The sequence below is a fragment of the Lissotriton helveticus genome, chromosome 9 (assembly GCF_964261635.1).
Source record: "Lissotriton helveticus chromosome 9, aLisHel1.1, whole genome shotgun sequence".
NCBI lineage: Eukaryota > Metazoa > Chordata > Amphibia > Caudata > Salamandridae > Lissotriton > Lissotriton helveticus.
Window position 1 is genome coordinate 1199988964 of NC_136070.1, and position 72089 is coordinate 1200061052.

The window sequence follows — 72089 nt, forward strand, 5'->3', positions numbered from 1 at the left end:
AGTAGGAGGGGGGCAAATGCCTCTCTCTGGTTGGCTGGATCCCTCCATCTGCAAGATGGCCGGGACTGAGAGATATGGGTTGGCAAAGTTGGGCACACCTACCTTCCTTACTTGTGTTTTCTGCTGATTCTCCCGCCCAAACTGGGGGCCAGTTGCTGGAAGCAGCAAATGGCAGGGGTAGCTCATAAAGGCGGCAAGCCTTTGAAGCTTCCCCTTTCTGGACCCGGCTCATCCTGGGGGAGGAAGCATGGCATCTCGTCCCAGGATGTGCATTGTTTCAGACACCCGAGAGCAGGAGGCAGGCGGCAGGTCCAGAAACATGTCTGGTGGTGGCAGCTGGTGAGAATCCACTCAGCTATGACAGTAGTGTTGGGTTATTTTTCAGGGGGCATCCCTAAGATGCCCTCTGAGTGCATTTTTCATTAAATCCCACAATAGCAAGAGTGTGGGTTTAAGGTGCTGAGAGGTTTGGTACCAAACTTCCCAGTTTTCAGTAAAGCCATTATGGTGCTGTGAAGTTCGTAATGATAAACTCCCAGCACCTAATCCTCTTAATGGCATTACTGAACTTACAATTTCTAAGAATTGGCGTAGACACATTAGGGGTACAGGGCTCATGCCCCTTTACCCTCATCACTGGTATAGTATACCCAGATAGAGGGGTGGCTGACCTATCCCAGGCCAGTGGGTTGTCGGCATGGCACACAGGGATGTGTGCCATGTCGACTCTTCACTTTGTTCTGCACCAAAACAACCAGCCCGAAAGGGCAGTGTGTGTTTATGGGTACAGGGCGGCACAATAAGTGCTGCAACCCTTGGAGGTCTTCCCTGGCCACAATGCCCTTGTTACCTATGGTATCTTTTAAAAGGGACTGACCTATGTCAAAAGAGTGCCAACTGGGTTTTGTCTTAATGCAGTTTTAGGGAAAGAACATTGGCCCTGGGTGCCTGTTTGGCAGGATCCCAGGGCACACTCAGTCAAAGTACATCATCAGTTTGGCAAAAAGTGGGGATAACCATGCAAAAAGAGGCCATTTTCTTACAAATGTACATTCAACTTATGCATTTAAGTGGATGTTTACAATTGAGAAATTATCTCACTTGTGGATGGATGGGTAGCCCCTGGGATATTTTATTTATGTATTTTATTTTAGTAGTTGTATTTAGCACTAGCCTGACCCGAGGGTATCGGAGTACTTTACAGAGCAAACATTGCAAAGATAACAAAATAGACAAGAGAAATAGATAAAAATAATGCATGGCAATGTTGAGGGGTCAGCTTCATAGTCGAGGGAACATCTGTTTCGTAGTCTCGCTGACATGATGATGGAGCGGTATTTAAGAGTCTGTTACCCCACTCTGAGTGCTCCTATCGACTCCCTGGGGCACGATTGAGGAACAGGATATTGAGTTGGCTTTTGAATTTTACAAAGGAGGGAATGGTTCTGATGTGGGGGGAATGGAGTTCCAGATTTTGGGCGCGCTTCCGGCAAAGGAACGAGTGGCAGTTTTTATTTTTCAAGTTTTTGGAGGGATGAGAAGGAGGGAGTTTGAGCTTCTGAGGTTCCTGGCTTGACCGGCTTTTTTGAGTTTGACCGCCAGGTATACGCCCCTTTGGAGTGCAGAGTTAGTTCTTGCACCTTTGTCACTCCATCCATCCCCAGGGATGTTACTCATCACAAGTTGAGAGGTCACTGAGCAAAGTAGCCTTGAATTCTTCTGCGACTGTGTTTTGAGTTCCACTGTCCGGGAGCTCAAAGCACCATGTCACCTTCCTGCTGACACTAGAACACAAACATTTTTTTTACTAATTTGGGAGAAATATACAAAACTCAGTGTCTGCCTAAATCTTGTTCAAGAGCTGGACCTGTAGTGTCTGTGTGCAACCTTGGTATAAGTATCAGTCAAAGACCGTTAGTGCCAGGATTTCTCAGTGCCAGGAAATCCACACCAATGGAGACCAAAAAAGACATCTGTGCTACACGGTTGTGGTCCCTAACAGCCATCTTTCCTTTTCCAAGCTTGGAAATAAGAACCTGGAAGTTTTGATCCATACCAAGAAAAACTGACAGGAGCTACCCTGAAGAAAGAAGCCCACTTTTTGCAGGAAAAGGGTACAGCAGGTGTCTCTACACAAAGCAAAAGCAACCTTAAGGGAAGCATCTTGTGGGGCTATCTAGTGACACTGGCATGCTGCAGCGCATGTAATCTACACTGCCAGAATGTGTGGAGAGTCTGTGTGACCCTTCTTACCCAGAAATGTGCTGTGGAAGTAATCAACATAAACCTTGAATGATTCCCCATGAGCAGTCAGGAGTCCATGGAGATGTCAAGTGACTGTGAAGGCAAGACAAAATGCAACATTAGGGAACATAACATGAGAGAAGCTGCATATGGCTAATGAAATTACATTGTATTACGACGGTTGAAGGAACTACATCCAAAGTGACAGAAACTGGCTTAATCATAGCGGACACATCAATTCTAACTTGTATACATATCATTGTGTGCCCAGCAGAAGAAGATGGTACTCCAATAGTCCTGCGTGCAATTGATGGTGTTGGCTCCCCAAACAGGTTGTGTTAATTTAAGATCCAGGGTGCGAAATATCTTTCCATTAATACTGCCCCACTCCCAGGGGCATATTTATGTAAGTTTTGAGTCACCCTTGCACCTCACAAGGGTGCACAAGGGCAATGTAAAACCTAAGTCTGATTTATCAAGCCACACAAGGCTACCTTGAGTGGCCCTGCATGGCTTGATTAAATCCAGAGCAAAGCAATGCAGCTCAAATTGCTGCATTGCATTATTTTGCCCTGGGAAGGCATTCCATAAGCGTTGTGTGGGTGCTCCCACACATCCACCCATGGATTTTGGCACACACTCAGATTTTCCATCACTGGTAAACCTGTGAATTTGTCAAAATGCTATGCCTCCCCAGGTGAGGCGTAACAAGGAGAAATATCTTTATTTCGTCTTGTTACTTTCTCTTTCAATTTGTGCTGCAAAAAAGAGGAAAATGCCTTTTAGGATTGTTTTTGTGCCGAAAGTTATCTCTTCCTGCACAAAAACAATCCTGCTTACTGTGCAGGCACCCTGGCACCATGGTGTAAGGGAGCCTGCATTGGCGCTAGACAGAACATTGTGTGCCAGCGCTGAGAAATGACAGGAATGAGCAGTATATTGTTAAATACAGCGCTTTCATGCCCTCCCCTATCACGCAGTGCAGTGCAGCAAGGTGGCTTGACCTCTTACACATGCACTGCACGACAAGTTCATTGCCCCTTAGTGTATATTGAGCATACAAGATTTCGTAGTAAGCTTTATTTTGAATTTCTAAGTAACACCACCTCCTTTTATCCGCATTGTACTGCTCAACATCTTTACTCTGAGAGTTAACTGCTCGAGGTCAGTACTAGGTTCTCAGTTTTGGATTCATTAGAAAGGTACAGTCCCAGAATTTCAGTTGAAAAAGGCTCTTACAATTTTACAGTCTAAATCCAGTAAGCAATAATTGCCTTGCATTACTGAAAAAGTTTTGTGAATGGTTATACATTGCCGTTCAATCGAGCACTTATGAACATTTATTAGATATTCGAATTCAGAATTTCATACGCATCAATGTCCTGGATGAAAATGCTCAATGCGCAGTTCCTCTTCTCCCACCACGGAACCATAAACTCTTTTTTAAATGATGAAGAATGGAATCGCAAATGCATCATCTTGAATAGATTCGCTGTAAGTGTTCTTACATTCGGTGCTTGCTTCTAACGTGCTTACAAAATCAAGCATAGATACAATAAGAAAACGATTTGGCTAGAAGACATGGGGCCCGATGTAGGTATGCATTTACCGGTCGGTAACGGCCGAATTTGGCCGTTACCGACCGGTAAATGCAATTTGAGATGTAGGGCTCTGTATTTTACAGACTCGGTAAATTTACCGATAGGTAAATTTACCGAATATGTAAAATACCGAGTCGGTATTTTTACGGAATAGGGAAAATTGATATGTAGGTGGGACTCTTCTGAGTCCCACAAGCATTAAAAAATCGGTATTTTACCATCAAATACTATTTGATGGTAAAATACCGATTTGGGTGTGCTTGCACATGTGTGGTATGCCTGCCACATGGCACCCGAGCCTCTTTTGGGGGTGCCAGAGGGTGTCAAAGTGACACCCCCTGCACCCTTGTGTCAATCGGTATTTACCGATGCGGTAAATACCGACCGGTAAATGCCCAATCATTCATATGAGCTTCAAAGCCCATAGGAATGCATGGGCATTTACCGGTCGGTATTTACCGCATCGGTAAATACCGATTGTTTCCGAATCGGTAAATGCACATCTGTATTTACCTACATCTCGGTACTTTTATTTTACCACTTCTTAAATACCGAGTCGGTATGATGCGGTATTGAAGAGGTGGTAAAATAAAATTTACCTACATCTGGCCCATGGTCCTGCTCTTATCAAACTTTACTCTATGGGCATACAAAGTTCAATGTCTACTGAGCTACAAATGTAACAATAGCTGTTGCCCTTTAAATCTCCTGTACTTTACAAAACTTCTCTGGTGGCTGTTGTTTCCTGCCAGAAAGGTTTTTGCGGGTGAAATCTTCTGAAAATGTCTTTTTTGTTGGGGTTTTCTGCTGAAAAAATGCGTTGGATAAATATTTTTCCACTAGCTTCTTTTTTGTTTTTAGAAAAAAACTTTATGAAGCATATCAAGATTTGAAATTAGCCTGTCTCTTTCATACAATATGAATAATGGAAAAAAAGAGAACAACTGTTTCTTCAGTTATGCCCTTCTCTTGCTGACGTACGAGGGAAGATACTTTTACACAGCACGTACTTGAACCTGTGTGAAGGTGCATTCAAATTTCACCTGCCCAGAAGACGTTAATAAAATATATATTACCACTGCAAGAATGGAAAATTACACTGGCATGTTTCAAGAAAACCTCTTGAAGAGCTCAGTTGGTTTTTGAAAGTGAGCACTTTGCTCATAGTCCTGGCCCCTTGATATACCTCCGTAAACAAAATCGTTGTCCTGAGATTTCCATTCTTAATTGGTGCTTTTAGATTATTCAAGAAGTAATTTAGCTTGGGTAGACATTGCTTATCCGACCCGAACTTTCCTGGATGGCATATTTAAAAATGGCAGATGTTTTGCTGTGATTACGTAAGTCTGAACTCATTTTACACCCACGCACAAGGTATTTTTCTACATCTTTAAAGTCACATTATTTTCTATCTCAGCAAATCCTTTTAAAAACTTCACAGGTTCAGCAGCTAATGCTCTGAGCTTTGTTGCAATTTTGCTCATAATGTCATCACCCATAAAAATATGTGCCTTGATAAGAACACTGGGCATCTCTGGTTCAAGTTTCTTGTACAGAATATGAAGCGTGGTTACGTTTCTTATCTCGCCTGTATGATGTATCCATAACAATGACAATCCTTCATTAATGAAAATTACAACAAAACTAAGCAGTACAATGATAACATCTGTGTCATTTGACAGTACAATGAACCGTTTCGAACAGCTCATTCAACATGTGGCACAACAGGAAGGTCAGCTTCCTCCAATTTGCTGTTAAGTTCTTGACAAATATGGTCTATAACTTTTGAATAGATTTCTACAGGTACCTACTCCTCATTGACAATTATTTCACTGGCAATAATTGGAAATCCAGTTTAATATGATGATCTTTATTCAAAGATGGGCATTTTCCACATAACAAGTGTTGTCTTGTGGTTTGCAGGAAGTTATCCCAGTGGATATGGAATAAACAATGCACTTATTGAGTTATAATAGTGTGCAAATAGTTTTTACATGTTTTTGTACATGTGTTCACTTTACTAAGGCAAAGACAATTTCAATCCTTTTTTGTTTCTACAACCTGAGCAAGGTAGTGGGCAAAGAGCAGCATAACACTCGGTATTATGTACTGAAGAGTGCAGTATAGCATGGTCTGTAATCATATCCTCTTCTTCAGTGCAGTCACAGATAAGAGGTTCACCCTATTTTCATTTCTAAATAAGGAACACGTCTTACAGAGAGAGGAAGCTATTTGGTCAGGGTTACCAACCCAGTTCTGGCTACTTCACTTCAACTAGTTTGACTATTTTGTTATTTACCTGCCTTATTTATGTGATGGCCTCCCCTACCTTTTCAGGGCGAGGTGCCCTCCATATGACTGTCCATACCTACATAATAAGTCTTGGTTGTGATTCTTTGGCATGTCAAATAGTTGAACACTCTTTCCTTTGCAAAACAATGCATGACAAAGGTAGAAGTACTTCTTGCTCCTCTTGAAATGGTTATTAGCCCCTTAACTGCTGGAACTCCCCCTTCTGTTCCAAGCCCTTTTTGGCTATTTGAGGTAGTTCACACTTAGGGCTCATAACTGTTTCCCGCAAAAGGTATCAACGCCAAAGTTTCGTCTTTTCTTTCCAACATTCTGGGGGTTTTAAAGGTACCCAGGGTTTGGAGATTGTCCTGGAGGGGACCAAAAAAATAGGCAAAATGCAGCACAAGTCTCAGTTTTTTGGGAAAAATAGAAAAAAGTGCTCTGGATAAAACTGTCTGTTTTTTGCTGTGCTAAAGTCACCATCATCCCAACTTTCAGGAACATGCAGAACTGAATAAGAAACCATATCTTTTTCCGCAGTTTTGGTATTTTTCAGAGATGTAGTCCATTTTTCCTACTTTTGTGCTCTCAACCTGCTTCTAGGTTGTGGTGGAAACTAGTGCCAAGCTAGTGAGGGATCCTGGAAAGGTATAGATTTCCAAAAAGTAGACAACATTCTGAATTCAGCAAGTGGTATATATGTTATTCCCTCAAAGTTTTCCCAAAGAAACGAAGGGCATATTTATGAAAACTGATACAATGCTATGCTGTGACAGCGTTGCTTCAAAAACAATTGTGCTGTGTAGCGCCACTACTTTGAAATACAGAAGGACACCCTGCCTAAATAGATACTCAGTGGTCCTCTAGGTGATCCAGTTCAGTTCTCCGCCCCGGAGTATGTGGAACATTTGACTGTATGATGAATTTTTCCCTTTGACCGAGGATGAAATATGACATTGAGTGTATTTTATAAATCCTTGAATATCCAACCCCGTAATGTGTTTTTTTAATATGTGCAAAAAAATCAATAGAAATATATATTTTTCATACAAAGTTTAAGTTGAATCTCTGGCTCTGATGCATGGCAATATTGCTCCCTCCCTAACAGAACTGGATCCCCTAGAGGACCACTGAGTATCTATTTAAGCAGGGTGTCCTTCTGTATTTCTGTTTTGATCCCCCCCTTCCTGCCTATATCCTGTATCACATTGGGGAACCCCCTTCTATTCTATATTGTCTTCACAGCCCTGAGCTGTGGGGGTTGTTGGCGGTTGCACTTTAGGTGAAGACAACTACTATCCCTGAATGAATGTTTGAAAGACTGCATAATAGGTTCGATAGCCTTGTTGGACACCCTACATTTTATTTCTCAGACCACTGATTGTGATCTTCCTGTCTGATAAAACCCCTCCCCCAGTGGTTTCCCAGACTAAACCCCTGTTTTCTACCAACATGGACAGTATCAAAACCTTTGAGGAGTTTGCCAAGATGTTGGGTGTCCCTGTTGATGGAAATCCTTCCTCCTTACCCAAGAGCCTCAATGGGGATTGGACTAAATTACTTAACCTAAAGAAAAAAACCAAGAGGACCGAATTGCATGCCCAATTCATGCTGGACTACCTAAGAGCTGGCAGTTGGCACCATCCCGATTGGACTGAGAGTACGCAACATACCTGGCATGTTCGTTGAAATCAGACAGTTCCTGGAGCGATGGGCCCTCATCTCCAATCGATGCTCCAGGGACTGGATGATGCTCATTGTTGAAACCGCCCGAATAGTGATAGACCTCCTTAATAAGGAAATCCTAGAACTAGAGGACAAACTTAAGGATGGTGATGCGGTGGATATGGGAAAGAAAAAACTAGAGGAAATCCAACAAGACCTTGACTCCTTCCCAGACTATCTCCTGAAAAGGAAGACTGAGAAACTACGCAAAGACATCAGGTTTTACTCCCAAGAACGCACTTACCCATACTTGAGCGCGGGTTTCTATACTAATCAAAATGAGAACGGATCTCATGGACCAACCCCCAATTGGGGACAAAAAAGATTAACGACATTCTCAGATACCACAGACTCTGAGGGGGATACCCCTGATGAATATGACCCCAGCTATGATCAGGGACACGGCTCTGGTCGTCCTAATAGGAACGGAGGCCATGAACGAAACAACCCTCAGGATCATTTTTTAGGGAATCGCCGTGGCAACCCATCGGATGCGCCAAACGAGGAACTTCCATCAGGGTCAAGGCCAACCCCAAATATATGTCCAGACCCGCCAGCAACAATACTGGAGAACATAAGAGCCATCCCAGTCTTCAATTTAACTGGTGAAGAGATGGATCCATCTACCACTAAACTACTCACTCGGGGCCTATCCTTTGTCCCGTCGGCTAATTTCGATAAATTTGAATTTAATCGAGACTTACAAATTTTTTTTCGAAAAGTGCGCCTAAAGAAGTTTTTCTTAGACAGCCCCCCTAATATAACTGTGGAGAACAAATCTGGGTGCAAACCCCCCTCCTCATTCACCCCATCTCTGGAAATGGTTGGCCCTGAGGTCAACATCTTCGAGAAGGCAGTCATGCGGAAAATAGAAAAAATTACCCAATATGTACCGATACCCGTGGCGAATCTACCAGAAGCTGAAAATGCTGTCCTCAGGGATCTGAAGGACAATAAAAAAATTACCATCAAACCCTGTGATAAAGGGGGAGGGATTGTCATCTTTGAAACCACCCAATACATTGACAAAATGAACGAGCTTCTATCCTCCTCTGGACATTACACCGTCGCCATGCGTAACCCAGAGAACAGCTTAAAACAACGAATACTGACCATGGTTGAAAGAGCAGTGGAAACCAATGCTATCTGTGAAGCTGATTCAGAAAAGGGGGTGGTGATGAACAGAGTGTCTGAATTAAGCAGACCACTCTTACCCAGTCCAAAGATCAGGGCTTGATCCATCACCGTTATTTAGCTCACTGCCCCATCCCAGCTCAGAACCTGGCTATATGCAAATTAGTCTGTCCCTGGCCCAGTGCATCATGGGAACAGGGCAGACCAAACTACCAAGCCAATTCTTCACCAGAAAGGAGACAAGCTTCCGGGGACCGGTTTCTGCCATTTCAGGCGTCTTCGGCCCGGCTTGCTTGAATCCTGATGGAGCAGTGAGCAAGGGACACATGTCTGAGTATACCCTGCCACACCTATAGTGGCCAAAAACGATTCAGAAAAGGGGGTGGTGATGAACAGAGTGTCTGAATTAAGCAGACCACTCTTACCCAGTCCAAAGATCAGGGCTTGATCCATCACCGTTATTTAGCTCACTGCCCCATCCCAGCTCAGAACCTGGCTATATGCAAATTAGTCTGTCCCTGGCCCAGTGCATCATGGGAACAGGGCAGACCAAACTACCAAGCCAATTCTTCACCAGAAAGGAGACAAGCTTCCGGGGACCGGTTTCTGCCATTTCAGGCGTCTTCGGCCCGGCTTGCTTGAATCCTGATGGAGCAGTGAGCAAGGGACTCATGTCTGAGTATACCCTGCCACACCTATAGTGGCCAAAAACGATTCAGAAAAGGGGGTGGTGATGAACAGAGTGTCTGAATTAAGCAGACCACTCTTACCCAGTCCAAAGATCAGGGCTTGATCCATCACCGTTATTTAGCTCACTGCCCCATCCCAGCTCAGAACCTGGCTATATGCAAATTAGTCTGTCCCTGGCCCAGTGCATCATGGGAACAGGGCAGACCAAACTACCAAGCCAATTCTTCACCAGAAAGGAGACAAGCTTCCGGGGACCGGTTTCTGCCATTTCAGGCGTCTTCGGCCCGGCTTGCTTGAATCCTGATGGAGCAGTGAGCAAGGGACTCATGTCTGAGTATACCCTGCCACACCTATAGTGGCCAAAAACGATTCAGAAAAGGGGGTGGTGATGAACAGAGTGTCTGAATTAAGCAGACCACTCTTACCCAGTCCAAAGATCAGGGCTTGATCCATCACCGTTATTTAGCTCACTGCCCCATCCCAGCTCAGAACCTGGCTATATGCAAATTAGTCTGTCCCTGGCCCAGTGCATCATGGGAACAGGGCAGACCAAACTACCAAGCCAATTCTTCACCAGAAAGGAGACAAGCTTCCGGGGACCGGTTTCTGCCATTTCAGGCGTCTTCGGCCCGGCTTGCTTGAATCCTGATGGAGCAGTGAGCAAGGGACTCATGTCTGAGTATACCCTGCCACACCTATAGTGGCCAAAAACGATTCAGAAAAGGGGGTGGTGATGAACAGAGTGTCTGAATTAAGCAGACCACTCTTACCCAGTCCAAAGATCAGGGCTTGATCCATCACCGTTATTTAGCTCACTGCCCCATCCCAGTTCAGAACCTGGCTATATGCAAATTAGTCTGTCCCTGGCCCAGTGCATCATGGGAACAGGGCAGACCAAACTACCAAGCCAATTCTTCACCAGAAAGGAGACAAGCTTCCGGGGACTGGTTTCTGCCATTTCAGGCGTCTTCGGCCCGGCTTGCTTAAATCCTGATGGAGCAGTGAGCAAGGGACTCATGTCCGAGTATACCCTGCCACACCTATAGTGGCCAAAAACGATTCAGAAAAGGGGGTGGTGATGAACAGAGTGTCTGAATTAAGCAGACCACTCTTACCCAGTCCAAAGATCAGGGCTTGATCCATCACCGTTATTTAGCTCACTGCCCCATCCCAGCTCAGAACCTGGCTATATGCAAATTAGTCTGTCCCTGGCCCAGTGCATCATGGGAACAGGGCAGACCAAACTACCAAGCCAATTCTTCACCAGAAAGGAGACAAGCTTCCGGGGACCGGTTTCTGCCATTTCAGGCGTCTTCTGCCCGGCTTGCTTAAATCCTGATGGAGCAGTGAGCAAGGGACTCATGTCTGAGTATACCCTGCCACACCTATAGTGGCCAAAAACGATTCAGAAAAGGGGGTGGTGATGAACAGAGTGTCTGAATTAAGCAGACCACTCTTACCCAGTCCAAAGATCAGGGCTTGATCCATCACCGTTATTTAGCTCACTGCCCCATCCCAGCTCAGAACCTGGCTATATGCAAATTAGTCTGTCCCTGGCCCAGTGCATCATGGGAACAGGGCAGACCAAACTACCAAGCCAATTCTTCACCAGAAAGGAGACAAGCTTCCGGGGGCCGGTTTCTGCCATTTCAGGCGTCTTCGGCCCGGCTTGCTTGAATCCTGATGGAGCAGTGAGCAAGGGACTCATGTCTGAGTATACCCTGCCACACCTATAGTTGCCAAAAACGATTCAGAAAAGGGGGTGGTGATGAACAGAGTGTCTGAATTAAGCAGACCACTCTTACCCAGTCCAAAGATCAGGGCTTGATCCATCACCGTTATTTAGCTCACTGCCCCATCCCAGCTCAGAACCTGGCTATATGCAAATTAGTCTGTCCCTGGCCCAGTGCATCATGGGAACAGGGCAGACCAAACTACCAAGCCAATTCTTCACCAGAAAGGAGACAAGCTTCCGGGGACCGGTTTCTGCCATTTCAGGCGTCTTCGGCCCGGCTTGCTTGAATCCTGATGGAGCAGTGAGCAAGGGACTCATGTCTGAGTATACCCTGCCACACCTATAGTGGCCAAAAACGATTCAGAAAAGGGGGTGGTGATGAACAGAGTGTCTGAATTAAGCAGACCACTCTTACCCAGTCCAAAGATCAGGGCTTGATCCATCACCGTTATTTAGCTCACTGCCCCATCCCAGCTCAGAACCTGGCTATATGCAAATTAGTCTGTCCCTGGCCCAGTGCATCATGGGAACAGGGCAGACCAAACTACCAAGCCAATTCTTCACCAGAAAGGAGACAAGCTTCCGGGGACCGGTTTCTGCCATTTCAGGCGTCTTCGGCCCGGCTTGCTTGAATCCTGATGGAGCAGTGAGCAAGGGACTCATGTCTGAGTATACCCTGCCACACCTATAGTGGCCAAAAACGATTCAGAAAAGGGGGTGGTGATGAACAGAGTGTCTGAATTAAGCAGACCACTCTTACCCAGTCCAAAGATCAGGGCTTGATCCATCACCGTTATTTAGCTCACTGCCCCATCCCAGCTCAGAACCTGGCTATATGCAAATTAGTCTGTCCCTGGCCCAGTGCATCATGGGAACAGGGCAGACCAAACTACCAAGCCAATTCTTCACCAGAAAGGAGACAAGCTTCCGGGGACCGGTTTCTGCCATTTCAGGCGTCTTCGGCCCGGCTTGCTTGAATCCTGATGGAGCAGTGAGCAAGGGACTCATGTCTGAGTATACCCTGCCACACCTATAGTGGCCAAAAACGATTCAGAAAAGGGGGTGGTGATGAACAGAGTGTCTGAATTAAGCAGACCACTCTTACCCAGTCCAAAGATCAGGGCTTGATCCATCACCGTTATTTAGCTCACTGCCCCATCCCAGCTCAGAACCTGGCTATATGCAAATTAGTCTGTCCCTGGCCCAGTGCATCATGGGAACAGGGCAGACCAAACTACCAAGCCAATTCTTCACCAGAAAGGAGACAAGCTTCCGGGGACCGGTTTCTGCCATTTCAGGCGTCTTCGGCCCGGCTTGCTTGAATCCTGATGGAGCAGTGAGCAAGGGACTCATGTCTGAGTATACCCTGCCACACCTATAGTGGCCAAAAACGATTCAGAAAAGGGGGTGGTGATGAACAGAGTGTCTGAATTAAGCAGACCACTCTTACCCAGTCCAAAGATCAGGGCTTGATCCATCACCGTTATTTAGCTCACTGCCCCATCCCAGTTCAGAACCTGGCTATATGCAAATTAGTCTGTCCCTGGCCCAGTGCATCATGGGAACAGGGCAGACCAAACTACCAAGCCAATTCTTCACCAGAAAGGAGACAAGCTTCCGGGGACTGGTTTCTGCCATTTCAGGCGTCTTCGGCCCGGCTTGCTTGAATCCTGATGGAGCAGTGAGCAAGGGACTCATGTCTGAGTATACCCTGCCACACCTATAGTGGCCAAAAACGATTCAGAAAAGGGGGTGGTGATGAACAGAGTGTCTGAATTAAGCAGACCACTCTTACCCAGTCCAAAGATCAGGGCTTGATCCATCACCGTTATTTAGCTCACTGCCCCATCCCAGCTCAGAACCTGGCTATATGCAAATTAGTCTGTCCCTGGCCCAGTGCATCATGGGAACAGGGCAGACCAAACTACCAAGCCAATTCTTCACCAGAAAGGAGACAAGCTTCCGGGGACCGGTTTCTGCCATTTCAGGCGTCTTCTGCCCGGCTTGCTTAAATCCTGATGGAGCAGTGAGCAAGGGACTCATGTCTGAGTATACCCTGCCACACCTATAGTGGCCAAAAACGATTCAGAAAAGGGGGTGGTGATGAACAGAGTGTCTGAATTAAGCAGACCACTCTTACCCAGTCCAAAGATCAGGGCTTGATCCATCACCGTTATTTAGCTCACTGCCCCATCCCAGCTCAGAACCTGGCTATATGCAAATTAGTCTGTCCCTGGCCCAGTGCATCATGGGAACAGGGCAGACCAAACTACCAAGCCAATTCTTCACCAGAAAGGAGACAAGCTTCCGGGGGCCGGTTTCTGCCATTTCAGGCGTCTTCGGCCCGGCTTGCTTGAATCCTGATGGAGCAGTGAGCAAGGGACTCATGTCTGAGTATACCCTGCCACACCTATAGTGGCCAAAAACGATTCAGAAAAGGGGGTGGTGATGAACAGAGTGTCTGAATTAAGCAGACCACTCTTACCCAGTCCAAAGATCAGGGCTTGATCCATCACCGTTATTTAGCTCACTGCCCCATCCCAGCTCAGAACCTGGCTATATGCAAATTAGTCTGTCCCTGGCCCAGTGCATCATGGGAACAGGGCAGACCAAACTACCAAGCCAATTCTTCACCAGAAAGGAGACAAGCTTCCGGGGACCGGTTTCTGCCATTTCAGGCGTCTTTGGACCGGCTTGCTTGAATCCTGATGGAGCAGTGAGCAAGGGACTCATGTCTGAGTATACCCTGCCACACCTATAGTGGCCAAAAACGATTCAGAAAAGGGGGTGGTGATGAACAGAGTGTCTGAATTAAGCAGACCACTCTTACCCAGTCCAAAGATCAGGGCTTGATCCATCACCGTTATTTAGCTCACTGCCCCATCCCAGCTCAGAACCTGGCTATATGCAAATTAGTCTGTCCCTGGCCCAGTGCATCATGGGAACAGGGCAGACCAAACTACCAAGCCAATTCTTCACCAGAAAGGAGACAAGCTTCCGGGGACCGGTTTCTGCCATTTCAGGCGTCTTCGGCCCGGCTTGCTTGAATCCTGATGGAGCAGTGAGCAAGGGACTCATGTCTGAGTATACCTTGCCACACCTATAGTGGCCAAAAACGATTCAGAAAAGGGGGTGGTGATGAACAGAGTGTCTGAATTAAGCAGACCACTCTTACCCAGTCCAAAGATCAGGGCTTGATCCATCACCGTTATTTAGCTCACTGCCCCATCCCAGCTCAGAACCTGGCTATATGCAAATTAGTCTGTCCCTGGCCCAGTGCATCATGGGAACAGGGCAGACCAAACTACCAAGCCAATTCTTCACCAGAAAGGAGACAAGCTTCCGGGGACCGGTTTCTGCCATTTCAGGCGTCTTCGGCCCGGCTTGCTTGAATCCTGATGGAGCAGTGAGCAAGGGACTCATGTCTGAGTATACCCTGCCACACCTATAGTGGCCAAAAACGATTCAGAAAAGGGGGTGGTGATGAACAGAGTGTCTGAATTAAGCAGACCACTCTTACCCAGTCCAAAGATCAGGGCTTGATCCATCACCGTTATTTAGCTCACTGCCCCATCCCAGCTCAGAACCTGGCTATATGCAAATTTTCTGTCCCTGGCCCAGTGCATCATGGGAACAGGGCAGAACAAACTACCAAGCCAATTCTTCACCAGAAAGGAGACAAGCTTCCGGGGACCGGTTTCTGCCATTTCAGGCATCTTCGGCCCGGCTTGCTTGAATCCTGATGGAGCAGTGAGCAAGGGACTCATGTCTGAGTATACCCTGCCACACCTATAGTGGCCAAAAATGATTCAGAAAAGGGGGTGGTGATGAACAGAGTGTCTGAATTAAGCAGACCACTCTTACCCAGTCCAATGATCAGGGCTTGATCCATCACCGTTATTTAGCTCACTGCCCCATCCCAGCTCAGAACCTGGCTATATGCAAATTAGTCTGTCCCTGGCCCAGTGCATCATGGGAACAGGGCAGACCAAACTACCAAGCCAATTCTTCACCAGAAAGAAGACAAGCTTCCGGGGACCGGTTTCTGCCATTTCAGGCGTCTTCGGCCCGGCTTGCTTGAATCCTGATGGAGCAGTGAGCAAGGGACTCATGTCTGAGTATACCCTGCCACACCTATAGTGGCCAAAAACGATTCAGAAAAGGGGGTGGTGATGAACAGAGTGTCTGAATTAAGCAGACCACTCTTACCCAGTCCAAAGATCAGGGCTTGATCCATCACCATTATTTAGCTCACTGCCCCATCCCAGCTCAGAACCTGGCTATATGCAAATTAGTCTGTCCCTGGCCCAGTGCATCATGGGAACAGGGCAGACCAAACTACCAAGCCAATTCTTCACCAGAAAGGAGACAAGCTTCCGGGGACTGGTTTCTGCCATTTCAGGCGTCTTCGGCCCGGCTTGCTTGAATCCTGATGGAGCAGTGAGCAAGGGACTCATGTCTGAGTATACCCTGCCACACCTATAGTGGCCAAAAACGATTCAGAAAAGGGGGTGGTGATGAACAGAGTGTCTGAATTAAGCAGACCACTCTTACCCAGTCCAAAGATCAGGGCTTGATCCATCACCGTTATTTAGCTCACTGCCCCATCCCAGCTCAGAACCTGGCTATATGCAAATTAGTCTGTCCCTGGCCCAGTGCATCATGGGAACAGGGCAGACCAAACTACCAAGCCAATTCTTCACCAGAAAGGAGACAAGCTTCCGGGGACCGGTTTCTGCCATTTCAGGCGTCTTCGGCCCGGCTTGCTTGAATCCTGATGGAGCAGTGAGCAAGGGACTCATGTCTGAGTATACCCTGCCACACCTATAGTGGCCAAAAACGATTCAGAAAAGGGGGTGGTGATGAACAGAGTGTCTGAATTAAGCAGACCACTCTTACCCAGTCCAAAGATCAGGGCTTGATCCATCACCGTTATTTAGCTCACTGCCCCATCCCAGCTCAGAACCTGGCTATATGCAAATTAGTCTGTCCCTGGCCCAGTGCATCATGGGAACAGGGCAGACCAAACTACCAAGCCAATTCTTCACCAGAAAGGAGACAAGCTTCCGGGGACCGGTTTCTGCCATTTCAGGCGTCTTCGGCCCGGCTTGCTTGAATCCTGATGGAGCAGTGAGCAAGGGACTCATGTCTGAGTATACCCTGCCACACCTATAGTGGCCAAAAACGATTCAGAAAAGGGGGTGGTGATGAACAGAGTGTCTGAATTAAGCAGACCACTCTTACCCAGTCCAAAGATCAGGGCTTGATCCATCACCGTTATTTAGCTCACTGCCCCATCCCAGCTCAGAACCTGGCTATATGCAAATTAGTCTGTCCCTGGCCCAGTGCATCATGGGAACAGGGCAGACCAAACTACCAAGCCAATTCTTCACCAGAAAGGAGACAAGCTTCCGGGGACCGGTTTCTGCCATTTCAGGCGTCTTCGGCCCGGCTTGCTTGAATCCTGATGGAGCAGTGAGCAAGGGACCGGTCCCCGGAAGCTTGTTTCCTTCCCAGTACAAGAATTGGCTTGGTAGTTTGGTTTGCCCTGTTCCCATCATGCACTGGGACAGGAACAGACTAATTTGCATATAGCCAAGTTCTGAGCTGGGATGGTGCAGTGAGCTAAAAAACGGTGATGGATCAAGCCCTGATCTTTGGACTGGGTAAGAGTGGTCTGCTTAATTCAGGCACTCTGTTCATCACCACCCCCTTTTCTGAATCATTTTGTCCACCATAAGCGTGGAAGGGTATACTCAGATGTGAGTCACTTGCTAATTGCACCATCAGGATTCAAGCAAGCCGGGCCGACGACGCCTGAAATGGCAGAAACCGGTCCCCGGAAGCTTGTTTCCTTCCCAGTACAAGAATTGGCTTGGTAGTTTGGTTTGCCCTGTTCCCATCATGCACTGGGACAGGAACAGACTAATTTGCATATAGCCAAGTTCTGAGCTGGGATGGTGCAGTGAGCTAAAAAACGGTGATGGATCAAGCCCTGATCTTTGGACTGGGTAAGAGTGGTCTGCTTAATTCAGGCACTCTGTTCATCATCACCCCCTTTTCTGAATCATCTGTGAAGCTGAGGCTGAATTCCTCACTCCCAGATACACTAGGATGCCCATCATTTATGGAGTCCCTAAAACGCATAAAAACAGTCATGATCCACCCCTGAGACCCATTGTCTCCACAATAGGATCGGCAACCGAGCCGCTGTCTAAATACATAGACAAATTTCTCAAGCCTTTGGTCTCGGAACTCGAATCCTATGTTAAGGACACAGGCCACTTCATCAGCCTAGTCGAGGGTACCCCATTCTTCGAAAATCGCGAATGGTTGGTTACCCTAGTCGTGGAATCTTTGTATTCTAATATTCCACAACATGGAGCATATACTGCCATTGAGGACATCCTATCCACTAGACCTGAGATCAGCAACGCTGAATTCATCCTTCAATGTCTGGAAGTGGTGCTCTTTGAAAACTACTTTGAATTTGGACCCACTCTATACAGACAGACAACAGGAGTAAGCATGGGGGCAAGCTGTGCTCCCAGCATTGCTTGCCTCTACATGGGGGAATTTGAACGAGTCAATATCTTTAATGAGATGGCCCCCTTCCACGAGAACGTCAAGAATTGGAAACGATTCATTGATGATATTTTCTTTATATGGAAGGGGGAACGAACCACCTTGGATGAATTCATCCTATGGCTCAATGCAGCTGACGTCAATCTCCGGTTCACCTGTCACTGCAACCAGCATAGAATTGAATTCCTAGATATATGGGTAGAGCACCAAGACCAATCCATAAAGGTATCATTGTATACCAAACCCACCGCTTGTAACACTCTACTCCAATATCAAAGTTTTCACCCTCGCTGTCAGAAGGAGAGTATTCCGTACAGTCAGTTTCTCCGCATCCGGAGGAACTGCTCTGATATGCGTGAATTCCTGACCCAGTCTGACATCCTTAAAGAGAAACTTCTGTATCGTGGATACCCTCCTAAATTGGACAAGGACTCCTTTAAAAGAGCCAAATACACCAACCGTGAGACTATGTTTCAATCTGAATCCAGGGAAAGCAATGACCAACTGGTATGTATCACCCGCCACTCCAACCTCAACCATAAGGTACGCCAGGCCATAAACTCCAGCTGGCACTTACTGAATTTGGAAAAAAACAAGACTTCACTAAATAAACCAATCTTTGTATTTAGAAGGAATAGAAATCTTAAAAACTATCTTATTAGAGGTAAGATAGAAGAGACCCCTGATGCCACTCAGAGTGCCATCACCAGTTTGAAACCTATATATGGAAACCAAAGGTGCGGCACATGCCAGCTGTGTCCCCATGCCATTATTGGTGACACCTTAACTACCATGGAACGCACCATCTCTATTACCCGCAATAAAACCATGACCTACTGCCGAACCAGCAACGTAATTTATGCTGTAACATGCCCCTGTGATCTCCCATAAATAGGGGAAACTGGACGTGAATGCCGCACGAGGATAGGCGAGCACAAATACAATATCAGAAACCTAAAACCACAGCTCCCATCGTTTCTCATTGGATTGAAAAAGCTCACTCTGAAAAAGATCTTCGTTGGTTTATACTAGAGAAAATAAAGGCCAAACCTGGAATAGACCCTGTCAATCTCCGTAAAAAAAGAGAGGTCTTTTGGATTTTTTTCATGAACTCTGTTTCCAATGGTCTCAATGAAGAATGTCCACGGCATAACACCTTTCTATAAATCCTGCCTGTCTGCCTCGCTAATAGTGCCATATGAGTCATTTATATGACTACCGCGACCTGACCTAAACTCTAGTCGCATTGCTAAACAGTGCCGTACTTTTTGTTTTTTGATTTATTGAATAAATTCCGTGGCAACTCTATACTAAAATTCCATAGAGAAATCTGTTCTGACTACATTGGTATTACCATTATATGATTCTATGTATGGAGGGTATTTGACATTTAAAACGCCGAAGGGGCCTCTAACAGTTTGAGGATAATCATTCCAAGATGGCGACCTCGTTTGAATATGTCAGTCCGTCCTTTGTGACCATGCACCCCAGAAGCAGCTGAGGCTGGTCAGAGCGTGATGTACATATAAACGCGTCCGCGATTAAGGCATTCACTCCTCCGAGGCTCCACGTCGCCTCGATACGGAAGTGGTATGGTCTAGAACCCCCGCTGTCTGGATGCGCCTCGATTCATCTCCGAAACAGGTAAAATGCGAACCCATTTCCCGTCCGCGCATCCCTACATAGACGAGGAACTATGCCGCTCTACTCACTGACCTCGTCTCATTTATACAGGGAATCATCCGTCCCTGAACCTGCCGTTGAAACGATAGGGGGAACTGACACAGGATCTTTCCCCATCACCGGTTACCTTCCAGACGCGGCCACTACATCACTGCGAATATCAGATCAGTACCGCCTAATCAACCATCAACCACATTTATTACCCCCCGTAAATAATGAACGCGTCCGTATTATCCCCCTCCGATACATGCGAGATAAGACTGCTAATGTCCCTAACCCTCCATTGTAGGGACGTTGTTTCCTGGGGATTGTCTGCGGAAGAAACAGAGAGCTTTGAGGCTCCTGTGGATGATGAGACGTGGCCCACATATATCTATAGTAACAAGGTGAGCTGACCCACTTATCCCCTGCCATTCTAAGAACGCAGAACTACCAGCCCCTCTAGCGATAAACGTCGTGTCTTTGAGGTCACCCCGTGAGTGTTGTTGATCTAATGGATGGGTCTGAATTCAGAAACCCTTGAACATGAGGGAAAGGGTTATTTATCGAGGAATAAATGATCGGATCTGAGTACGATCAGACACCCTCTAAGTATTATTCCTTATCTTATTTTGCAGTCCCTGAGTACGGGCTAGATCCATTCTGAATCGCTAAGGAAGTAATGACGCCGCCGTACGTTTTAAACCACTGCTTGAAGGTAGGGACCTGTTCCTGCCTCTTACACTACTTAATTTAGATAAACAGAGTATTCTTGATGCACCAAACAGGAAGCCCTGCTATCGCATGACATGGATGGATGCAACTTGTATCTGGGCCTTTGAATCATATACTCTTTTGGTTTCTAACAGGGATAAGAAATAAGAAAAAAGAAAAGAATGATCCCCCCCAATCTCCGAATAAATCCTCCATAAAACCTGATAACGACCTGAAGCCCCTTAAATTACAGGTAACATCACTCACACCATATATGTGTTTTTGTATACCCCAGATAGACAGAACCGAGGAATTTTAATATAAATGAACCTTAAAATGAAAGCTATGAAATCCCCAAGATCTCTTATGAACCTAGAAGGATGACCAAAGACATAATTGTAGGAATTGAAATGAATATGTAAATAGAAGTTCGAGAATGCATGAGTGAATGGATTTGGATAGAGATAGATTTTTTGTCTTCACCTAGGCCCTTATCCTGTCCTCGGCCTTTAATCCCCGATCTTGGGGGATTTATGAATCTGGAGCTATTACTGGTATTAGAGCCACAATACCCTATGTTGTTTAATATAAACCTCGGAACAACTAAAGTGTATGTATATTAAAGAAAATGTCAAAAATTGTGTAGATTAAAAAAACTTGTAATCATGTGTACTATCTAATACAAGAAAGTTTGTTTAAAGTTCAGCTTGTGTGTTCCCCTCCCTGGCTACACCAATCTGCCCTGACGAAGGTGCCCCACACCGAAACGCGCGTCGGCGCTACCACCTGGGATGGCAACATTATACCTTCCTCTTTGCCCTCCCACGGTTGCACCTATGGCCAGGCAACCATAATTCCACCTATTTGTTGCAGGCCCTGTGAAATGTACCAGGTTGAACGGTGCGAATGTGTATGTGTAATGAATGATCCCTTATAGATATGAGTGCCTGTTGAGTCCCCGTTAAACGCCCCGGAGTATGTGGAACATTTGACTGTATGATGAATTTTTCCCTTTGACCGAGGATGAAATAGGACATTGAGTGTATTTTATAAATCCTTGAATATCCAACCCCGTAATGTGTTTTTTAATATGTGCAAAAAAATCAATAAAAATATATATATGTTTCATACAAAGTTTAAGTTGAATCTCTGGCTCTGATACATGGCAATATTGCTCCCTCCCTAACAGAACTGGATCCCCTAGAGGACCACTGAGTATCTATTTAGGCAGGGTGTCCTTCTGTATTTCTGTTTTGATCCCCCCCCTTCCTGCCTATATCCTGTATCACATTGGGGAACCCCCTTCTATTCTATAGCGCCACTACTTTGAGACATGAATGTGATGCACTTATGGTACGGTGCACCATGTCACAAGTACCGAAGATGCGTAAGAAAGTCCAATGCATCGGAGAGAAGAACAATGCAAACTATCATAACCCTACTGCTCCCTACGTGACTCAAAGCTGATTTCAGTGTGGTAATGCACTTTTATGTGCCACAGATCAGTTTTGCAACCTGCAGGAGTGTGGTGCATGGTGGGAGGCTTAACAAATGGATGCATTTGAATCTACATAACTTCTGAACACCCAGAGAATAGGAGGAAATGGAAGGCAACACCACCATCCCCAGCCAAGATGACCAGACAGCAGCCATGGGGAAGAGGTAGGCCAATTTCAGAGAGGAAAAGAACCAAATATTAATAGCTGAGGTGAAAAAGAATGATTACTTCTCTTTGTCACCTCCAAATTGCCATTAGAGAAGAAAGATGCTATTTGGACAAAAGATAGTGGATAAGATAAACAGTATAGGCCAAACAAAAAAGGACAGTGCTGGAGTGCAAGAAGATGTGGCATGACTACAAGCGTAGGAACAAATAGAAACTGAAAATTAATTTTAGGGCAGCCATGAGGAATGAGGGAGGACTTGATGTGCAAGAGGAGTTAGACTCATTGGAGGAGCAGGTGGCATCACTCATCCCAACAGAATTGGGGACTGGAGTATCTGGACAGGACAGTGGTAGGTTCAAGGACAAGGATGAACCACAGAGTAAGTAAAAGCAAGGGACCATATGGGTAAATCTGTCATGCAACACAGGAACACACTTTAATTCACTGCACTGCACTGTATTCAAGGGAAAGGGCAGGAAAGTCTCAAATATTGACTCAACTATATGAAAGTAGGATTCTCCCACTTTTTGCCTGGTGTCAGCGTGTTGTGACTAGTTAACTGGGATCCTGCTAACCCAGACCCCGGTAGCAGTGCTCTCTTCTCTACATTTGATGGTAAGTACTATGAACAATTGGCATATTGGTACCACTGTAAGTCCCTAGTATATAGTACTGGGGTACCCATGGCATTGATACAGCAGGGGTCTCCCATGGGATGCAACATGATTGTGACACCAATAGAAGTCCATTCAAACTGTGTCTGTAGAGATGCTATTGAAATGATGCATGCATCTTCCACTCTAGATATAAGGTTTTCCTTCTATTCCCTTATGCACCTTTCACTCTAGATATAAGGTTTTACTTATATCCCGGTCACTGCATTTTAAAACTCACACCTAAGGTAGGCCATTTAGTCCAAGGGCAGGGTGCATGGGACTAAGTGTGTGGGTACCCCTGCATGAGCAGAGGCACCGCTACAAACCCCGGACACCATTCTCTGGGCTTGGTAAGTGCAGAACAGCTATTTTAAGGTGTGAAGTGGAGACTAAAAATTGAGATACCCAACTACATAATAGCTGCCCCAAACCTGGTCATGTTTGGTATCAAACATGTTGGAATCATACAACTACACTGATTCCAGTGTTGGTTACATGATACCATGTGCTGGGTGTCTCCTTAGAGGACCCCCTAATACCTACCTGTGTAGCCTTACAGGGGATGCCTGCCAGTCCGCACTACTGCCGACCCAAGATAGTGGTCTGCCCCCTGTGGATGAGTTTAACTAGGGCAGGGGAAGCTGAACAAAAGACAACCTGCAAAGGAGAGGTGTGACCACCTCTCCTTTTGAATTAGGTAGGCTGGGGATGCTTCAGAGCACCACCAGATGGAAAACATCCTAAACAACGAAGTTTGAATAACGAATTACCTGAACCGCGAATCCCGAACAACGACCAATCAGTTAACCAAGACATCCTTTACAACGACATCCTTAACAACGACTTACATAAACCACGAAAACCACGTCTGCACTCCCTCTGACATGACTCATTCTGTTCTGCTCGTCCCTTATCGCTCCATTGTTGAAATCTCTCCAGTTTATCATACAGCCCTATATACAGAAGTATGGAGCACAGTGTTTCCCTATGTCTCTACTTTCTGTGTACAGCACCATCGCCCGCCTTGTCCTGAGACATTTGTCTAGGTGCCCCTCAGCTTAGAGCCGTGTACTTCACGAGTAGACGGGCATCACTTAAAATACGGCACTTTCTTATATAATAGTCATTTGTGTGGTCCTATAATATATTTTTGGTGTCAGAGTACTCACCCGTTTGAGTAGCTGGTTTGGGATTATCATGCTCTCCCCTGTGCTAATGCCTCAATACCGCCCTCCAGGTATCAAGATTTGATCCAAACGCATTAGGTTTATTATTTCGAACTAAAGGTTACCACCTACACTAATGGGGCGGAAGTACTGTTTACGGGTATGGATGTCTGTTTGGGACATACAGAACACCAGTGCCACTTGTGCCTTAGACTGGGCATTTCCTTGAACAAAAGGCTGCGAGCTCATCTACAGAGATTACTGAATGGCCCATTGTGTACATTGCTGCACATTTGAACACAACTGTCAATATTGAAAACTAACAAAGATAGGTGCTTTTGAAAAATAGATTTCAATTTCACATTGCACTGTATACAGAAAATGCATTTTTAAACAAGTACCTATGAAGAAAATACAAAAATAGAGATTATAACTTCTAAACCAGGTCAGCAAGACGTGATTGCACAGCCCTTATACACACACAACAATCAAGTTTCAGTGTTGATGTATGTACTACATCACCCGATGGGATGCTGGACAGATGCCCACCTTCCCCACTCTGTGCTGTAAACCACGCTGAAAGGGAAGTTTACACACAACAGCACCTAAGGCTTGGGCATGGGTCCTCGTGGTGTCTATGCACCGGCCTCCTGGGCTATGGAACTCAGGGCCAGATGTAGGTGTCAAAATACCGGTTGCAATCGGCCAAAAATACCGATTTTCAGCCGTTTCCGACCGGTATTTTGACATTGGTATGTAGGGGCACTGAAAACATACAGATTCGGTAATTTTACCAAATCGGTAATTTTACCAAATCGGTAAAATTACCGATTGGTAAAATTACCGAATCTGTATTTTCCTAAGTAGGTAGCACTTCTAACAGTGCTACAGGTCCTTTAGAATTCGTTGTTTACCATGTAATACAATTGCATGGTAAATAACGAATTCTTGTGTACATGCACATCTGTACATGTACACCTGTGCCATGTGCCATGTGCCACATGGCGCACAAGCCAGTTACAGGGGTGCAACAGGGTGTCAAAGTGACACCCTGTCCCCCTTGTAAATTCTGTATTTTTACCGATTCGGTAATTACCGAATCGGTAACTGCCATTGAATCCTATGGGCTTCAAGGCCCATAGGAATCAATGGCAAATACCGATACTGTAATTACAGAATCGGTAAATACCGAATCATACGGTATTTGTTACCAAATTTCTACCTACATTTGAATCACTGATTCATGAATACGGAATCGGTAAAATTCGGTATTTATGAATCGGTAATTCACATTTACCTACATCTAGGCCTCAGTCGTCTTTAGCAAACCAAAGCCCGGGCCCCGTGTGTGCTGTGTCTAGGGAGTGGATGCATATACAATGCAACACTTTACCCAAGCTTCTAATACTGTCTGTTGCAGTGCAGTATTCTTGTTACCTGCACTCACATTCTGTTCTGCTCTGCAGCTTATCATACAGCCCCATATACAGAAGTATGGAGCACAGTGTTTCCTAATGTCTCTGCTTTCTGTGTACAGCCCCATCGCCCTGCCCTTTCCTGAGACATTTGTCTAGACGCCCCTCAGCTTAGAGCTGTGTACATCTCGAGTAAACCGACCCCTGGCATGATTCACTCGATACTGCAGCCACCAGTCAGGAGGGCTCTGAGGAGCGCAATGCAGCCAGCTTTGATCCTGTAGCAACGTCGGGGGCACAGCGTTTGTGGGAATGCACTGACCTCAGCCAATAAGGGAAGATGGGGGGCGTGGAGGGTCACCCCCCACAAATACATTGTTTAAATTGATCTATTATTACATTTCATTTTTTATTTAATGAACATGCAGATTTGAAAGAACATAGTGGTGTAAATGGGTAATGAGCAATTTAAATCTTTTTCGTGATTTAGGAAGTCGTTGTTAACAATGTAGTTGTTGGAGGAGGAGCTTCGCGCGCATCCGAGATGGCCGCTTGAGCACAGGGCTCCCGAGGACCCTCGCTGCCTCCCACATTTATCCTGTACAATATCCTGATTTGATGGAAGATTATTGAAGGCACAACCCGGCTGATGTACTAGCAGGTTTTTGGGTCGAAATCGGACGCAGGGTCCCCGAGCTTTGCCGTCTTGAACTTTGTGGCCTTCTCCACGGAGCAGCCTGGACCTTGAGTGGTGGCAGTGCCCGGGTCGTAATTCAACAACAACGGCTTGCGGAGATCGGACCACAGCCTCACTTCACTTTCGGTTTCGTTTCTCCAGCGCGCTGCCTCATATATGCGGTGTGTCTGTTGATCGGACGAGCCCTGATGCCAGCTCATTGAGTTTCGGCGGGCGACTGTTTGGCTGTGGTCTCCACTTGGCCCAACTTTGCCTCCTGTGTTCCCGTGTGCGACTTTAAAGGAGCCATTTGGACCAGATCCCAAGCCTCCCTCCGGGGCACCCGACTCGCCATGACGGGCAAGCCTGAGGGTGAGAAACGGAAAGTCAAGACTACTATCCCTGGAGGTTCTACCCAGACGAACGTCATGGACCGCTATACACTCTCTAAAGGATCCCCTGGTGGCGCATCTAAGACCCGGGAGGAGGTGGTCAATGATCCTGCTGTGTTGGCGGACTTAACACTACAAGACGTGATGGGCGCCATTGCTGGCATTCAGTCTTCTATTGGCCAACAGTATGAAGACGTGGCCCTGAAGTTGGACACGGTGGCTATCGATGTCAACCTTATTCGCACTGACTTGGCCAAGACGAATGAGAAGGTGAAGTCGTTAGACCTGAAGACATCCAGCCTTACCACGGACGTGTCCGACTTGCAAACAGAAGTGCGCAATCTTCGATCTGCTAATGACTTTTTTGCTCGTCGCTTGGAGGATTTTGAAGGCCGTGCACGGCGCAATAACGTGCGTATTATTGGGGTCCCGGAAGAATCTAGTCCACTCGCTACTGATCTTCGAGTGGAGGACCTCATTCTTAATCATCTGGCACCAAAGGGCCTGAGCAAATTGTTTGCCATCGAACGTGCACACAGAGTGCCAGGGGGACAGGCGAAACCTGGCTTTCCCCCCGTCCGATTATTGCACGGATCTTCAACTTTAGAGATCGCGACGCCATTTTGCAGGCGGCACGGACAAGCGGCCCTATGCAGTCCGAGCACGCTGCGGTGAATTTTTATCCGGATTTTTCTCAATCAGTCCAGAAACAACTTATGGGTTTTCAGGGTGTGAAACGGCGACTAAGAGACATGGAACTAAAATATGCTATGTTATTCCCGGCCTGACTGCGTGTTGAATATGACAATCGAACATTTTTCTTTGTCAGACCTGAGGAAGTGAGTGACTGGTTGGACACTTTGCCGAATCACCGTGCTGGCCAGGAACATGCTGGTGGTGTGGAAGGGGGACTGATGGACCAAGAATGAATATGATGCCTGTGTCCGGAACACTTTTCAACATGATCGGCCGGAGTTTACTGACTTTTTTGATCATTCCGTTCGTATCTTCGGAGGTAGCGGGGATGGCGGGGACCCTTTCCTCCTCTGGGGTTTTCTTTGTGTAGATTAGTTCATGTTTGTAATTGCTAGGGCGACAGGCACACTGCAAATTGGGGTGGCTTTTGAGTCGGTGCAGGGGTGCAGGGTGGGGGGAAGTTGTGTTGGGGACCTCGAGGGGAGGGAGGGACATGTTTTGGGATTGTTTGTGTTTGTTTTTTCTTTTTCAAGGCAAGGTACTTTCACTATCTTTGACATTGGTGTGATGCTCGTTATGCGATGGGAGTTCATTGTGAATGGGGGTAGGGGGTTGAGGGTATTATGCTGGAATGTGAATGGGCTGGGTGATCGCATAAAGAGAGGGGTGGTTATGCAGCTGTTGCGGCGCCTTTCGCCTGATGTCGTTCTGTTACAAGAGACACACTTGATAGGAAATACTTGTCACGCTCTTAATAGACGGGGTTATCGTCTTGCTGCCCACTCTGGTTTTACATCTAGTTCTAGAGGAGTGGGTATTCTACTTAGGGTCCCCCCCCCTCGAGGTTGATGATGTGATCCTCGATGCCAGGGGTCGGTATGTTGCACTTGTCGGGGGGTGGGAGGGAAAACCTATCTCGTTGGTGTCAGTTTATGTCCCTCCGGGCTTGCAGTCCACGACATTCACGGACCTGGGGCGGATGGTGCTGGGTCTCCCTGAGGGTGTTTTGATACTGGGTGGTGATTTTAACTCCGTAATTTCTGGCAAGATAGATCGCTATCCCCCCCGATATCTCCCTGCTGCGCAGTCCTGGTTGGGCGCTTTCCTGGAAACATTGGGCCTCATAGACTGCTGGAGACTACTGCATCCAGAGCAAACACAGTTTACTTTTCACTCGGGGGCTCATGGCAGTCTTTCTAGATTGGATTATATCCTGATACCGGCGGCACTGTCTCCCTCGATTGGAGAGATTAGACATCTGGCCCGGGGCATTTCGGATCATTCCCCTATTTGGTTTCATTTTAATCTTAGCATCGGGGCTGGAGGCAGGGTGGCTCCGATTAACCCACGGTACCCCCTCAACGCCAAGACACGCGCTGAATTGATTAAATCATTTGATTTGTATTTTACTGAAAATGTTGGTTCTGTATCCTCACCTGTTTCGTTGTGGGAAGCTTTTGAGACTGTGATCAGGGTCAGGCATTGTCTTTGGTGGGGTGTGCCAAGAAACGTAAGAATGAGGCAATAGTTCAGCTTGAAACTGAAATCACAGACCTGGAGATTGCATTGGAGTGGGGGATGTCTCGGGATGCATTACATGTCCTCCACCTTAAACAATTAGAATATAAAACTCTGGTCACGGATGCGGCAAAGACGATGAGTAGGGAACAGCAGGGACGGCTCTATGATGTGGGTGATAAAGCAGGTAAATTGATTGCTTGGCTGGACAGAAGAGAGAGAGCGAATCGAGTGGTTCCGGTGATTTTGACACGTGATGGTGTGGGTGTAACTGATCCCGTGGGCATTGTTGAATACTTTGCTGATTATTTTCGAGAGGTTTATACCTCGGTGTCTGACAGGCCTGAAGAGGATTCGCACTTGTTGCTCCGTGACATAGCGCTACCTTGTTTGTCGGAATCGGAGCGTGATTGCTTGGATGCCACGCCCTCGGTGGATGCGGTGGCTCTCGCTCTGTGCTCCCTTCGCTCCGGCAAGGCTCTGGTTCCCAATGGCCTTCCTGTGGAATTGTATAAGTTACGCCCTGATACTTTGGCTCCCCATCTGCGTGCTATGTTTCTGGCTGCGCGAGATAATGGTTCCCTCCCCAGGGACCAGCGTCTTGCGACCATTGTGGTGATCCACAAGGAGGGTAGACCTCGAGATCGCTGCTCGTCTTATAGACCCATTTCGCTTTTAAATGCGGAACCCAAGATCCTCGCCAAATTGCTTGCTAATCGTCTGATTACGGTGATCGGCAACCTGATTCATCCGGATCAATCGGGTTTCATCCCGCACCGTAACACGGCATTAAATTTGCGACGTTTGCATGGTGTTCTCGCGAGGGCCCCGACGCTGCGTGAACCGGCCATCTTGGCGTCCCTGGACGCCACGATGGCCTTTGACACGATCGAGTGATCTTATCTCTGGGCGGTACTCGCCAAGTTTGGATTCGGCGCCGGTTTTATCGGTTGGGTCAAACTCCTGTATGAAACACCGCTAGCCCAGGTGGTGGTTAATGGTCGCGTCTCGGCTCCTTTTACTCTTGGTAGGGGCACACGACAGGGTTGTCCGTTGTCCCCACTCCTTTTCGCTTTGGCATTGGAGCCCCTCGCCGCCTGGCTACGGTGGGAACCCTCGATGAAGGGAATACGCTGGTCGCCGGAATTTGAGGATCGCATTTCCCTATACGCGGATGATATTTTATTGTACCTTACCTCTCCCCAAAAATCACTCAATGTGTTGTTTGACGTACTTACCTCCTTCGGGAAGAACTCGGGCCTTATCATTAACTGGTCGAAATCCTACATTTATGTACTGGTGGGTGATGCCCCTCGGTTGCCATGGGGCTGTCCCATCCAGTTGTCCCAATCTGGCTTTAAGTACCTGGGTGTGTTTATCTCCATGGAACCGGCGGTTCGCTACGAACGGAATTTGCTCCCTCCACTCCAACGATTACGCTCCGATGTTATGCGTTGGCGTAAATTACCGTTGTCTCCCCTGGGGCGTGCGGCCCTTTTTAAGATGATGTCCTTACCTCGTTTCCTATATGCCCTCCAGAATAGTTTTGATGTTATCCCGTCGACGTATTTTCGGGAAGTAGAATCGTTGCAGAGGCAACTAATATGGAACGGACGTTCGCGCATAGCTCTTCCGAAATTGACACTCCCCTGGTATGATGGCGGTATAGCGCTCCCGGATATTCGTAGGTATTACCGGGCTTCCCACCTTGCTGCCATCAACCACGGGATGTATGGCCCGGCGTTGAATCCGGCATTCGAAATGGACAAGTGGCTGCTCCCGAGTGGAGATTATTATAGGGCACTTTACTCTAGACCCTCCCATTCACAACTCACGGGACCTACCGCTATAGCTATAGCATAGCGCAACTGCGGCTATGGGCTGGAATGATAAATTGACGGTTGCAACACCACTCTATGCCTATGGGACATGATCGGTATTAGTAAAGTGCGTGATCTCTGGGTTAAAGGAAAAGTTAAGGCCTTCTCTGACCTACAAACGGAGTATAATTTGAGTGACAGGGAGAGATTTCGTTACATCCAGTTACGTCATGCTCTGAATTCCGTGTTGCCAGTGGGTAGTGCTGTTCCGGATTCCTCCCCGCTCGAAGATCGTATACTGGATGGCTATGTGCCGGATAGTACTATCTCGCTGTTCTACAAGAAACTGATTAATGACCGATCGGGTCTGCTCGATCGCCTCCGTGAGGCCTGGATTGCTGATGGTATTGAACTGGACGATGAGGAGTGGCAGTCTGCGATCGCCTCTCCCAAGAAGGTGGCGAATACGGCCCGTCTCCGTCTGGTCCAACTCAAGATCCTCCATAGAATTTATGTCACTGGTCCCCGTCTAATTCATATGGGCTTCTCTACGGATGGTATGTGTCGGCGTGGGTGTGGTCTCCTTGGCACCTATCTCCACATCATATGGGAATGCCCTGTGGTGGTGCGATTCTGGAAACGTATACATGAGATTATGGGTGATGTCACGGGTGTTGTTATGATGCCGGAAGCCCGACAATGTTTATTGAATGTATGGGTCCGAATGACTATGACGTGTCGCAGCTTTGGTGGGTGACTTTGGCCAACATGGTTGCGAAGAGGGATATTGCCCAGTTGTGGGGATCCCCAAGGCCGCCTACAGTGACTGCTTGGAAAGAGAGTCTGGACTGGTGCATGTTTCGAGAGAAAACATTATATATTGCAAGAGGCAGGCCCACAAAATGGGGGAAGATTTGGAATCCGTGGAACTCATACCGTGGTGATATTTGTACACCCCCGCTTACCGCTATCCAGAGTCCTTCCCCATGCCCTGACTTATATCCCTTCCGGCTGTGGTATTTCGTATTGTTCCTATGCAACTCTGCCTCTGCCTCCCTCCCCTCATCTGCATTCAATGACTTTTTGCTCCTGATTCATGTATCTCCCGTCCCCCATGAGCACAGACCTAATGACTGTATTATTGCTGTACTGCCTTGCTTGTCTGTTTGATGTTTTGTTGTTTTTGTGTTTCAACTAATAAAAAAGTTACAAAAAAAACCAATGTATTTGTTTGGCATTGCTCATTGTTTAGCCTTCGTGGTTAAGGAATTCGTGGTTTAGGCAGTATTTGTTCAATCATACATCCCCACCAGACTGCATTAAATAGCAAATGTGATGCCCTACTTCCATAAAACAGCTTGGCCCAGTTCAGGGGCCCTTGGCTCCCACTCTGGTGCAAAACTACACAAAGGACAGGGGAGTGTCCGCCCCCTGTCCAGCTCCTCCCTAGAGAGGTGACAAGAGCTACTCCAGGTGGCCAAATTTCTGCAACTTCATGGCCATGCATCCACCGAGTCAGCAAGGACTCTGCATGCATCCAAGCAAGAAGGAATCTGCCTTGGAGTGAAGGAGTCACTTCCCTGGATCCACAGGCACCTCTATGTCGATGACCGCTTTGCTGCTCTGTTGTCTCACGAACATCTACTGACTCTGCAATGCAGGTGGTGGTTTGTTGGCTTCCCAGATGCCTGGCCAGTCTTGCCGCAATTTAGGTAACTGTAATCCCTCTCCATGTGCCTGCCATTGCCAAGGCTTGTTCACTCTATTCATGGAAGATCTTTAAGCTCCTGGAAGCCCCAGCCTCAGCATTGCACAGCTCCTCTGCACCGTGGACCTCAATCTTCTATGGGCTGCTGAGTCTACCCTGCGACTCCCTGTGCCTGCTGACAGAGAGTCCTCGAGGGGGTTTCAAAGATTGCTACTGGCTCTCCTATATACTGAGGGCCGGCCCTAACTTGCTTTTTCTGGGTTAGTCCCACAGACCTTGCTGGTCTGCATCCAAGCATCTTTTCCTTTGACCCAACTGTTGTGGTTGCCAAGGCTTGTTGGTGGTCCTGCCGGCCACTGTCCTTCCTGCATTCTTCATCCATCACGGGACAGCTCATGAACAGCTCCTGTTCTCCTGCATCATCGCCTGGGCTCCACAGCTGCTTCTTCCTTTGGAAAGAGTCCAGAAACAAGAAATTCCCAGCTGCGACTTACCCTGTGTTTTCCTAAGGAGGTTAGACCCGGTGTAACCACCCTGTACCTGGATGCCTTGGGGTCCCTATCTACTCACCTTTGGTAGTTCCTTGCTTCCCCTGGGTTTCCTCCATCCTTGGGTACCAGTCTCATTTTGTTACTTACCACTCATACCACTTTCTTAGTATATGGTTTGCCCCCGGCCCCATAGGGCTCCATGTGTTTTTCTATGCTACGTACCTGTTATTGAAGTATTTCGGATTTATATTTGATGTCTCCAGGTAGGAGATATACAGAGTTAGTTCCTAGTGTTGTGTAATAACTAAGGGTATTAGTAAGGGTACTGTTACTAAGGGTTGCCTGGCCTCAGGGCACAGGGTCTCACCATAGGTGGACACTATATACTGAGCCAGCGTCCTACATCAACCATCACATAACTGTGATCACATTTTATTCTGTCCAGCCCTGCCAAGTGTATTTGGTCCATGTGTTATGTGTTGTGCCAGGTAACGTTGTCCTCTGAATCTTGAGACTTCTACTACAATTTACAACATAACTGGCCAGGCCTACAAGTCCCACAATACAAAGGAAAAAATCGGAGCTGGAGCAGCACATCATTCACGGCCATTGGAAATTTTGCAGACATGTCAGTGCCAAGGCAGGCCTGAAGCAAGTGTGCCTGTCTTCGGGATAGGCTGCCAAAAGTGGAATGTAATGTAATGTAGAGTAATGTGGTTTGCCAGAGGATTAACTTCTCACCCAGGAGGGTATCCAGGTGCTTTGCATGTGCAGACTCTCCAAGTAGGATCATGGGAAGAGCCAGGTGTACAATGAGTAGCACTAAACCATATTGCACACAGCTGTCCTGATCTGCTGGGTGAGCATTTTACAGGTGTTGGCTGCCATGTAAGAGACCACCTCCCTCTTGCCTTGATAAATGGTTATTGGGGGTGGCCCTGAAAGCAAGTGATGCACAGCAGAGGTCCATAATTGTTTGTTCAAAGCATAGATGGTGCCTGAGCTAGGTGAACCCCTGGCAGTGTAATGCCTTGTGGGTGTGGCTGAGCACATTGAAAAGGCAGTGTGTCTCAATGGGAAGCCATTGTATCTTAAGGAGGTGAGGTGTGATGTGTATGCGAAACGTTAGGCTGAGTAATAGTTTGCCACTGCTGTGTTTGCTACTTTTCTACTTGGGTAGCAGCTGTGCAGAGATGCTGTGGTAGAGGGCATTGGTGTACTACAGTCCACATCTAATGAAGACCTAGTTGATGGTCTCTCACAGGTGTCAGGAGGAAGACATAAGAAAATAATCCTGACAATGCAAAATATGTAAAAGCAGGTGAAGGTGAAACAGGGAATTGTGAAGTCTCAGGATGGGGTAGGCCACCAGGATGAGGGGCAGGTTTCTGGGATGGCTGGAGAATGAGGTGTTTGGGCCTAGTCAATTGGGCAACCAGGTTAGGTACATGTAGCAGAATATCCTCACTACTCTATTGTGAGGTTCAGCATGAGCTATTACTCTCACATATATGTTGGCATGTTGGCTAATTGCATAATATAACAAATGTTGGTGGTGTTAGTGTCTTCTGAGAGTCAACGTATGATCTTGGTGTAATCAGTGTGTGATATAAAGTACAGTTCCTGGATGTGAACGATGATTTGTGAAGGAGTCATGAACAAGTACAAGTGAGTGGGGCTGAGTGAATAGAATTGCAGGACTCTGCAGATTTGCATAATGGGTTCAGAGGAAATGAAGTGAGTTTGGGCTTTGCATATTTCCAAACATGACAGTGCCCATTCCCTTAAGAGATTCTATTCAGTGTCTACTGTTGTGGACTCAGGTGATGAATGTGTTTGGACCTGGGAACTACTAGATTCCAATCAAATAAGTGAAATATGGTATACACATGCCCTCACTCATTTCAGCAGTGTAGCAAAGTTTCCTGCTGGGAAGAGGTGTGTGGATATGTGTCAAATATGACCCCTAGTCCACAATAGTGCACACATTGCATGCAATAGAGTACAGCAAATCAGAGTGGTGCGTTGTACTGTGTGAAAGGTATGGTGCAGGATAACGTGTCATACATGGCTAAATAACATTAAATGGGCTGTGTTGGGATGCTAACTGGTGTCTATAGGGAATGCAGCCACCCTGGTAACAGGAAGCTACTGTAACATCAGTGTAGATACTAACCAGAAAACCAACATAAGATGTCAAAGGGGCCCTTACCTGCACTCAGTCTTTCAGGCAGGCCAGCATGCTGCCTAGCTGAGTTGCATGTTATTACACAAATAGGCCCCATTTTACAAAGAGATGTTGTGTGGAACATGGCCTTATTTACTTGTAGTAACAAATGTTCCACATATCCCTGTGTATTTGAATGTGAACAAAAAATCTGTCTGAATGTCACCAAATTCACTTATGTCTCCATCTAGCATGTAACATAATTGACGTATGTCTATCTCTTTCCAGAGGGACAGAAAACACATCCTGCAGAGCAGCATGTTCTTGATGAACGAGCTGTTGGTTATCCTTCCCCTCCATTGATGGTGACACCTATCAACAACTCCTGCACTCTTTTGAATCTTCTCCTATTGTCTTGGCAACTGAAGACAACATTGAAGGATCTCCAGATGATCCGACATCCACAGGACATGCCCCATCTAGCTGTTTTGTCTCAGCTGAGGACCCCAAGGTGAATTTCAACAGTGTGTGGTAAAAGTCCAGCATCAAAAGAAAGATGAGGTGCGGGCGGGGATAGAGACCATAGCCAGCACTCTAGAGGAAGTCCGTAGGTGTCTGAGCCCTAATAAGGGTATGACAAAGGCTATTAAGACACTTACTCGTGGCTCCATGGAATTGATGAGTCCCTACCGGACTTCACTGGTGTCATGATGCAGAGGGAACAACAACAGCCCTCTATATGTGATACCAGGGAAGTAGCCACATAGCTCAGGCCATCCTTAACATCATGGAATCTCCAGAGCGCCAGTTGGACTCGTACATGACAACAATGGGTACCCTGAATAGCAACATTGTTGCTTTGTTGGCAAGCCACCAGATCCTTGCCAGGGATTTTCAGGCTATCTTACTGGCACTGACACATGCTGGTGGGGATAGGGGACCATATTTACTGCCTCTGATGTATGTGTGCCGCAGATGCTTCTCATACAAAAACCACCAACTGCAGGGGAGGCACAACACACATTAGAGGATAGGAATACTTTATTGTGCATGGTTATTTAAAACCTTTACAATATAAATCAAAAAGGATTCAATGAAACATAAATCAAATTTTAACGTGTTAAAACAGAGATTCTGACAAGACACAAGATTCCATGGTGAGGTAGCAGCAGCAGAATTAAAAGAAGCTTAACATCATGTTAGACAGCCTATTTATCCTAAAAGCATAAAAAATAAAAAATTAAGGAATAGATTCTTCCTCCTTGCCTGCCAAGGGAAGATAAAAAAAAGATGCCAAGGTGGAGGAGAGGATAGTTAAATTATGATAACAGTTCAGGGGAGCCCTATTGCCAATCAGTACTAGACAGTGTAAGGGAGGGCAAACTGTGTCACTCTGGAGGAAGGGCTTCTGAGGTACCATTTAGCTCATCATTTAGCTCATCATTATGGCCCTTTACGGTGCTACTTGAATTGTTCGTTCCTTCAAAATTTTGAAGCGGGCCTCAGCTGTTTCAAGAAATTTTACCATTCTGCAACTCAGTCATCTCCTTTGAAGCAGGCTAGCGCCGCTTGCCTGCAGGTCCGTATGTTACGGATGTTGAAAAGTGGTCGCAGGAGGACGCAGCGATCTTGGGTGAGCTTGGTGCAGGTAGAGATCAGATGAACTATATTTTCCTTGCCAATCCTGCAGAGTCGGCATGTTATAGGTAGATGTGGCCGTAACCATGGAGGTAGGTGAGCCGCTGACGGCAGTAGACCTAGGCGATATTTCAAGAATTTCTCTTTTGTTTTTTTTAGTGAAGCCTATCTGCAGATAGGTTTGAGGCAAGAGCATATTGTATGATTGAACTGTGTGCCAGCCATGAGCCCGCTCTATTAGGGCGGCTTTGTCCTGCAGCAATGATTCCTTCCGTACTATTTTATTGACCACCTTTTTGAAGAGAGCTGTGGAGCCTGAAAGTTCCCAAAGTTGCTGCAAGCCAAGGTCCTCAATGGCTGCTTCCAAGTACCGCCTTGCCGGGCATGTTTCTTTATTTTGAAGCTCCTTCCACAGGAGAGCGTTTAGGGTCTTCGGGTCCCCCCTGCTTACTTTATGCCAGTATTTTATGTAGGCTCCCTTGCGCGCCAGCTCTTCTTTTTGTAACCCGAACTCTAATCTCATTTGGGCAGGCGATGCATACCTTGGAAGGCTGAAGATCATGCGCAGTGCTTTTGCTACTGTTCTGTCTAGTAAGGGAGCGTCCCTCCCCCTCATAGATTCGCTGCCATAAGTGATTGCTGGAACTAATTTTGCCTGGATTACTTTTATGAGAGGAAGCAAGCTTGGCCCCGAAACTGTGTTTTTTAGATTTCTGAGCGCCGCTGCAGTGATTAGTCCTCTCCTTTTTATGGCTTCACATTGCGGCTTGAAATTGCCCTTGTGATCTATGATGACCCCCAGATATCAATATTCACGGACCTTTTCTAGCTTTCTGGATGACAAGAGCCAGTTTCGTGTTGCTTTCTTTTTAGAAAGGTTAATACACATGATTTTTGATTTTTCCCGATTGATGGTAAGCCTGTTAGCAGCGGAATATCTTGAGGTGATGTCCAACAGCCGCTGAAGGCCAACCGGAGTTCGGCTGATGAGTAACAGGTCGTCTGCATAGAGTAAATTTGAAATCTGTGAGCCCCCTAACTTTGGAGCGTGCGAGTTGCATTCATTTAATAGTATAGATAATTCCCCCATAAAAAGATTAAAAAGTATTGGGGCGAGTACACAGCCCTGTTTTACTCCTGTATATGTTGGAATCTTTTTTGTTAGAAAATCACCGGTGCCGAGCCTAACTTGCACCCATGTCTCACTGTGTAGGAGAATTAATTGGTTTAAAAGCAGTGGGGGAATGTTCAACTTGTGTAGTTTTTCCCACAAAAGGTTTCTATCCACGTGGTCAAAAGCCGAGCTATAGTCAATATAGCACAAGTAGAGTGGGTGGTTCGCTTCTTGGGCCGCATCAATTAATAAAGAAAGAGCTAAGATGTTAGAGGTAGTTCCCATACCTTTGCAGAAGCCTGTTTGGTTGTATGGGATTGCTGAAACTTCGGCTGCCCAGGATGACAGTTCTTCTAGAAGCAGACCTGTGAAATATTTTGCTTCGTTATCGAGCAGAGCCACTAGCCGATAATTTTTTGGGTCGCTTTGGTCACCCTTTTTGAAGATGGGAGAAATAATGGCTCCCCTCCATGATGACGGGATTGATGATGTCTGCAAAATCTTGACAAACATTGGTCTGAGGGCAGCTGCCCAAAAATCGGGATCTTGCTTAAATAAAATGGGGGGGGGTCCCGTTTGGCCCCGGGGCCCCCTCACGCCTTCCCTTTGATATTCGATAACAGATCGAGTCGCACTTAATTTCAATTGTCTGGTCTTGCTGCTGGGGCTCGTAATGGTCACAGCTGAGTGTTAAACGTTCCTCGGTGTCTTTTATGAATTTGGACGTTCCTTGGGTGTTAGTGTCAGTACTCTTGAAGTGAGTGCTAAGAAATATTATCCAATCATCTTCAGGGACGAAGGAATTAATGCCTTGATTCCTCCCCGTAGACAAATTGTTGATTTTTCTCCAAAATTGAGCGCTGTTGTTTGATTTGGCGTCATATAGGAGTTTTGCCCACAGTACTCTTCAGATTCTCGCTTAAGCCGCCAAACCAGCCTCCCGCGATCACGCTTTAACAGCCTCAGTTCGTCCTTGGCAACAGGGTCTGTCCTTACCCTTCGTAACTTTTGGCCGATGAGAGTTTTTAGATGTTTTAGATGAACATTATTTGTAAAAGCGTGATTGAGATACCGCGTCGGATTGACAGACTTTCCCCCTCTGCAACGCTGGTTTTTCCTCAGTGTTTTTCCCATGTTTTTGCGTAGTGTTTCTGTAAATTTCTCCCAGCTGGCAATTAGATCTGTTGTTTCATTTTGGGCTTCACCAAGTGCTTGCTTTGCATAGAGCAGGAGGCCCGCGGGGTCGTCTGTTCTGCACTTTAATCGCCTATCGTTTGCTGTATAAACTAGTTCATGCCCAATGGCGCGTGCTGGGCTTGATATTGCAGAAGCCTCTAGAGTCACTTCTTGTGGTAAGTGGTCACTGTAATCAAGTAAACCGATATGGAAGTCAGTTGTCACTTGAAGCAAATTACCAGAGAGGAAGGTGAAGTCAATTGTTGAACTGGTTGTTGTACTGTGGAATGTTGCTGCTTGGGGACGATCCCCTGGGAATCTCCTATTAAGCGCTCGTAGACCAAGTTCTTCAAGAGTTACTAAAAGTCGCTGTGCTGCTTTAGTACTTCCTCCCCCTGATGAGTTGTCCTGAGAGTAATGTTCCATTGCAAATGGATCCTCAATGGTGCTGACCTCGGTGGCCGATTTATTAAGCATGTTCTGATTGAAGTCGCAATTAAGGAATACCTCCCCATTCATTCCTATGAGCCTAGAGGCCCATAGGAATGAATGGGAAGACAATCTCAATTTGCGAATCGCAAATAGCGATTCACAAATTGAGATTCTGATTTCAAGGGTGTAGGGGTGTCCAAAGGACACCCTGTTGCACCCCTGAAATTGATCTGTGCACATGAAACTTTGAAAAATGCACTTTAGTGCATTTTTCAAAGTTTTTGCAAATTACCATGAAGTTGTACTTCATGGTAATTTGCGTGGCTTATTAGCGAAATCGCTATTTTTAAACTTTATTGCATTGCATTAAAGGAATCTCAATTTGGGATTCATTAAATGCAAGTAATCGCAATTTAGCGAATTCGCAATTTGTGATTTTTGCATTTGGGATGATGCATCCCAAATGCAAAAATACCGGTCGCAAAGGGGCAAATTCTGAGAATCTGCCCCTTTGCGAGCGGATTTTTGTATGATGCATCTGGGCCTATATGTGGCACATCGAACATATTTTGTATTTATCTAATTTCATAATACCTTTATTATAACAGTTAGTCACAGTATCCGAGTAATAATTTTGCACTTCATCAACATCTGTTTCATACACAAATATGGACATAGGCAACATAAACGTGCCCAGACAAGCTTAATGACTGTTTGTCCACTTCGCTGCTACAACAGTTGAAAATGGTTTATTACTTTTGTGCCATTTGTTGAGCAACCACATTTGACTGTGTTGAATATCTGCAGATTATGTACCAGATGATAGCTCATGTGCCAAAGCTTTACGACTATAGATATGCTAGCATCACCACAGATTTAAAAATGCATATATCCTGTAGACCTGCTTACATTTCCCCTACATTCACAATGACATGCCTCCTTGTCGATTCTAAATAAATCTTTGGCCAAGTTCTGTTGTGTTGGTACATTGACTTCAAATTGGGTGTAGGTGATTGATACCTCCTAATACACATCACAATGTTGCAACTCATGTGGATCACACACAAAAGTAAATGAACTCCCATTCTCAAGAGGACCAAAGAAAGCAACAGCAAGTCTCTCCTGAGCATTGTTAGGAAATTCAGACACATTTAAAGGGTGCTGAGTAATGTGGGAGGAGAGACAGTTGCATAAATCACAGGCCTTTAACTCTCTTTCAACCCTTTCATCGAGATGAAGAAACCAGACTCTGTCTTGAAGAGCTCTCTTTGTGGCAACTATTCGCCTGTGTCCTTCATAGGCCACTTCAATTATTTGTTGTCGTAGACTCTCTGGAATGACAATACATGTACCTCACAGGATGAGGCCTTCCTGGATTACAGACAGTTCATCTCTGACATTTCTGAATTTTGAGTACTCCCTGTCACTGGTGAGAGTTCAAGAGTGCTGGTTTCATGATTGGTGAGCAATAATGTATTTCAATTTCAACATGACACTGTCAATTTGCTCTAATGACATGGAACCTGGTGTGCTCGAGTTTACAATGAAGGCTTCAGCTGACTTAAACTGAGTACCAGGGCATCATATGGGCACTCTTAAATAATCATCAGGATTTTGATCCTTTGCTGGACGGTGAACAATGGTGTAGTTCTATTCCTGTAATCTCAGATCCCAACGTTCAATATGAGGAGGCATTTTGGCTTCTGGATTGCCAACTATTGTCAATAGTGCTTGATGATTGGTCACAACCATGAGAGGACACATGGAAATATTCATGAGCCCACACTGCTGCCAACTTTCTTTCTCAGGATGCGATTAAGCACATTCAGTTTGTGCCACAATATGCCTCTGGGAATTTGGCTGCCCATTGTGCTGTGCAAGGATTGCACCTAGCCCAACACGGCGAGCATCAACTACAACCTTGGTATGAAGCTTGGAATCAAAGTAGACCATTTCAATGGCATTCTTGAAGGCTCGCTTTATTTTCTTGAAACTCTCTTGGCCAATGGAGCACAATGTTTTTTTTCAACTCTTCTCTTAAAAGTGCACTGAACAATGCAAAGTCTTGTATGTAGCTAGAACAGGATCTTGCCATCCCAATGAATGAATGTAACATGGAAATGTCCTGTGGGGAATTGGCACTAGATAGCTCCTACACTTTAGATGGATCAGGTGTCATACCCCCATCAGAAAAGATATGGCTAAATAATTTCAAACTTGCCTTATAGAATTTACATTTGTCAGCATTTAAAGTCAATCCAACATGATTTAGCAAACAACATACATGAATGAGAGGTTTGTCATGCTCTTTCTGAGTAGCTACGAAAACCAATATGTCATCACTGTAGTTGAAGGCATTAACAACAGGCTGTATGATACACCAAATGACGTCTTGGAAAAATTATGCAGCAGAGGATACACCAAAAGCGTAGTTGCTTATAGCAAAACAGACAAATGTAGGTAGAAAAGGTTATTATATACCTACAATTTTCTTCAAGTTCCAACTGGTGATAATGTCTGTTTAAGTTGAGTCGAGAGAAAAACTTTGCACCATTCAGTTGAGTTATCATATCAGCAATGTGTGGACATGCATGTTGTTCTCTCTCAATTGCCTTGTTGGCATGACACATGTCAATGCAAAGGTGTACAGCTCCTTCACTTTCTCTTTAGGACACTACTAATATGGGAGATACCCATGGGGTTGGATCAGTGGATAGTTCCATCATATCGTGTTTGAGCAATTAATTAAGTTTCAACAGCTTCTTGCAAGTGTAACACATTTTGTCTGTGTCTTTGGCCTACAGGAGAAACATCCTCATTTCAGCCACGGCCGGTAGTAGGTGTAACTGCAGGGCGGTGACGTAGGGAGGGAGAGGGGCAGGGTGGGGGGCTGTAATGTATGGATTATGGACTTTAACAGGTAAGTAAACATATAAATATATAAAACAAATTTCGTTGCGCGCACTGCATCGCATTTGGTGATGCAGTGCACACAACCTTTTATATATTTATATGTTTACTTACCTGTTAAAGTCCGTAATCCATACATTACAACCCCCCACCCTGCCCCTGCCGTTTAGAAATTAAAGGTTTAAGTTTTCTAAGATAGCTCAGATGGAAGCGGGCAGTTTTAGACATTGTGCTAATGTGGGATAGTATGTTCAGGTTTTTTTGTAGCCTGATTCCAAGAGACTTGGTTGAGTCCACTATCTTTGGAGTACAGTTTAGCGCTGTGATCAACTTGGTCCATACCATTATCCTTGATGAACTTTTATGGGTGGAAATCAGAAGGAATTCTGTTTTATGCGGGTTAAGCTTGAGGTGATTATTAGTTAGCCAATGAATGGTCCTCTTCAATGCCAGGTTCATGATGTTGATCTCTTCCAACTAAGTAATCTTGATATATAGCTGTGTGTCATCTGCATACATGTGAAAGGAGATGTTTGCCTGCTTTCAAATTTCTGTTAGAGGTTCTACATAAAGATAGAATAGAGATGGGGATAGGGTTTATCCTTGTGGAACTCCAATAAGATTAGGGGTTGATGCTGATAGTATTTAGCTCACCATGAATCTTTGCGATCTGTTCTTTCGGAAGGATATAAACCATTCTAGGACTGTGCCCGATAATTCCATCCTTTTCTCCAGCCGGTACAGAATTTTGACATGGTTAACCGTGTCAAATGTGGATGAGAGGTCGAGCAGTACTAGTACTAATTGCGGTCTAGGGCAAGAAGAGAGCGTCATCCAATATGTGAAGAATTGCAGTTTCTGTACTGTAATTTGGTCTGAACCCCGATTGTCAGTTGTTCAGAAGTTTGAATTCAGAAATGTGTTGGCTCAGTTGTTGTTGAACACATTTTTCCAGGACGTTTGCTAGCATAGGGATGTATGTTACTAGGCAAAAGTTATTAGGGTCTGAGGGGTTCTCTGTATGTTTTTTTAACTTTAGAGTAACTTGCCCCGCTTTTAGGCAGTCTGACAATAAACCTTGAGACAAAAAAGCATTAATAATCTTGGACCACGAGGGGATAAGTAAGTGGTTGATCGTAGACCAGCATTTTGAGGGAAGTGGGTCGTTGAAATGGTTGTTTGGTTTTATGGTCAAAAGGGTTTATCAATATCTTTGTGGTCATAATACTTCAGCATCATGTGGGGTTGCACCCTCATAGACCCATGGGACACTGGTTTGTACATTTACATTGTGTAAAATGGCACAAACTAAAAACAAATTCACACAGCATGGCAGGTGCATAGAACAGTCTGCCTCCGGATTTGTCGAGGGACCTGAAGCATGGCCTACGACATGAAAAAAAGGATAAGAGGAAAGTAAATCCAAAACAAACATAAACATATACCCTCTCTGGGAAATCCTCAGTAGTGTTAAAATTGCCCTCACCAACTAGATAGTGGCATGCTTCTTTATGGGGCATTCTACAACAAAAATAAAGACCCGCCATCTTAAAATGGGAATGGGCAATTTGTATTGACAAAAACATGGTTTTATATGCAATACATTCAACAAGACTCTATAACTTCTCATGAAAACAAAGATAAAATAGAAATCATAAACTACCACTGGCATTGTGTTTTAAAATAGGAACAAAGCTATGATCGAATCGTCAGGCACGGTCATGACACTTATGACACTTTTTTCTAAAGAAATAGTAGCCGACGTTTTTGAAAGTCCAAATGATGCAATAAATCTCATCATATTAGAAAAAGCAGCAATGTAAAGGGATGGTGGTACATGGCTAATGGATTAAAACAAGTGGGTTGTCAATCTGTTTTATAAATAGATAAAACTGATTAGAAAACTGTCTAGTTTCCACAGTATATCCAAGTATATTGTTAAAGCTAGATTGTGCATTATTATAAAAAATGTAGCAGAGAGCATTTGAAAGGTATTCTGAACCAGTATTTAGACAAAGTGTCAAAAAACAAATTTAGGCAGATATAGGAGAGTAGAAAAGAAAACCCAAATAAACAATACTGTGGATTATTTTGTGATATAGTTAAACAATAACTAAGACTATGTCACAATCATATTTTATATACACTTGATATACATATTTTAGTCATACAACAGACATTTTAGAACTATGAATGCCATAGGTAAAAAACAAATTAGTATTAAGCTGTTAAACATGTATATGTTGTATAAGTAGTTGTCAGACAATGAAAGAAATTAATGAGATATTTAGTCATTCACATATTTAACATATTTAACACATAAATGCTAATGTTTGCCATTCAACTGCCATATTAAGCCCTTTGTGCACACTGTTGGTGTTACAAATCCACTGGTTTTCTTTAATAGTAAGTATTCAGTCAATGTTAGATCATCTTATAGACGGTTTCACCACATCCATGACCCACCATAACATTTCTTTCTTAGAGGTTCTCCATATGCACAAACTAACCTATTTGTTTAGGTTAGAGCTTCTTTTGCACTAACAATGGTCGTTCTTTGAATTCTGCCATGTTGCATAGAAGACTCCAGTGTTTGCACACAGTTTTCTTTATTTTATTAGAAAGGGTACCGAAGATCGTGGCACAAACTAAACATGAATCAGTAGGTTTTTCTTTTATCACAGGTACTTTGGCACAGGTCCTTGGTTACCTTTTCAAGAAATCAATTGTAAAAGTACAACTTCACACATAATCCTCTAACTAGTGATTTATTTATAAATCCTTATACAATGGGGTTATGTGTTGTTTCCTACTTGGGTGATGTTCAACACACATATTTATTCTTAATTATTTTTTAATAATTTTAATATTTATATAATATGTGGGAATCCGTTTTAAATTCTTTCACAGTTTCTCAACTTGATCTTTTGCACTTAACTGGGTGGTTTAATATTTTATTATTTTCAGTAAACATTCAGTAAGTTATATTCAATATTGTTGTCATTTTAGAGGGGTCAAGAAATTACTGAAGAGTAATGTTTGTCCTGACGATGGTCTCATTGATGTGTTATAAAGAAGACCGAAACATCAATGCCTATCCCATTATTCTTCTCGTTATATAGTTACTGTGAATTAGTTTTCCTTGAGTTCTGAATCCTATGTTGAGGACTAACTCATTCAATTGAAGATGGGCATTTATACACTGACTATGAGGATATTGCTGCTTGTTTATTGTATATGCTGTCTGTTGTCATTGTATGGTTTATTCGTATTGTTGTTTGTGTATCCCTATATATTTTTACTGATTCTAATATGAACTTGATCACTCTTTTTGATACACCTGTTTTTCGAATTTTATCAAATTTTCCTAAAATTGTTCTGAGTTATTTCCTTTAGTGTCATTAGCTGTCACTGTTTATGCACCATAAAATGATATAAAAGTATATCTTTCAAATGAATTTCTTGTAAGCACTTTTACCTTTTTACTTCTAGAAATTTGGCATTTCTCTGCTCTTTGTGTGCCTTTTAGTTTAACTCCAGTCGACAATGGAGGCTGGGGAACAACTTCTGTGTGTTCAACAAAGACAGCTATGAACATTGGGCATGCAACTGTAACCGCAGACCTCTTCCATTTTAGGTCCTGGCTGGATAGATTGAAGGGAGAGGTTTTGATGCTTGGACTCAGAAATGCCAGATCATGACCCCACTAGAGAGTAAGATCTGCATTCCAGGTCCCCATGGCTAACATGACTGAAATGTGGGGGAGACAACTGTGGTTCAAACGGAAACCCTCTGAACCACCCCCAACTTCAAACGCACACTACAGTTTCACTACTGGTACTATTTGCCAGAAAATTAGAGATACATTTGTTGGAACGTGCGACTGGAGATCCTGAAACTGCATGGTGCACACTGCCAGAGGAATCTGTTGTGTGCAAGGAGGATTACTACTAATGGAAGGGACCATGCACCCTTCCTGAATAGTGGCTGGCTGGGGCTGACTGCCTGCTGCTTTTTGGAATCCTAAGGCACTTGTTGCCTTGCCCCCTTTTCTCTTATGGAGGTCTAAGTGACTTCAAAGACCTCCCAGGAGAGACCCACACCACCTACTTGTGACACCTGGAGAGCGGTGCCCCCTAAAGTGCCCACATCTTCTGCTGTATTCCAACTGGTAGCGTGGCGTGATCATGGAACTAAGTGTTGTGCCATGAGACCAAATTGCCTTGTGCAGGGCCCCAAATGTACCATCCACATCTAAGGAGTGTTGCCCCTGCATTGTGTGCCCCCAACATGCATAAGCCTCTTGTTGGTAGTGACCGGATTCACCGGTTGTGGGACCCTGTGTGGCTTACTTCATCGATCGTGCCGTCTCTCGTACAACATGCTGACTGCATGCTCATTGCTTGCAGTGACTGATTTACATGGCTCCCCATACTTTCCAGATGTTTTCCACACAGAAATGTGAGAAAGATGTTGTTTTGCAGGGCATTGTGGGTAAGAAAATATTGTGGGATCTGCAGAAAGCACACCACCCTCGACTCGCCTGGATATTTATTTTTCAGAACTGTCTGCGTTTGGTAAGTTTATTCAGGTGGCAACCCACCCAGGTCCGAAAAGTAAAGCCATTCACCATTGCAAGTGGGACGATATTTACTCTTTGGCTCCAATGTCAACTTTTGGAGTCCAAAATGGTGGCCCAAAGAGATGGGGACCCCCCATTCCTGTAACTAAGGTCAAGTACTTGGGAGTCTCGATCGATATTAAGCTCTCCTTCAAACCCCAAGTAAATGCCCTGACCTCCTCCATTCACTGGTCACTGAAAATCATCCGGAAGATCCTCCTCTTTCTACCGGATGAGTGCAAAAAAACGGTGGTGACGGCCCTCGTGCTCTCCCGCCTCGACTATTGTAACAGTTTATTCCTAGAGGCCCAACAGGGGCTGCTTAACAAACTGCAGGTTCTGCAGAATGCCGCAGCCCGGCTCATTACGGGCCTACCAAAGTTTGCCTCCGTTTCTCCGGAACTGGTGAAGCTACATTGGCTTCCAGTACGTAAACGGATAACTTTTAAATCATTGTGTATATTCTTTAAGGTGGTCCATGGACTTGGCCCTTCCTTTCTACAACACCAGTTCCAGTGGTACAAGCCGGGTTGACAGCTCAGGTCGGCCAGTATGGGGTCGATTAGGACCCCACGCATTAAGAAAGCACGCTGGGGGGGCAGAAGTTTTGTCTGAGGTGCTGCTACTGCCTGGAATACCCTTCCATCTGCATTGAGACAGATCACGGATCTGCTGGCTTTTCGGAAAAGTCTGAAAACATGGCTATTCACTAATTAGGCAGGAGATTTGAGGCCAGGGAGCTATCATTACAGCGCCAAGACACCGTTTGGTAACAGCGCGCTCTATAAATGGTATAAATAAATAAATAAATAAATAAAAACAACACTCAAAAGAATCAAATTGCCTCTCACTTGCCATTGGGATAGTATTCTGTAGTCTACACAGGAGCATAAGGACTGACATTTTAGGGGTGAGAGTGGGACCTGAAGTTAGGATGGGCGAGACCAACCTCAATATTTTATTAAAAAATATGTATTCCTGCCATACAATGGGCTTTCTGCCCCCCCCCACCACTCCGGGGCAAATCAGTAGGAAACCTCCTGTCTGCCCAAGGCAAAAAGACTGGTGTGTCCCTACTCCCTTTTGGGGGTGTGGTCTATGCCAGAGTGCAACAACTTTCTTTTGACCAAGTGACAAAAATCCTAGTGTCTGGTAGATTTAATACACCCGGAGGGGCAGATTCGGGGCAATCTCCCCAATTGGAAGAAACCTATCTGCCCGCAGGGTGGCACACAAACTGTATTGCTCCTTGTGGGGTGGGGGTGTGGCTCAGTGCCAGGGTAGGCCACTCCCTTCTTTTGTTTGTTTTGGTACTGTTTTGAAATCCTTTGTGTTTATTGGGATTTCTGCACCCGGGGGCAGATTCGGGGTGAAGACCGCTATCTACCCTCCACTGGGAGCAGAAAGTTTATTGGGCTTGTTGAGGGGGAGAGCACAGGACCATGCCCGGGGTGGGGGCAGCATTCCCATCCCATAGAAATACTGCATAAATGCTGTCACTGGTGTCTAGTGGACTTTCTGCTCCCATCAGGGCAGACTGGGGTAATCATACCTGTCCACCACCTGGGGGGGAGGGGGAAGAAAGACTGTCAGCATGTTTTCTTGGGGTAGGGGCATGGCCATGCCCATGGTGAGTATCACTGACCCCTATTTAATTATATCCCTGGTGTCTAGTGGGCTTTCTGACCTGCCTGGGGGGGAGGGCAGATTGGGGTAAACCACCCCTATGCAACCCCAGAGGGGGCAGAAGGACTGTTTGCATATATTGTTGGGGGTGGGGCATAGTCACATCCATGATGGGCAGTCCCCGCCTCTATGTTTATTTTTAATTAAGTCCTGTGGCTAATCGGCTTTGTAACTCCTGAGGGAGACAGATTGGGGGTAATCCCCCATCTGTCCTACAGGAGGGGTATAAATACTGCCAGCATGTTTTTGGTGGGGTGGGGCATGGCCATGCCTGTGATGGGTAGCCCCATACACCTTTTTGTATGTCCCTGGTGTCTAGTGGGCTTTCTGCCCCCCACCCGAGGAAGATTAGGCAAAATCACCCCAATCTAAAACCATAGGGGGTCAGGAAGACAGCCTACATATTTCATTAGGGTTGGGGGTGGGGGTGGGGGCATGACCGTGCCCATGATGGGCAGCCCCACCCCTATATATTTATTTTTCAGTACCCTGATGTCTAGTGGGCTATGTGCACCCCCCGGAACAAATTGGGGGTAATTACCCCATCTGCCCCCCAGGGAGGATATAAAGACTGAATGGTAGGAGTAGGGGGAACACAAGCCCTTGTCCAGACCGCTCCCTCAATATCCCTGGGCCTAGTGGGTGGATCCCTGCTTGGGGATCGATCTCATATAGCTTTCCGATTGGTATGGGTATGACTGCCCAAGCAAGGATCCGCTAGACAGGGATTTCATTGGAAAGGGGAGATTCTTCCCTTTCCAACAATACCTCTCCCACCCCAATCAGTGCTCGGGGTACTGCGATATCCCCCTGAGGACTGATGCAGTGAAAGTAAAACAATCCCATTGGTATTACTTTCATTTTAGTATAATGACATCAGCGTGCCATGTGCACTAATCATCATTACTCTAAAATGTATTAAAAGACACCAGCTGCTTAGAAAGCTCTTCCCGAGCAGCCCAAATACAAATTTGAATAAACACATCTCCCAGGTGCTCCACACCAGAGGGGCCTTTATGTACCTACCCAGTGCTGGCCAATAGATGATAGCTTCACTGGGGAGGTAGAGTGGGTGTAGGCCATTGGCCAACACCAACACTTCAGGGGGTAAAGAATATAAATAGAACAGTTCCTACCGCAGCTTGAAGTTTATTCCTCAAGCTTCCCCTTTGGATCTTCGCCTTATCAACATTTGCATCGAATCTTAGTTCTATCTTATCTGATTGCGTCCTTCAAAACACTACTCATCTGCAATAGGCCTCCACAAATGCCCAAAGGACGGTGAAGCTTGTTTGTTAAATGTGCTCTCTCATAATTAATAGATCCACATTTGTAGTCCCATCTAAGTTCTAATAACACTCCTGGTAAGCATACATTTTATCTTCAATCCTCTTCTATTTATTTCCTCTATCTACATCCAGCCCACAAAGTAGGATATTTGAGAAACATCATACACAAAATTCTCTTGCTTAATGACCCCATTGACTCTATAGCTTCATCTATAACTTTGGTCTAAAAATCTTAAAGAACATTCAGGAAATTTCATGAAAACTAAATAGAAAATTCTTGGAGTAGTCATTGATATGTACTCTATACTTTCAAGGGACACAGAGGTCAGTTTTGTTGACCTAACGAAGGTATGGGAGAGACTTTAATCGTCTGTTCTCCCTGTGTCAAAGGACGTTTTGTAATGCAGCTGTCTGCACCGTAGAGAAATGTTTAATGTAGGAGTGAAACGTTCTTTTACAGAGGAGTACAGATGTGTTCTGTATGCAAAGGATGTTGCCTGTTCCTCATTGTAAACTATGTATGTGTAGCCTGGGGTACTAGGAATGATGCTAATGACTACGTTTGCGTTATTATTTAGAGTCTGTAAATATGTATTCAGTACCATGTCTGCTTGCAGTTCACGTAACACAGCTGTGTGAGGTTTTTGTCTAACTTTTTTTTTAAACGTGGAGTCATTATTTTGTGCAAGGGCTGGACTTGCCCAGCATAATGTGGCAAATATGCTCTACCAAACTTGAGAAACCCCATTATGGCTTGTAATTTTCTCAGTGTTTCTGGAGGTTGTAAAGTCTCACACTTTTTTTAATGATATTTGTTTCAGGTAATGATCAATCACATGAGACATTACTGGAATAACTAGTTGAACTCCAAAACCTTCTTTCATTAAAGAATGGCACACTCAAAAACACTAGAAGACGAAGGATACGTTGCAAAGATGTATTTTTAAATTAAAATACTAGTCTAGTTGAAATACAATCATATGGTTGCCAAGTGCATTGGGCAATAGTGAAAGGAGAGATTGTTAGAGGCACGATTCAATATGAATCCAAGAGTGCTTTGGTTCTGAATATGGCAATAAAGTAATCAAAGCAAACCTTCTGCATTAAAACAACTATTCATTGATTTCATCTTATTGCAAAAAAAACAGCAAACATTTAACATCCCCTTGGTTGAATCCAGGCTCGGTGACTGATTGATAATGACACACCAAGAGCGCTTTATAAAGCTCTAGATCGGTTGATAATCATGCATTATAGAAGTGTCCACACTGTAAACAAAAGATGCAAACGAAGGCTCATGATTTCTTAAAATGTATTTTAAATGAGCGTCTTATTGAGAAGGATGTCATCTCTGATGGGATCTCCTCAGGTCCAGCAGACAGATCAGTGGAGTGCATATAAGGCCTTTATTTAAGTCTGGAGGAACAGGCCGAATTTGTGCTTGTTGCAGTTGCCAATGAGGGAAGATTCAGTCTTCTTATTTTTGAAATCCACTATTATATGTGTATTTGCTTATGGCATCCACAAATGATGTGCACATTAGCAGGAATCACTGGAAAAAAGAACTTAAAAAGAAATAAATATGTTTCGTCAGTTTTTCCTGCTGGACTTGTCAATTGTGAGCATTTGTACATCTTTGACCTAACATAATTGCAGGAGTGATGATAGTCCTATATACAAAGGGGCTTATTTACAAGCCCCTTGTGCCACTTTTGCGTCGCAAGGGTGGCTCAAGGGGCTTGTAAATAAGCCCCAAAGTCTTCCAGTGGCCACATTCATTGCCATGGATATTGATTCTCTGCATCCATTCCAGATCTGATCTGCTGTGTACTTGCCAGGCAGGAATCAAGCTCTCCAAATTCGTTGCTTTCATTGCACCACCTTGTGGGCCTCATTTATGAAAAGAGATGCAATGCTGCCTGAAAACAGCGATGCGTCACTTTTCATTGCGCCCTCCTTGCGACACCAATGATGCGTCATATTTACAGTATGACGCATCGTTGCGCAAGGAGTTACAGATACGTCAGTATTTCTGACGTATCTGCAGGCGCAAAAGTTACGCATTGCTGGAGTGTGTCACAAAAGTGACGCAACTCCAGCAATGTGTCCTTTCACATGGGGCAAGCCCCATGTCAAGGGGCCTACGTCAGTCTTACGCCTGCTGTGAGGCAGGCGTAAGAAATTGACGCATTTGCGTCCTAGAAGTGGCGCAGTGAAATCTTATAGATTTCACTACGTCACTTCTACGACCCTTTCTTGCGTCAGAACGCCCCCCCTGCATACATTCTACCTGGCGCAGGTATAATGTGGCGCAGGGGTTTGCAAAGTGACACATCTAACTAGATGCGTCACTTTGTAAATATGGCACAACAGGGCGCATTTTTTACGCCACTGGTGCGTCACAAAAAGTGACGCACCGGCAGCGTAAAAGTGACGCACAGCCTCATAAATGAGGCCCTGTGTGCTTTTGGTCCTGGAGGAATCGAGTCACAACTGCATGGTCTAGCAAAGACTAAATCAGGTAGACCAGGTGTATTCCCAAAGGAAGTAGCTCTCACACGCCACTATGAAGACTGATCATCCCTCTTGTTTACTGACCCGCGCAGTAAGCACTCTTTGCTTACACATTCAGCTTTTACTTCCACTGCAGGTGGAGAATGTAATGATGAAATATTATTTCAGTCAATTGTCATTAATCATAGCAAAATGTGACCCTTGAGAGGGCTGGATTTATTATCTTTGAATCAGGGGTTGGCTGATATAGCAGGCTGGCACTACAAGTCAGAGCTGCTCCCATCAAATGGCTATTGGCTGGCATCCATATCAGCTTATCACTGGCTTCAACATTTTAGAAGCAGATGCCCTTTCGAATGTGTGTCATTCTCACATCATCAAGAGGTTTCTTTGGTATATTAATTTTGTGTAACACCCATTTAAGGGCACCTTATTCAAAACCTCTGAGCTACATATTTATACAAAAAAATAACATTAACACTCTGACATATCCTAAATGCACAACTATGGTTTTAAAGTTTCTAGCTTCTCTCACAGAATCTAATTTCCACAAATCCTTTTTATTGGCACTATTTTGTGGGGTCTTTTCTTTCCTCTCCTCCTTATTTATGTAAGAAACTTAGGTTGTGCACTCAATGGTCCAATGATTACCAATTGCTCTACAGGCCGTTATGACGGTGGTTCAGTTATGTCAATGCACTGGCCTGCAGAAGAACAGGGGCTGCAGTCAACCAAGGAGGTTTACTTCTACAACAGACCCTGGGGGTAAAACTTACCCATCCTCCGATATGGAGTGGCCGGGTGCCTTCTTGCCTCTTACTGGTCTGACTGACCCTATCTTCTTGAAATCAGAGTATTTTTTGCTGAATGAGGACTAAAAAATAAAAATTTAAAAACTATGGTTTTAAAGTATTTAGGCCCTTATCTATCAATGTATATATCCATAGACACAGAATAGAGAAAACTGACATCAGACCGTATCCATTTATGTACTGGAAATTCGAGGATACAAGTTCTGTAGGAAAGCAAATCGTTTTCTGTTTTCGTGGTGAAAGCAGCAGCATTGAACTGCACAGTCCAGGGAAGATGAGCTAGAGGTGTTGCAACCCAAGTTGTTGAATTTAGGAACATATTACGGCTGTCAAAAGCACATCATAGCAAACACACAAAGCAAGGTTAACATCAGATTAGGAAAACCATCTGACAAGTACAACATACTTTAGATTCACTATAGTAACATGTGTGGTTGTAACTTAGAAAGGGTGTACAGGTTATAGGCAAAACACACTTTTCTGAATTCAAAGACAGATGTAGGGAATATTTTGCGGGGGTTTACTGATACAATGAAAGGGTGAGTGAATATGTTGAATGTTGAATTGTAGCACACTGTTAATGTCAGGCTAGGCAATGTAGTGTACTACCTAGCCATAGCTAAAACATGTTATATAGTAGAGCAAAAAACTGTAATAAAGTTTCACGCCCCTCGTGTTCTCATTCTCTGGATACAAGCCAGAACCATATAACGTATGAAAATCCGGAGTGATTTGTGTCCATATAAACAGTCCATGAACATTTCACAAAGGCTTACTCCAATGTTACATCACATATTCATTCTAGGCTTCAACACAAGTTATTTCCTTTATTTATAAAAATTCAAAACTTTCACTGCCAACACATGTTTCACGGCTTCTGCACCTCCCTCAGGGCTGTAACACAAAAAACACCAACATAACCAACCTTGTAGCCATAAAGTGTTCATCAACTTTACAAAATTCCACAACATTCTCTTGAAAACAATGGGCCTGATTTACAAAGTTAACTTTTTCCGACTTTTGGTGTTTACAAGGGCATTTATGAGCAGTAAAGTTAGACTTTTGTCTCAGTTTACCTTTGTGAATTGGGCCCAATAACTTAAATACATATATGAATCCATTCACTATAGTATGTTATTTATCTTGTACTTAGTTCACATCCTTGCACCCGTCTTGTTTCCCACGCCTGCTTCCCAAATTGAGGGATAATCCTTTCAAATCTATAAGCACTTTGTCCCTAATCAATAAGTGTGGTACTTGCAGCATGTTCCTCACCCTAGTTCAAAGGGTGAACATCCGAACTATTAGCACATAATCAGCATAGTATTCTATCCATCCGTACCTGATAGGTTCCTGATGAGTTACATTCACCAATTCAGTGTGAGTTTCACTTCTGAATCTTGTCTCCCGCTTATACTTTGGTTTCTCGAGTCCTTGTAGATTCTGAAGAAGTCAAACACCACAATTAGACTATACAAAGCACATCTCCCTGCACTGCTTAATTATCCTCGATCAAATCAACTTACAGAACGTACATCTCATTCTGCATATCTATGTGTCAATCCTAATACGACCATTTCACCATTCAAATTCTCTGATATCTGTCCAAGGTGTTAGTTTCGCCTTTCTCTGCTTGACCTATATATGTCTACAACAAACACAATTTTTAATACTACACTCTATACTCATCCATTGTCCCCACCTACCTCTCTGCAACCTTCAGAATAGTTTAATAAAATCCTTACTTCAGCTCCCATGCTCCCAACATATATCTCTCGCATCCGTCCTTCAAACCCCATGATAAGGCATTTGTCATAGATGCCCACCAAATCCTACTGCTCCCCGTGCATCCAATCAATCTCAAAAAATAAAATAAAATTACTCCTCATTGTGCATGCACTTGCAGCCAGTGGGCTTAAACCCTGCTTATCTCATACATGAATCTAAGTCCCTCTAATCCACTACACTATTGCATTAATGAATGTTCAGAGGCCACATTTATATCTCTTAAAGTATACCTCTGTATAAATAAGAAATTCCTCCTGGGAATTCCATATCAATTTCACTACACCTCTTATCAACCAATTTGCAAATCATACCCTGTTTTTGACCAAAATGCAAACCATTTCCATAACATGAAATACAATTAAAAATGTAACTGGCTTTACCCTTGTATGTCAACACAAAAACAATTCTTAACACTGCTCTATACACATCCGTTGTCTATACACCACTCGCTATAACCTTTAGCGTAGTTGGATAAAAATCTCACCTCAATCTTCCATGCTTCCAACATATATCTCTCTGATCAGTCCTTCAAACTCCATGATACGGGCATGACTGAAATATCCCAAAAACAATATTAAAGTGTTAATAATAAATTTTTAGATGTCATGTGGTTTATTCTTCCCATATGTTACTATGGACACTGACCAATGTTAAAAAAATTGGCAGTATGCATTTTCTGCAACAGGTTCCTTTCAATACACTGTGGCAATATGTCACAACCATTCTTCAGTGGTGTACTACAATGCGTGCTTTCAGCAATAATGAGACACATTGACCGCTACATCCAGTTCCCCAGACGTGAGTATTTAGCCAATGTGAACATTTACTTCTATGGTTTTGGTCGCCTCCCACATGTGGTTGGAGCCATTGATGGCACCCATATTGCTTTAGTACCACCACAACCCAAGGGAACAAGTTTACAGTTACAGGGAGCACTTCCATTCTATAAACGTTCAAGTTGTCTGCTTGATGGATTTGTACATCTCAAATATATATGTCCAGTTCTCAGGATCAACCTGTGATTTCTTCGTACTGCGGAACAGCACCACACCCCAGATGATATCACAACTACTACCGGAGAGGACCTGGCTTGTTGGTAAGTATGATCTGCCCTAACTTTGTGTGGATAAAGTCAGATAGTATAATCAGAAAACGTGTACCTTATTGTTGCACTTATGTCTGTCTTCCATCTAGGAGACTCAGCGTATCCCAATCATCCATGGTTGCTGGCATTGCTGAGTAATCCAAGAACGCTAGGGGAAGGCCACTTCAATGAGGCCCATGGAAGGACATGGCAGCTAGTGGAGCAGGATTTTGGGCTCCAGAAGGCCAAATTTAGATGTCTGGACAAAATTGTGGGAATTCTCCTATGCTCACCCAGGAAGGTGTGTCAAATCAGCATGGCCTGCTGCATGCTCCACAGTACCGCCCTGAGACGGAACATCCCCTATATTGCAGAGGATGAAAAACATGAAGTGCCACCGGGCACAAATCCTGAAATGCCAAATGATGACGATAGTAGTGAAGAGGAAGGAGCTGATTTGCATCAAAATCTCATCAATATCTTCTTCTCATGAGTGTAAGTATTTTGTGAAATATCATGACTTTGACTGTTACAGCAACTCTTGATGTGATGATGAGAGGAGTATGTTAAGATAAAATATTAGAAAGTCAAGCTCTGAGAAATTCAAGTGAAAGGTGTTTGTTGAGCAAGGTTTTGATACATGGTCATTTTGTTTGTGTTGCTTTGTTTTTCATAGATTTTTTGTCATGGACTGTGTTCTACAGAAGTTGACTATGTGAATGTATGGTTTGATAGCTCATTTCTTGGTTTTGGTCTGTTTTAGGTACCTTCACCGCAGCATCTTCATTTGGACATTTCAGAGGTTTGAAATCTGCTGGTATATGATGCTGTTGGGAAGTACAAAGGGCACATGGGTTGTTTCTGGGAATAACAGACACAGACTTTGGGTGTGCAAATCCTATACCAAAACAGCTTGCACAGTGATAGGATGGAAGTTATGAGGAATCCATTGGACTTATTCCTTGTCTTGTGGTGGTCCTAACGCAATATGTGTGCCATCATGTGCTCCAACAAAATGTTGAGAAGGCAAATCATGCTATTCTCCCTTCACATTGGCTAAATCCTCATTGCGTGTAAAGTGGATGTAGCTGTTGATGTGTCTCCTCATTGTAGGGCAAAGTACTCGAGGCACACCACAGAAATGGTTTTGTGACATTCCACCAGATACTGGAACAATGGACTGGAATGATCCTGTGATAAGAAAATGTAGTACTACTATGCATTTGTCTATTAGTGTTATTGATGTGGGATTCCATTTGTGAGCTGGGCGATATGGCTCCAGCTGATGACATTGACCAATTTTACTTTGCCTCTTCAATAGGAAATTGTCTTATGTATCCCCTCCTTCCATGTTGTTAAGTTCTGCAACTGAAAATGTGCCCACTGGCATGGATTATTGGTGTCATGTATGATTTGCTATATTTCTGACATAATGCCAGCCTATTGTTGGTACAATGGAAAAAGGATAGTGTACGAGAACACACTTGTATGTATGTTTTGGTGAGACATGGTTATGATCCTGAGATAAACAATGTGTACATGCAACATATCCATGCTTACACAAGTTGATATTTTTGCCATTGTAAAGTTCAGATGGGAGTACATATATACATTTCTAGATGTGAGATATACTACAGCAGGCAATCAGTTTCAGACTAGTGGATTTATGTAAGTGAATAAGGAGAAAAGAAACTTTGTGAAAACCAAACTGGAAATCTGAAAAGTGAAGAAGTCAGTCATGGTGAATAAAACCATAGCTGTTGTTGCCAAATTGTTTGTAGTCCAAAATACTACTGACATAAGAAAGTTAAATGTGTTCGCAAATAGTCCACAAAGTGAATGTGTTGCACATACTGGAGGAACTTAGGTTTGAGGTTTCTTTCTGCTGGTGGTGAAGGTCTTGCCATCCACACCTCCTGGTAATTTGCATGGACATCCCTGCATGCCAGTGCATGGGGGAGCCATAGCTACAGGGACAGGGGTGTCTACAGGTGTGTCTTCCTATGGCTGGGCCTCCCTTCCTGTGGTTGCCACAGATGTTGATAGGCCTGATGTTGGTTGACCACAGGAAGAGGTAGATGGTGCTGGAAAAGTCCTACACAGGTGTGTGTGAATGTCCTGCAGCACTCCACTCAGGGAACCCATGTTGGAGTTATGGACCTGCATCTAATGGTGTATTTACCTCTGCAGCTGCTTCATCTCCCAGATTTTTGTGAGTGCCTGGACCATCACGCATTAGTACTCCTGATAGGCTCCCAAGACTTGTTCGATCGTGGCCTAGGTGTGAGTGACCCCAGTGGCCTTACTCTGCTGGCAAACAGTTACCCTCCCACTAATCCTCCCCCCACAAGCCTGTGCCCTTTGCTCAAGGTGCCCTCTCCCACTGGGTTCTGGGTCCTCTATAGCTTGGGTAATAATTGTCACACCAGGATCCAGGACTGGGGGCACTCAATTGTTGTTACTGTGCTAGGTACACAGATTGTGGGGACTGAGATTGGCTGAGGTACTGCAACTGGGGTGGGAGGTGCTGTTGTGCATCCAGTGAGACCCACTGTTGCTGTCTGTCCAGGCTGACCAGATGGACCAGCAGCGTCATCCTCATCTAGATCACCAAGAGTGTTGTCACCACTGAAGGCTTGGTCCTGGAGTGGAGCAGGTGTCTCTTCTGTGGGCAAGCTCTGGACAGGTGCTCTATCAGATAGACCTGTTGTGAAATAGAAAACATTGTTATTGGTTGGAAGCGTGGTATCTACATCCAAATATTTTGTGACACAGTAACTAGAAACCTAGGAAAAATAAAATAGATAGAGATTATTAATGTGATATTTTTCAGTGGTATTGAACTTGTTAACAAGAAATGTGTACACGTTAAATTCATGTACTTGAAGTAGCAGCTCATTAGCTTTCCTGAGATGTTACATTGTCGATTAAGGAATAAACATGACATCTACCAAACATTCAAGCTAACACAGTCGAGCGGTAGCGTGTTTTTGATGATTCCAAGGCCTAACTACGTACAAAACACACTACTTGGCTGTACATTTAGCATTAGTCATCATGTGAGCAGTGTAGAGTCAATGGGTCACCTGCCACATCTAATCAGCTTTGTTAACTTCATGCCTTACAAAGATTTGATGCACAAAAAGTGAGTGTAACTGCACACCTTACTTTGTCAATGTAAACCTTAATGGATACCAGTAATCCCAATGTTTTTCTGTATGCGTGCTACCGATGTGTAGAGTGATTAGACCCCTATCACTCAAAATGTATGAAACATGAAGGAGGCTCTGGACTACCAAAGTCTAAACACGGTGCACAGCTTAACGGACGACAATCTATCGTCTCCACATACATATATGCACGAAATTTTAAAAAGTAAGCACAATTATTTCAAATGTTTGTTTGTAACCATATTCATTTTTATATGGACATTTCAAAAGAAAAGAACATATACATTTTCAATACTGTAATAGCAGAGCAATTACACACCAGTTATTTAGTGTATTTTGTGAAATTTCTGAACGCTGCTGCAAGCTAAAAAACTTAAGACAAATCCAAATTAAACTAAAAGAAAGTCCCAATGCATTTTGGGTTCCAACACATGAACCCTTCGTCAGGGGAAAACTAAACGTGATTGAAAATCCAGCAAAATCATCCAATTTTATCTTCCGCAGGAAACTTACAACACAAAAAGTTGCATCTGTCAGCTCTAGGCTCAGCCTACTGTAGAAACTGAAACCTTCACCTGTTACAAGTTTTATGATTAGAATTTGCACTCACCGAGATTTAAAACATAGAGGACAAAGAAAAAAGAAAAAAAAAGTTGAAGAATGTATGGCGAACGCCCAAAGAGTGATATATAATAGTGTGTTCCGTACTCAAAAAGATGTGTAGTGCCGAATTTATTAAGGGTAGTCCTAGTGAATTATCTCAGTGCTCATGCCTCAGTGCGATAAAATAAATGTGCGATTGATTCCATATCCCAGACAGGTTAACAATGATAACCTCTTACCAGTCCTCACTAGGGAAAACTTAGAAGAAAAGAAGAAGTCTCTCTGCCCTTGAGTCCAACGCTGAGTGGTGTATAGTCCGTCAGAGCGTGTTGTTTAGAATTTAAAATGTACTCTGCAATATCAATAGAAAGACTATATGCAATCTTAACTCTGGCTGACCCATGAAAGTGTGGTAAAATGCTAGTGTAAACCGCTTACCGGTTATGAATGTCCGCAAAGTGAAACTCAGCCTCCGTGGCACTAAGGTTAGAGTCCACTTTGGGTTGCGACTCACTGGTAGGTCACCAGACAATTTCTGTTGGGTTGTGAAAGAAACAATAAATACAGATGCCTTTACAGCTAGTATTTATCTTGCCACATTTGTTGTGCTTCAAAGACAGAGATCAAATGTCAAGAATTGTCTTCTGACACATTTCTGCTTATTCTTTTGACATGGGATCGTTCATTGCTTTTCTTTCTGACTGCGAACTGGGGTGAGTTTTTAAAGTGAACTATGTGACAATCTTGCTGGGGTACCTAGAGTGTGAAAGTAGGATGTCATTTTTTTGTAGCACACCAAAATTTAAATAGCTGTAAATTATCTGTATACATATTTATGAATATATCAGCATTCAATGAAGCACATTTTTTGTAATTCTAAAATCTATGACGAAAACAAAGATTTGTATAGGATCAAAACAAATCAAGATACTTTTTCTTGTTGATGCACAAATGATGTAGGGGCCATTTTAATGGAAAATGTGCTGTCTGTAGGTGATATGCATTTCTGCACAATGCTTTAGCTACATATTTGCTCCAAAATGCACCACCAACTACTTACTGCACCCTTACCACTCTCCTGCTGAATACATTTACTACACTTTGTGTAAAGCTAGGATTTTTCACAATCCCTGTGACTTCAGTCATGCCACATTGATGTCAGCACTCCCATTCAGAAAATATTTTGAATACCAGTGGTGCAAAGTGCTAAACTATGTCCCAAAGTCCAGTTTCAAAACAAAGCCTTCCAAGTATTCCCAAGCAGAACTCTGGGTGAATGTTACATCTTGCTTATGCTCTGCATTTCCCTTGCTTGGATTTCCCCATTGCTTAGCCACTGCATCTAGAAGAATGTTTGATGACACACTAGAATGTTTGGTGCCTGACTGCTCTGAGTAGAGGCAGTTGATGGCAGACAGGCTGAGCGAGAGAAGAACTGCTCCTGGTGGGGTTTTTATTATTACATCTATTGATCATTTAATTGTTAACTTAACTTGGATTAACCTACAATAAATCATACCTACTTAAACTCACTGGATTCAAGAACCTTATTTGCTACAAATTGGCGACGAGGTACAGAACAGAACCTATGCGTGGAAAAAGGACTCTTTTAATGAAATACTACTGCAACCAAGGAACTACTTAAGCCGGAAAAGAAAAGGTAAATTTACAGAAACGCCCTGCTTAGCCCCACCAGTTTCCCCAGCCATCTGGACAGCCTGCTATCCCAGGGTGTTTGAGTTCTGACTGCGTGATTTAACCTGAGAATTTGGATCACTTCTCATATCAAGTTTAAAGGGTTTGAGCAGCGTGAGAATGGACATACATTTTTTGCTTTTGCCCCTCCAAGATAATGCTGGATTTTGTGTGCTAAGCTCAAAGTGCTGTGTCTGCTGTGTTTATCTATGCTGGCGGTTATGAGCAAGAGCACATTTCAAAGCAACTTTATTGATGTAAGGAGAAGTTTGAAAATATTTGGATATTCTGCTGAACTACCAAAAGCTAAAGTTCACTGCATACTGCTTTGGATTTGTGGCGTTTTTGGCAAGAATGCTGTGCTGAGAGGGTGTTGACCGTTTACTAAAAAAAAAAAAAAAAATGAGTTTCCTGAGTTTTACTAAAAGTGATTCACATTATTTCATATACTTTGCTAAGTGTTTACCTTTGATTGCTGTTTCAACGGTTTCACCACACACGCGCACGAGGAATGAAGGATGTCCATGTGACGGAGTTTCCATGCTACGGATTGGAGCGAAGGGTTGCCATGGTTATTGCTAACTCAATCTAACATTGCTGCACACATACAACGTCACATCACGTAACCTGAGAGCAGATATCGCGTTGTGAAGCACCAACTCTCCATTCTTTAACCGCGTCTGTTATGTGGATGCGATTTTTCAAGGAAAGGACATCGCTGCTTCTGATTTCTTATCCCATGGCGGAACGGAGTCCTGGGGTGAGTTGTCTTATCATTGTACACTTCATGGAAGAACTCTGGCCCAATTTTTGAAGCCACGTGAAACACGCATGAGTTTTCATCAGTTTTGAAGCCCAATTAAATAGAGGTCATGGCTTTGTCTTCTTTGAGGGAACTTGCAAAATTGTGAAGAACCTACGTACATGACTTTGGCATTGGTGATGCTTATTAAGGCTTCAGTTGTGAACTTCCCGTCCCGGCAATTTACTGTCATAACATCTAAACTGTTTTCTAAGAAGAAATTTCAGCGTTTTCCTTGGAACTGCGAATTTTACTACTTATAAATGAAACCCATTCGGGTGAGAGATCGCTCACCGGAGTGTGTGTTCATCTTTTTGTAGAAATGTAACATCTTTATAGTAACTTGTTTTCAGAAAGGGGTGGTGCTGCATCTTTCATTTATGTATTTCTGGGAAGACTGCACATCATTTTAATTTGCAATGTATTTCTTCTCATATTAGTTACATGTGTGTACTTTGCATGTGTGTACTTTGCATGATGTATTTTGAATGTGGGAGCCATGTTTATGCTCAACGTATGTTGAGGTGCCCTATCATTTTTATTCTGATTTCTGGTTTTAGTTATTTATGGAGTGAGCCATTATTATGCTCTACTTTTGGTTGTGGTGCTCAATTTGTTTACTTCTCGTAATTATTTGCAGATATGTTTGATATCGATATGCTGTTTTGAACCACCATTTAGGTGCTCAATTTCCATTGAGGTGTTCAATGTTATTCTTTCTTCCTTTTGATGTACCACGTTATTTAGTGCTCTAAAATATTAGAGGAGTTCACATGTGTTACTGAGTATAGTCATGCATTTTCTTTTATTGTTGTGAACCACTATGTGCTCAAATTATTTTGAGGTGTTCTTTTCAGAGGATTAATTGTCCTAGTGTTGGATTTATTGAATATGTATTTTGGGAAGCCACATCTGTGCTCATTTTGAGGCGCTCCATTTCTAGATATGAACTCTGAGGAGTTGGGATTTATTAGATGTGTAGTTTGAGGAGCCACATCAGTGCTCATTTTGAGGTGCTCCATTTTTTGATATGAACTCTGAGGAGTTCAATTGTTCTATGTTATGGAGAGCAGTAAGTTGCTAAATTTTCTGGTTATGGACTCTGATAGGTTCAATTGTTGATGTTTAGAAGAGCCGTAGTTGCTCAATTTTCTTGTTATGGACTCTGAGGAGTTCCATTGTTCAATGTTGTTAAAAGCCGCAAGTTACTCTATTGGCTGATATGAACCACGCAAATACTCTAATGTTTAGAGGAGTTCATATAGTATGTATTTTGGATATGGAGGTTGTCGAAGATTATATGAACATCTGTTTAATTTTCCCTAGGAAGGGGGGATGGGGTCACTATATTTGTGAATGCAATCCTTATTATATTTCAACTGTTATATATTTGGGAATGCAATGCAATGTGTTCCATTCATATGATTTGTATATATATTCTCTTATCTTTGTTTGTTGTTTTCTAAGGAAAGGGGATGTGTTACATCTTGCTTATGCTCTGCATTTCCCTTGCTTGGATTTCCCCATTGCTTAGCCACTGCATCTAGAAGAATGTTTGATGACACACTAGAATGTTTGGTACCTGACTGCTCTGAGTAGAGGCAGTTGATGGCAGACAGGCTGAGCGAGAGAAGAACTGCTCCTGGTGGGGTTTTTATTATTACATCTATTGATCATTTAATTGTTAACTTAACTTGGATTAACCTACAATAAATCATACCTACTTAAACTCACTGGATTCAAGAACCTTATTTGCTACAGTGAACTTTCCAGGATTGTTTTTCTTCTGGGTTTTTACTTCTCAAACCTATTTCAACAGAGAATGTGATCACTATACATGATCATAAACAATCATCCCACTTGTGTATAACTTTTACACATAAACTGATAAATAGTGTAGGACATGGCCCTTTCCGTAGGTCATCCCCAAACAGTTTGCCTTCACCCCTCCTGTTTTCTAAACCTTAGCTTTCTGGACTCTGCACACTTTACCACTGCTAACAAGTGCTAAATTGCTTGTGCTTTCTCCCTTAAACATGGTAACATTGGCTTACACCCAATTGGCATAGTTAATGTCATTGGTAGTCCCTATTGAAGTGGTAATACATGTACCCTGGGCCGGAAAAGTAAATGCTACTAGTGGGCCACCCATGTAAGTAGCCCTTTAAACTTGGCTCAGGCCTGCCATTGCAGTCTGTGTGTACAGTTTTAAACAGCCATTTCGACCTGGCAAGATACACCTCTTGTCAGGTCCATACCTCCATTTTTTATACATATAAATCACCCCCAGAGTAGGCCCAACACAACTTGGAGTGCAGGGTGCAGTGTATTTAAAAAGTTGGACATGTACTTTTAAGTTTTACTTGACCTGGTAGTGAAAAACTCTTAAATTCATTGTTCACTACTGCAAGGCCTACCTCTCCAATGGGATAACATTGGGTTGCCTTATTACATTTAATTAGTGCTTGTTTTTGACTGGGTGCATGTTTGGTGTCTGCGAAATTGTAATACAAAATCCTCTTTAATGGTAAAGTCAAATTTTAAGTTACAATTTTGAAAATGTCACTTTTAAAAAGTTGCCATTTTCCTGACCTAACTGCTTGGTGCCTCTAGCTTGGTCCTTGATCACATGTGTGGGTGTGGCAGTTAGACCTCATTCATTACTCTCAGACAGCCACACAGTAGAGGGATTAGGTGAGCCTGGATGGGCCATCAACTGGAAGTTTGGGGGTACATCTGGGCACAGCCCAACTTGCAACTGAATAGGCTGAGCCTTGCTCCATACAAAGGACTTGTCACCACTACACAGTTCATGCAGCCAGCTTGGTGCCACGGCAGGGGAGGCAATACACTTCAAGGACTTCAAAGGGAATCCTGTAGAAATGTATCCTACTTCAAAGTGAGCACCAGATATAAATATTGGACTCTCAGACCCAACTCTTGAGTACCCTCCTGGACCAGTGGAAGGACTGCTGTTCTGCTTTGCTGCCAGAAGGACTGCCACTCTACTATCCTGCTACTCTACACCTGTGTGGCCAGCCGCCCTACTTGCTGGAAAGGAAAACTAAACCTGCACCCTTCATCCAAGGTGGAGGTGGCACCAAGCATGAGCAGACTGACCTCCTGTTTTGAGCTACAGGGACATAACAAGCTCCAGAGGCTGCCTACAACATCCCAACTGACCTACTGCCTGGACCTGCTGCCTAAATATGCCTGAGCCCTACTAGCCTTTGCAGGAGCGAGTTGCTGATTGTCACAAACAAGGTTGTTAGACTAACCTTGAAGCCAGATACAGCAGAAGCGATGCTAGGTCTCTCATTCTCTATATGTGGCACCTCTCCAGAGCCATATATATATATAAGCTCTGCAGAGAGGACCTCACACGGGGAAAGGGAAAAAGTGGAGAAATAAAATATAACGGACTGGAAGCCAGAAACCATCTACAGCCTGGGTTCAAAGTAGAGAGTAGACCCTCTTATTCTGCTTTCAGGCTCCTGCAGAAAAGACACAATGACAGGTATGAGATTTCCCCCTGACCCCTATAAGTAACGTGCATATATATGTGCATACAAATGTTCACTCACTTTGTAGGGCTGCCACAATCATTCTGAATTCCACAACCATCAAAAAAGGAAAAAATAAATCAAAGGCAAAAAGAAAAAGAATAGTTCTGGTACAGTAGTTCTGGATCGCTGTTGATTTGGCTATCAGATTATCTCAAAAGTTTATGTCAAAAAGTTACTTATCTGCAGCTGTTGGTCCCGCTGGATAGTAGTAACAAGGCTCGCCAATATCCAACAAAAAGACAATGTCTGGTAGCGGGATGCCGAGCTCAAAAGTATTCCATCCGAGCCTCTCAACGGCTCTAATTCAAGGTAACCCAACAATTGCAGCTCGAGAACTCCTCTTCCGCTCCAGATACGGTGAGGACGAAGTATGAACAAAAGAATATGCACACACTAGTTAGGATCACTAGCGTTGCAAAACCAAGGTGTGCCGAGTCACTGGTAATCCCGTTTAACAAACGAGGCAGAGCCGCGTCCGCTCGCACTGCTCTCAGCGCGGCACTCGCTGGTCTGCCACAGCGGAATACAGGACTAAAACGCTCAGCGCGTATTGAATACGTTCCAAAAGGTGGCAGTGTTTCCAAAGGTTTCCGCGGCCTCAGCCAAGGCCAGTGAAGAACAAGTGCACTCCGTTAGGGCAACAGACAAGGGGGGTGCAAGAAAGGCAATAATCACGGCTTCTCCTCAGGTCCACAGGTGAAAAGCCCCGATCAGCTCCAGCGGAGGAGCATAAGTAGGAAGTGAGAAAGATCGAGTGGAGGGAGAGATAGAAAACAGACCATTCTGCAGGCATTCTGGGATACGTAGTCATGTATCCTATGTGGCAGTGAGTGTGACACTGATGCCCAAGAGGTGTCCCTCAGGTCCTGGACCCTTGATGTGGCCTCAGTGGGCACCTCTCCAAAGAAACAGAAAGATCCTGATGTTTTAGGACCATTCGTGCACAGATGTTCCACCCGCACAACCCACCAATATGAAGTTCTAGCAAATCGCACCCGTCGTACCACAGGGACGACCATCGACGCCTGGCAGTGTAAGATCTGCATTTCACGCTACAGCATTGAGAGAACACAGTGACAGCCAACGCAAAGCTCCAGCACAGCCTGATAAGATCTTTTCGCTACAGCAATTACCGTCCGTGATACTCTCCCTGATTCACGTGGCCCCTTCCTCCGCAAACGGATGTATACATTTTACTCTATTCTTAAAAATTGGAGTAGGATTTTTCTGGTGTTGTATTTTCACTATTACTATTTGAAGTGCTGCATAAATAAAAACTCTACACATTGCCTCTAAGTTAAGCCAGACTGCTTTTGTGCAAACCTATCAGAGGGTTAAGCACTGGTTAACTTGGGGTTGCTTGTGTTTCACCCTGACAGAGACTGTGGTTGCTACTTGTGTTTCACCTCCCCAACCAGTAATCCAATTTCTTAAAAATATGATAATGGCCTAACAACTACAGCTGCTGACTTTGGATCTGGGGGACCAGGTTTGAGTACCAACAATGCCTCTGACCTTATGAAATGTAATCTGGAGCTCATGTAAAGTGCCCTTATGCCCTTGGTCAGTGTTTGCGCTCATTAAAACTGCAATATATATATAAATGGAGTCCTAAAAGCACCATTGGGCCTGGTTTTAACACAAAACTCTGCTGCAACTCTGCTGCAGAAAGGGTTTTTCAAATTCGCTAAAATCACTGGTTTCAACATCAACGTTTATCAGAAGCCTTGTGATTTTAGTGAACAGATGCCATAGGCCAGCACCTCACTCTGAAAAGTGTTCTAGCTCTAGTGAAGTTCACCCTGTGCCACTTTTATGTGCAGATCAATGTCTTGGCAATAGACCTATAAAGACATATCAAAGGACATGGTCAAGGTTTCGTTATTTTCTAACAATTACTGCAAAAGAGGAGCTTCAAAATTGTAAAGGACATGTGAATTTGATAACATAGGTCAGTATAGAAAGCCCTCCCTCGTCAACCTGGTTGACGACATGCTTCATCATCGGACCCCACTGGAGAGGCCGAGTGCCTCCCCAGTGTGCTACAATGCCAGATCTATTGCGGAGTGGGTTTTGTGAAAATAGACGTGAAGTGAGTGATTGGGAGATGATAGTGATGGTTAAAAAATGTCTTCAGTGTCTCAAAAAAAGTTTATTACTTGATCACTGGGACAGACTTAAAATAGTGTGGGAAAATAGGCCAAATAAATTGTTTGGTTATTTCCAATAGGTTAATAATCAGTGGGGCCCGATGATGAAGCATGTCGCCAACCAGGTTGACGAGTGAGGGCATTCTATAGTGACCCAAGAGGGGTCATATACTCATTGTTTTCCTGCTCCATTTGTATTCTAGTTGTATTCTTGGACACTCTTTTTTTGTTTAAACAAATACAACCGGGGACTAAGAGTGTTTCCTTACTCTCACTACCTCACCTTTTGTTGTTTTGAATTTGATAATATAATCACAAGTAGGAAGTCACATGTTTTCCTGGATTACTCCTGTAAACACCTGTCTGGTACAGGTTTTCGGGACCAATCAGAAATCTTTGTGAATTCCTTCCATTCATAGATCGCAGACCATGTGAAGTGCAGTTTTTCCACATATTTTCAATAAAAGGGATCTTTTGACCATCTGATTATCAGATGACAGCGAGCTTGACTCCTTTGTCTTTTATGTCCTTGAAATACAGTTCACTGAATCTGATGCACATATGAGTTTAGTGTATGTGGTCTTGACTCTATTTTAAGCTTCGGGTGATTTGCAAATTCCCTAAACAACACTATATGATATACCTATGCTCATCTGTTTCATTGCTGACTCTGACATATCCACTTGGTACTGAAAGGGAGCTTCCATCTTCCTAGGGAACAGTGCTCTGTATACTTTCGGGGCCTTGTTTACAAAAAATGAAGCAGCGCAGCACCACAAACCATTTTGCTGCGCCTACCTGCGTCATTTAAAAAGCACAGGAATGCATCATAATAATAACAATTTGACTCATCTGTGTGCTTTCCCCTGAGCTGGTGCACAATTAGCTTCCATGCACCAGCACAGGTGGAGTGGTGTGGCTCACTGGTTAGAGGCGGCAGACCCGAGAGCAGAGGACGGCCCGGGACCAAGGTTCAATTCCTGACGCGGCAGCGTCGTGGACCAGGGTCAGCGGACTCGATAATTCTCGCTTCGGTGCCTACTCTAACCAGGGATCACACTCGGCAACTCTGGGCATTAGCTTGCCTCTTCTCCACAACGGCCCCCCACATACACCGGGGATGCCTGGTTTCACCTTGGAGATACCCAGCAGGGATCATCTCACAGGGGAAGCCAGGACGGGTTCCCCAGTGGTCTACAGCGCTGGGACGCCCCATTGCTGGGGTAGCCATGCACTTTTCAAGACAACCTAACCTAACATAACAGGTACCCTTGTGTCATGTTGCAATGGTGCCTGCGCTGCGGCGACACTTTCCTGCACAAAAAACAATAATTGATGAAATTTTCCTCTTTCTATGCGTGCTGCAGAGTGCAGAATGCAGCATGCGTTTGAAGAGGAAAAAACAAGGAGAAATAAAAGTATTTCTCCTCCTTGCGCCACTTCAATGCCTACCTTGGGAGGCATGGGATTCCGATGCATTCCCCATTCCCAGCTTTACAACACTTTGTAAATCTGGGAATGTGGCACGGACCATAGATGTTGCGTGGGAACACCCACAACAACACCCGTGGAGGGCCTCTTTCACGCAGAGTAATGCTTGAAAGGGGACCATATTTACAAGGCCATGAAAAGTCACGCAGGGTGACTTTACCTGGCCTTGTAAATATGGGCAGGCACACTGTGCCCCCAGTGCGTCAAAAGTGACGCACCACCGGCGCAATGGGCTTGTAAACGAGGCCCTCGGTTCTTAGCAGAGTGCCAGTGCACAGTGATTAGAGCTCTTATGATTTGCATAGTTCTGCCACAGAGAACAGGGATGAGACTGCCAACTGGAGCCTTTTCATAGAGGGAAGACGATAGACATCTGTTGACATCCAGGGTAATGTTGCCAAGCGTCAACCATTCACGCCAACTACCCATGATTGAAAGATGCTCAGTCTGGTAATGATCATGCAAGTGCAGGTAGTTTAGCACTGATTCATGGCAGCTGAAAGAGCTGATGCTTCCGTGCTTTGACTGTGCCATGCATCTGTGATTGCACCATCAGTCTGACCTTAGTTACAGCTCTAATGTTTTCACAAAGCTGCTTCTAACACTGTACAAGAAGAAATTGCAGTGAAATCTCAGGCATAGTATTAGCAATATGCAATGCCCCTGGAATTGTGCGAATCTGCTACTGCTGCTTTTTTCGCATAATTATATATTTGTCACACTTCCCACATAGTCCATCACAATCTGATTTTAACTAAAGCAATGTTTCTAGCTCAAACGCATGGAAGATTATTTTTTAAAAAAAAGCTGCTGCAATGTTGCCGCACAGTAGCAGACACTTGCAAAGGTGAACCAGTCACATTTTAGTTGCTGATTGCTGTACTTGAGCGCGTGACTGCTGGTAGTGAGGTAAAACCTATGCCCAGACACTGTTAAAATGTGTAAAAATGGCAAACTAGTAAATATAACAACCACAATATATGTCACATTATTCTGCATACTTTGCTTTTCCTTGCCACATAATCCATTCATCCCTCCAACAAAGGTCCCAGCCACTTAATTCCAGTGATCATGTCAATGTCTTCTTTCTGATATGTAAACATGAAAGGGCAGTTCATTCTGAGAGCTGGAACCTTTTTAGGGTTGAGCCTGTGAGAGCATGCACTACTACAAACGTCTCGCTTGTGAGACATTTTTGAATACCGAAAAGGGCTTGAAGCCTTCCCGTTGCTTACCATTTGTTGGTTTGTGTGTCACTCTTTTTTACAGACTCGTAATTTGTCAAGGCAGGACTAACATCATTTCTGTTCCTCTCTGTGGAGCAGGGACCAAGCACTGATTGATTCAACGTAATCCGTCTCTGTCCACTGATCCTGATGTGATTGAGGTATTGTTTTGTTCTTTTTCTCTTTTAGAGCCCTGCAAGCAGAAGGTGTTTTACTGGCAAAAACGCGCCCAGCAGGACAAACTAAATTGCTAAGAATTATTTTCTATAGTTAACTATCTTTTATTTTGGCATGTCTTATTTTCTCACTTTTCACTCATGTTTTCTTTTGTTTTTGATTGTGAGCATTGTTCTCAAAAGATTAGGATTATGTTATTGCTCAGTGACATTATTTTTTCTTATGTGTAATTTCTGAGATTATGCTTTAACACATAACCGTGTAGTACAGCTCAATCCACTCCACTTCAATCTGCCCCACTCCATACCCCATCAATCCACTCCACCCCACCTCACCCCATACCAATCCAAACCATTTAATCCAATCCAACCCACTCCAATCCAAACCACTCACATCAATCCAATCCACCAGACTCCAATTCTCCCAAACACCCCACTCCTATTTTCCTCACTCCAATCTGCCCCACTCCAATCCAAAACAATCTGCCCCACTCAATCAAAAACAATCTGCCCCACTCCAATCAAAAACAATCTGTCCCACTCCAATCTGCCCCACTGCAATCTAAAACAGCCTGCTCCACACAATCCAAAACAATCATCCCCACTCCAATCCAAAACAATTGGCCCAACTCCAATCCAAAACAAACTGCCCAACACCAATCTGCCACACTACAATCTGTCCCACTCCAATCCACCGGATTCCAATCCAAAACAATCCACACACTCCAATTCATCCCTCCAATCCACCCCACACTAATCCAAAACAATCTGCCCACTCTAAACCATCCCACTCCAATCTGCCCCACTCCAATCCAAAACAATCTGCCCCACTCCAGTTAACCCCATTCCAGGCTGCCCACCCCAGTCTGCCCACTCTAGTCTGGCGCACTCCAATCCACCCCACTCTAATTTAAAACAGTCTTTCCCATTCTAATTCACCCCACTCCAATCTGCCCCACTCCCATCCAAAACTATCTGCCCACTCCAATCTATCCTACTCCAAACCAAAACAATGCACCCCACTCCAAGCCACCTCACTTCAATTTTCCCCACTCCATTCCAGTCCACCTAACCCAAATCCACCCCTCCATCCCAATTCACCCCACCCCACCCCACTACAATTTGTCACAATCAACCCCACTCCAATACAATCCACCCCACACTAATGCAATCAAGCCCAACCCAATCTACCCCACTCCAATCCAATTCACCTCACCTTAATACAATCCACCCCACTCCCTCCCCAATCCACCCCACTCCAAACCAATCCATCACAATCCACCCCACTCAAATCCAAAACAATCTGCCCCACTCCAATCTGCCTCACAGCAATCTGCCCCAGTCCAGTCCAAAACAACTTGTCCTACCCCAATTCTAAACAATCTGCCCCAA